This window comes from Durio zibethinus, chromosome 16 (assembly GCF_047325235.1).
Source record: "Durio zibethinus cultivar Kanyao isolate XHJ-2024 chromosome 16, ASM4732523v1, whole genome shotgun sequence".
Lineage (NCBI taxonomy): Eukaryota > Viridiplantae > Streptophyta > Magnoliopsida > Malvales > Malvaceae > Durio > Durio zibethinus.
In genome coordinates, this window is record NC_143177.1 from 3,831,595 (window position 1) to 3,903,683 (window position 72,089).

The 72,089-nt window shown below is 32.3% G+C and overlaps 3 protein-coding genes across 3 annotated transcripts; 1 reads left to right on the plus strand and 2 right to left on the minus strand.

Moving 5' to 3' along the window:
* Positions 1-13,337: 13,337 nt before the first annotated feature.
* LOC111291477 (non-specific lipid transfer protein GPI-anchored 26-like) lies at positions 13,338-15,690 on the plus strand. The gene is made up of 3 exons (XM_022883275.2): positions 13,338-13,660; positions 13,812-13,877; positions 14,073-15,690. The coding sequence occupies exons 1-3, from the start codon at positions 13,342-13,344 to the stop codon at positions 14,207-14,209; spliced, it is 522 nt and encodes a 173-aa protein (XP_022739010.2). The 5' UTR covers positions 13,338-13,341; the 3' UTR covers positions 14,210-15,690.
* A 62-nt stretch (positions 15,691-15,752) lies between these two features.
* Positions 15,753-17,880, minus strand: PHP (PLANT HOMOLOGOUS TO PARAFIBROMIN). Its single transcript, XM_022883260.2, has 3 exons — positions 16,682-17,880; positions 16,242-16,324; positions 15,753-16,099 (listed from the first exon to the last, which is right to left on the minus strand). Exons 1-3 carry the CDS (start codon positions 17,745-17,747, stop codon positions 16,007-16,009), a joined length of 1,242 nt encoding a protein of 413 aa, XP_022738995.2. The 5' UTR covers positions 17,748-17,880; the 3' UTR covers positions 15,753-16,006.
* Positions 17,881-68,942: 51,062 nt separating this feature from the next.
* LOC149514224 (uncharacterized) lies at positions 68,943-69,682 on the minus strand. Its single transcript, XM_089745713.1, has 2 exons — positions 69,411-69,682; positions 68,943-69,258 (listed from the first exon to the last, which is right to left on the minus strand). Exons 1-2 carry the CDS (start codon positions 69,680-69,682, stop codon positions 68,943-68,945), a joined length of 588 nt encoding a protein of 195 aa, XP_089601839.1.
* Between the last annotated feature and the right edge of the window lie 2,407 nt (positions 69,683-72,089).

A 72,089-nucleotide genomic window follows, 5' to 3' on the forward strand; every position in this document is an offset into this window, starting at 1 on the left:
GAATAGGTTGTATTGGCACAGCAATACTATTTAATGTGTCTTGCCAGCACAATTCATGAAAACTAACACTATGGCCCATTACAACACATGATCCATAGACGCTATAGACGCTATGGGTCATGCCGTGCCTTGCACGGCACTATTCTTCGTATTGGACCAAGTTTATTAATTGATGTTTTAAGAATTTTTTTCAACAATTTTACAAATTAATATATAAAATTAATACGTGAGGCACATAATTCATATGATTCCATAAAATAGTTATGTTTATCAATAAAGATTAAAAGAACCCATGCCTTCAAAACAATATGTGAAAATTATTAAATATTAATATTACATTTTTAAATTTCAAAAAAAAAAAATTGACATCATATTATTATTTTATTTTTTATTTTCACCGTACAATTATTCATTTATATCATGTATTTTATTTTATTCTTGATTTTTCATAATTAATTGTAAATATCTCATTTTGTTTAGAAATTTTTTTTCAGGATTGGAAATGGGCTTTCAACAGTAAATTGAGCCCAATTAAGAAATTTTGGGCCCAATAGGAAAAATCTGCATTTTAGTTTTAATTTGATTTAATTTTTGGTTTTATTTATTTAGTTATTATTAATATTTTTTTTAAAAAAAATTTAAAAAGGGATTAAAACAAAGGAAACAAAATTAGAAATTTTTGAAAAATCAATTAAAAAATCATGTTTGTTTAGAAAACCATCGACCATAATCCCAAGAATTAAGCCATCTTTTGGATCAAATGTGTTTAATAACAGATTCAATCTTTGTCAAAATCCCTAAAATTTTTGAAAGAGAATCTTATAAATCATGCCCAAAAATACATACACAAAGGGGGGAGATTTTTTTATTAGAAGTTTTTTTTGTTCTGGGTGGATTCTTAGTTCTTAGGAACATGGTTTAAAAATTTTGGGATTAACTTCTAGATTATGGTTTTGGGTTTTTAGGGTTCCAATCTTCGAAGTTTTGGGAAGTTTTCTAGGTTTTTATCTTGAGATTTGATTGGACTTTTTGTGAATTTTTTGAAAATTTTAGATTTTTGGGCTTTCGAAGCTTTTCTAGAAGTTTGTTCTTTCTTTTTTTTTGGAGTTCAAGCTTTAAGTTAGTCTTGAATTAGGGAATTAGTGTTTTGATTGTGGTTTGAGTTTAGAATTTGAAAATTTTTTTCTAGGAATATTTTTGTGAATTTTTTTAGTTTCATGAAAAAAACTGGGTTTTCTAGATTGGTATGAAGATTTCGATGAAGCTTTAAATTTCCTGGCGGAGTAACAGCGGTTGGAAAAGGAGAAAGTGGCAATCATTTTTTAGGTTTATAGGTTTTTGGGTTTGATTTGAAGTTCCTAGTGGCCCATCGAATTTTTTGGTGCCGGGTTTTGGGTTTTTAGCCAAAAACTAGGGAAGATGAGTTTTTCAATGGATGTTCCTAGAGAAAGGACAAAAAAAATTTTGCTTAGAGAAACAAAGAACTAACTAGATTTGAAAACAAAAACTGATTTTTGGCTTTTATAAGGAAGTAAAATGACATCGTTTACAGCTAAGCTAGGATTCAGTTAACCTACGTGGGATCCACATGTCCACCCAACTTCGAACTCATTTGTTTCGTAAGTTTATCCTTTTTTTGTTTATTTTTCTAGTTTTATTTTATTTATTTATTTATTTATCTTTTTTATATATTATATATTATATTTATATTTATATTTTAATATTTATTATTTTAAAATAGTTGTTTGAATTTGGAAAGAAAAGGAAAAGGAAAAATAGTTTATTTTGCATGATTTTTTTTATTAATTAATTATATTTATTTTAGCATGAGTTTAATATATTTGCATGATTTTTTTTAATATCTAATTGCATGTTTTTATACTTATTGTGTGATCTATTAACTATATTGCATAATTGCATAATTGCATGATTATATTTTATTGCATGATAATTTTTGTTTATTTTAATTTTTTTTCTTTCAAATTTGCAAAAGAGTTTTCAAAAAAATGTTTTTCAATTCTACTAAACTATTGGAGGATCTAATCTTGAATTAAGTCATACCTAACTATTGAAAGACTTAATGAATTTTTTTAAAAATAATTTTTTTTTTAATCCTACCAACAAATTGGAGGATAATTTTCAATAAAAAGTCTTACAAATAGATTGGAGAACATTTTTTACTATAAACTTAGTTTATAGATATTTACTTCTAGAAGTAAAATTAAAGGAATCTGATGATGGAGCCTATTTAAAATGAGACATAGTTTCTATGAGTACTCATAAGGTGAGAAAATTATCTTAAATTACTACCAAACTATTGGAGTAATTTTAAGATCAATTTTCAATATTAAATATTTTGGTAAATCATAAATACAGTTAAGGCTTAGATAATTTGAAATCAAACTAGTTCGATCTTTTAAATGGGTGCTATAAGGATACTATAACTTTTCTCACACGTAACAACATTTTTTAACCTAAAATATAGTTTCGTAAACTATAATTTACTATTTAAAAATACCTAGGTCAATCTTAAGACTTCTCTTTAAATGAGACGGATTTTATCACGTGACCAATCACACCTAAACAAAAAGATTGGTAGCGACTCCTAAAGTCTATGTTTAGTGGTAGATCAACGGATCTATACATTATAACAGTTTGCTAACTCTACTAGGGATAACAAGATGCAAGCTAGTAAATAATTTCTTATTATCTAAGCCTAACTTAATTTAAAAAAATTTTTCCTTGTTTATATTTTATTTATTTATTTATTCATTTTATATATCTGTCATTCATCTGCATAAGCATAACATGAACTCTACACTTGAGTTCTATCCCTTAAAAAAGAGCAAAGTATCTACGCTTTCATGAGATTTTATGTCTCTGGATGGGCCAATGAAAAACTCCTACTCAAATTGAACCATTTTTGCTTGTAGCCTATAATGGGTAAAGATAGGAATGCCTTACTAGTCTCTAATGGATAATGATGTAAGGAATAATTTGAGAACCCTTAGATTGTCAAACCTTTGAACCTAGCATATAAAGGGTTCAAACTTAAGTTAAAGTCATACCTTCCCTTGTGTTAGAAAAAAAATAAATACTACACATGATAAGACATTTATTTTGCTTGTAAATTTATATATATATATATTTTTGTATATATTATTTGCATACTAACTATTTATGCTATTCTTTGTATTTATATATTGTTCTTTTATATATATATTACATGTATACTAACCCTTTTCTTGTGCTATGCATACATCCACATCATTAGATTTATCATAAGGAGTAATTGCCACAAAATAATTTTAACAAGGAAAGTTTTCGTTACATCCATGGAAAGCCTAGCAAAGTCTTTTAATAGCTTGAAAAAGGAGTTTGAAGAGTTGAAGCTTGCAAATAAAAGACTAAAAAAGAAAGTTCAAGCACTCGAGCAAGAAAATGATGAATGAAAGAATTTGTTCATCAACCTTAAGACAACAGGGTCATCAACCAATCAAGAACTAACCCAACTTTTGAAAGAAAATAGATAACTGTAAGCAGAGCTAAAAGACAAAGATAAGGCACTCTTTAAAACACAAAGGCACATCCAAATCCTGAATAAAGTTATGGTTGAAATTCAAACGCAAATGGGAGCTATGAATGAAGAGTGTGAGCAAATAAAGCATATTTGAGAAAACATAATCAGTTGGAGTCTCTGTTTGACCAAATCATTATGGCTACTTATAAAGCCAATGACATGGTATAAAAGGTTGAAAAACAAAAGATAAGGGTACCACTAGTGGGAGCACATGGCCAAGAATTGCTAGATTTCCTTAATGAAGTGCAAAATCAATATCAACAAATTAGAGATTTCTTTCCTTAATAAATTCTAGACTTTTTATTAATGTAATATTAGAATTTGTTAGAAATAACTTTTAATTCAATAAAAATTTTCTTTGATAATAATTGTTATATGGTAAATTCTCCTTATTACATTCATACATTTTTTGCATTCATTCTTATGCATAATCTAATGTTCAATAAACATCATTCTAAATTTATACCCTAATTGTTAGAAATCAAGGTTCAAAGATAGCTTAACACCGGTATTACGCTTAGGCCAAAGCCAAAAGTATGGAACAAGATAATGTAAGTCGTGTTGAGAAGTTGGTGAAGGCTCAAAAAAAAATTAAAGGGGAGTTACGTAAGATCCTAAAGGCATTGAATAAGCTGAGCAAAGGAAAGGTTATGGAAAAAGCCAACACCCAAGACCATCTGTTATAAAATGTTGTTGACACTTTGTATCCTTTTGGTTATGGCCCACATCTAGCCCAATCCACTCAAGGCACTTCATTACAACAATTCACATTCTCAATAAGATATATTTACATAGAAATGCCATTTGCAACAATTTAGGGGCAATTTCAAAGTTTTACCAAAAAGGTAGTAAATCTAGTCTCGGTCCCTAACTTAAAGGACTTCAAAGAGAATGAGATGCTAAAATTAAAGGTGATTAAAGGTTTAGAGGACTTAAAGTCTGAATATAAAATGATCCTACTGAATGAGAGACTATAAACTATTAAAGGTGTAAACTTTTATGGTTCGATGGATGTTGCTAGGCTTTATTTAGTTTCAAATATAGTTACACCTCTAAAATTTAAAGTACCGAAGTTCAAAAATATGATGGTATGAAATATCCCATCACACATGTTACAATGTACTATCTTAAGATGGTAGCTTATGTCAATAATAAAAAATTGCTCATACATATATATTTTAAGATAGTTTGACTGACTTTATTGCAAGGTAGTATGTCCAGTTGGATAGAACTTGCACTCGATTATGAAAAAGATTTGACTAGCTCTTTCATTAATCAGTATCGTCACATCATTAACTTGGCTTTTGATCACTTTGTTTTACAAAACATGAAGAAAAAGGTAATAGAGTCTTTCAAAGAATATGCCTAATGATTAAGGGATATGACTGTTTAAGTTTAACCTCCTTTAATTGAGAAAAAAATGGTAGTACTGTTTGTTAGCACCTTAAAAGCATCATATTATAGAAAATGATAAGAAATGCAATAAAAAATTTTGCTAACATGGTGATATCAGGGGAGGAGAGATTATTGAAAATGCCATCCAGAGTGGTAAACTTAAGAAAAGAAAGGCCAACAACATAAAAAAAAAATGGGATACAAAAAAAAAATTTGAAATCCAGGCTATGAGTTTTAAGGGGCAATAATTTAGAGGTTATGCTCATATCCACCATATATTTATATTGCTTACTACCCTAGAATCAATAATATTGCACAACTCCCTTACCAGCCTCATTACCCAACCATAAATGACATTTCCCTAAGTCTTTATCAACCAACTTTTTAAATACCTATATATGGGCCTAGTTTTGTCGGTACACTAATTTCAAGACCTAATAATCAAGTGAGTGATTTGAGAAGATCCAAAGGTAACCAAGAAAGAGCTCACATTGATCCTATCCCATAACATACATTGGGTTATTCCTAGAATTAGTTAAGAATGACTTGGTATCTTCGATTTTTTTAAAACCATTGAAGTCATCTTATCTTAAATGGTACAATATTAATATCATATGTGATTACTATAATGAGAATATGGGTCACTTTATAAAAACATGCCATGTTTTCAGGCATAAGGTGCAAAGTTTAATCCGAGTAGGCTCAATAAGCTTCAACGAATTAGAGGAGCTAAATGTCAACAAAGGCCCTTTGCTTGATCACTCAGGGGCATAAGTATGGGAAGGCTGATTTAAACTACTTGTCACTTTAAGATTTCTTTGGAATAATGGACTTCTTTTATATACTTGAATTTCATTTTATTTTGCATCATTTTAATAAAAAGTGACAAATATGATGTATTTTCATGACACCTCTTCTTTTGTGTGAATCACCATCATATGTTTTTACCTTTTTACATCTTTTCCTATATCAATTCTCAAATTCCTAATAATGAATGTTCAAACAATCATGACAACAATTCAGGATTCAATTTTGAAAATATCACAAATGTTGATAAATCAAGATTATTGATTCATTAGGATTGCTGAATAAAAAAAGATAAATTTGACAAAGAATTTCACTCACTAAAAGATGAAGTTGATGCAGAATGCAATCTTTGTTTTTAGTCAATGAATGTTCTCCATTGAGAGTATTCATACTTGAAATGAGAAATAGTCATATTTCTTCTATCTTTCACAAAAAGAGTAAAATTATCCCTTGTTGCCCCCATTGAGCTTGTTAAAATTTTTTTTCAAGGAATCTTAACCAAAGATCACCACCACACTAGGGGCATACTTTGAAAAAAGTTAAGATCCTTAGTGATTTTAGAAGCAAAGCCCTTTTGTGCTTAATTTTTTTTTTTTGAAAAATAATGAAAAATGAAAAAAATGAAAAAGAAAGAAAAAAGAAAAAAAATGAAGGAAAAAAAAAAGAGAAATTGATAAGTCAAATATCAAAGTGCTTTAGATGAAAAAATGATCCTTGGTTTGATTATCCTTTAAATACATTTTGGGCCTATTTTATCAATTTCTGTAATAACCTCTCACCTTAGCCTACATTATGTCTTTTAAAAGTTTATTTTGATCGAATGTAAATACTAAAATTAAAGAATTATGAATTAAACCAAGGTAAGTTTGCTATTGGATTATTTGTGATTTTGATCAAAATGTCATTATGGATAAAGGGAAAAGAGAAATGAGATAAGAAAATGAGAAAAAATGTGCAAAAAAAAAATGAAAATGAAAAAAAAAAAGAAGGCTTAAATTGAAAACTCGAAAGGGCAATTTAAGTGAAGATAAAAACTTGAAAAACAGCTTCCTATGAAGATCCCAAGAATATAGATGATAATTAGCTTAATGATCAAAAATATTGATAGAATATATTTTTGAGAAAAAAATTCTAAGTTAGAGATCAAAACTATCTAACCAATCATTATTCTAGATGTTGATATCCCATTTAAACGGTTATTCATTTATCTTTGATTTATTCTTGACCATACTTCTTTTTTATAATGAAAACCACTTTTCTTGTTCTTTACCAAATGAACATCTTCTAAATGAATTGAAGAAATGTGTCATGTTCGTCATAAATTAGAATGATAATAAATAAGTGAATGATAATGTCTATAAAAGAGTTTTCAATTGCTTTTAAAGAAATCCAAGATGACAAAAGTGAAAGAAGCTAAAAAAAAATGATTTGAAAAGGGCAAAGGAGATGACCTAATTATGAACACAATGAGGAATTTGTCAATATACCCTGTGAATTATAACTAGATGAGAAAAATAACATAGATTAGTTGACAGAATTTATTTTGAGAATGTTAATGCTGAGAAGCTAAGAAAAAATGGTGGAGTCTTAAGAACCTTGTTACCATAATTAAAATTTCATGACATTAATTTAGTAACATCTACATTGCATACATTGTGTTTATATTGTATTTAAATCCTTAATAATTGCATTTGCATCATGGTTAAGGCATGCATTGGCATCATGTAGAGAATATTTGAATCATAGTATGACATTTACAGTATTATTTAAGACATGCATTTACATCATTTAGTGAGAATCTGAATTGTTATATTTGCAACATGTAGAAGACATTTGCATTGATATTTATTGCATACAAAATTTGACTTTGATTGGAGAAAATGTTTAACTTTTGAATCCTTAAATTAGGAAGATCTTTCATGATGAGATTTTTTTGACAAGGAAAACTTTTCAAACTTTTAAAGTTATAAAGCCTTTGTTTAAATTAGCTTTTTGAATGAGACTTTTTAAAATTTTGGATGCGAAACCCTAAATTTTTTTCCAATGAGAAATTTTAAAATTTTGGATGTAAAACCATAAAGTTTGAAATTTTAGTTGTGAAATATTAAAGTTTTTTCATGTGAATTTTTGAAATTTTTTATGTGAATCTCTAAATTTTTTGAATGAAAATTTTTAACTTTTAGGTGTGAATCTTTAAATTTTCAAATGAAAATCTTTGCATTTTAGAGGTAAAACTTGAAATCTTTGATGTGAATCCATGAATTTTTTTTACCTTTTCAATGCAAATATTTGAATCTTGTTTGTAAATTACAATTTGCATATCTTTACAATGATGAAAATTCTTGCAAAACTGAAACTCTTGCGAATCTTTAAAATTCTTACGAATTTAAATTTCTTACAAACCTGAATCTCTTACAAATCATCCATTCTTGCGAATCTTTGAAGTTCTTACGAACTTGAATTTCATGTGATTTGAAACTCTTACAAATTTTTATGAATATCCCAATTCTTGTGAATCAGAAACTCTTATGAATTCTTGTGAATATTTGAATTCTTACGAACTTAAAATTTTTGTGAATCTAAATTCTTACGAATAGTTCATTCTTGCGAATCTAAACATTCTCGTGAAGCTAAAAGTCTTTGCGAAATTGAAACCTTTACGAAACTTAAAATCTTGCGATACTTGGAACCTTTACGAATCTGAAACTTTAACAAAACTACGAATCTTACGAATCTAGAATTTTTATGAACATGGAACCTCTGAGAATCTTGAGTCATTTATAAACTCTTGGAATCTTGTGAAACTTAGAATTCTTGCGAATTTGAAAATTTTTGTGAATCTTGAATCTTTGTAAAATTTGAAATCATTATGATTTTTTTTTTTTGTAAATATTGGAACATTGGAATTTTTTAGTTTTTTTTATGGAACCTGGCGAATCTTTGTAATTTGTGACCCTTAAATTTCCAAATTGTAAATCTTTGGATTTCAAGCTAAAAATTTTGATGTCTTTTGACATTTCGTATTTAAAGTTTTTTAAAATTGTTTAGCCTCTGTTTAGAGGGATTATTTGAAGTTTTCTTTTTTCGAAAGTCGCATACCTCTATTTAGAGGAATTTTTTTTTATTAATTTGAGCCCAAATATAATAGGTATCTATATCTTTGTGCAATTCATGTTTCACAAAAACTATGCAAATAGGGGCAACTGTAGATATTTCATTTTGTCTGATAATTTTCTTCAAGATCAAAAACTAGATTTTGATTGTAAATTAGGCCCGATTAGGAAGCTTTGGGCCCAATAGGAAAAATCTTCATTTTAATTTTAATTTGATTTAATTTTTGATTTAATTAATTAATTTATTTATTATTAGTATTTTTTTAAAGTAAAAAAAAGGAAATGAAATAAAAATTTTTTGGAAAATCAATTCAGAAATCATGGTTGTTTAGAAAACCATTGACCAGGATCCCAAGATTTAAGCCATCTTCTGGATGTTCAATGATAGATTTGATCTTTGTCAAAATCCCTAAAATGTTTGAAAGAGAACCCTATAAATTATGCCTAGAAGCACACACACAAATGGGGGAGATTTCTGATTAGAAGTTTTTTTGTTTTGGGTTGGTTCCTAGTTCGTAGGAACACAATTTAAGAATTTTGGGATTAAGTTTTAGATTATGGTTCTGGGTTTTTAAGGTTCTAATCTTCAAAGTTCTATGAGGTTTTCTCGGATTTTTTCTTGAATTTTGCTTGGACCTTTTTGTGAATTTTCTAAAAATTTTAGATTTCTGGGCATAGGGAGTTTTTCTAGAAGTTTGGTTTTTTTTTTTTTTAAGTTCAAGCTCTAGGTTAGTCATAAATTAGGGAATTAGTGTTTTGATTGTGGTTTGTTGGTTTGAGTTCAGAATCTAAATTTTTTTTTTAGGAATATTTTTATGAATTTTTTGGGTTTTTTGAAAAAATTGGAATTTTCTAGGTTGATATGAAGATTTCGATGAATCTCTGAATTTCTCGATGGAGTCATGACGGCCTAAGAGGAGAAGACAATGGTTGTTTTTTGGGTTTGGTTAGAATTTTTCAACACCAAGTTCTAGGTTTTTAGCTAAAACTAGGGAAAATGAGTTTTTTAGTGGCTATTCCTAGAAAGGGGACAAAGGAAATTTTATTTAAAGAAAGAAGGAACTGACCAGGTTTGAAAATAGAAATTGATTTTTCGCTTTTATAGGGAAGTAAAACACTGTCATTTTTAGCTAAGCTAGGGTCCAATTGACCTATAAGTGATTCGCGTGTTCACCTAACTTCAAACCGGCCAATTTTGTTTTTCTAATTTGATTTTATTTATTTATTTATTTATATGTTTGTTTGTTTTTTTATATATTATATATATTTATATTTATGTTTTAATATTTAATATTTTAAATAGTTGTTTGAATTTGGTAAGAAAAGGAAAAGGAAATATAGTTTATTTTTGCATGATTTTTTTAATTAATTAATTAATTATATTTATTTGAGCATGAGTTTAATATATTTGCATGATTTTTTTAAAATATATAATTGCATGTTTTTATACTTATTATGTGATTTATTAAATATATCATATAATTGCATGATTATATTTTATTGTATGATAATTTTTCATGATAATTTTTGTTTATTTTAATTTCTTTTTTCTTTCAAATTTGAAAAAGAGTTTTCAAAAATATGTTTTTCAATCCTACAAAATTATTGGAAAATTTAATCCTGAATTAAGTTTTACCAAACTATTTAAGGACTTAATGAATTTTCTTAAAAAGTATTTTTTTTTTTAAATCCTATCAACAGATTAAAAAATAATTTTCAACAGAAAGTCTTACCAACAGATTAGAAGACATTTCTGACTATAAAATCAGTTTATAGATATTTATTTCTAAAAGTAAAATTAAAAGAATCTGATGACGAAACCTCTTCAGAATGGGATACTACTTTCTATGAATACTCAAGAGGTGAGATAATTATCTTAAATTACTACCAAACTATTGGTATAATTTTAAGATCAATTTTTAATATTAAATATTTTGATAAATCATAAATATGGTTAAGGCTTGGATAATTTGAAATCAAACTGGTATCATCCTTTGGATATGTGCTGTGATGGTGATATAACCTTCCTCATGCGTAACTATATTCCCAAACATAAAATCTAGTTTCGTAGATTAAAATTTACTATTTAAAGATACCTAAGTTAATTTTAAAACTGACAGATTCTATCAAGTAGTCAATCATATCTAAACAAAAAATATTGTTGGTGACTCTTAAAGTCTATATTTAACGATAAATCAATAGATTTATACATTATAACATTAATTTTTAAGTAATATACATTTTATACTTTTTATAAAAAAATGATAAATCAAAATGAAAAAATTGTAACTTTATCTACTAAAAGTTTAAATATTTTATAGGCAAATTTAATGCTACAATTTAATTTTTATAAACTGCTAACATAATTACTAAAAGAGTAAAAGAATGTCTATCATTTAATAATAATAAAACAAAATTTAATTAAGAACCAAAATATTAAACTCATTTATAATATTTATGGCGGATTTTGTCGTGTACCACATGTTGCCACTAGGCCTTGATAGCTCGTGTTATGTTAATCCAATAGATCCAAAATCTCTAGCCCAACATGACGCAAGTATATGAGTCATATTTGACAGGGTTCACGATTATAACAATAGGTTGTACCAAACACAGCCCATATCGTACCGTGTCATAGGTTACTCAACTAATTTGACACTTCTAACCACCATGATCGAGTGATATGGTGATCCAGTGTGTAATAACTAATCGAACATAATGATTAACCCCTGACCCGACGATCTAGCATAATAAGAGGAAAGAACTGAAAATGGCAAGATGACAACTACCACTAGCTGCCAAAGCCATTAAGGCATCAGCAACAGCTACTATCCCAAATTCCCCCTCTTTACCATTAAATTACGAGGGGAAATATCGAACCCAAGATGATTTCAAATTCTCCTCGATACTCATGAACAACCTTAAAACAATTAGCAATTTCACAATCAAGGCGAGAAGGATTTCGAATCCAACTCTTATTGGAAATTGACTATACATCAAACCAATAATTATTACACATTTTTATAGTATCTTTTGATTGATAAGAGAGAACGGAATAGTAAAAAAAAAGTGACAAATTTTTTGAAGAGTGAAATTGAAATTTTTCTTGTTGTTAAGTTAAAGAGATAAATGAAAACGATTTTACAATGAAGATTGAATTTGAATTCTTGTTTTTTGAATAAATTTTAGTTAATTTTATTTCTCCAAATCTGTCCAATTTTGTTAAAGAATTAATGAAGGGGGAAATTTTAACTGATAACTAGAATTAGCCCTTTCACAACGGTGGACAATTTTTTTATGAAAAATTTTCATTATTTTGAATATATTTATGATTATTTTAATATAAAAATAATAAACAAATAAATTAATTAAAATATTATAAAATATTAAAATTAATATGTATAAAATAATTCATATATTACGATTATTTTTTATTAATTTTTTATATCATGTCAAGTTTCGTATTTTTTATTAATCATTGGATTAAATATATAATTTTTAATTTATTTTAGATTATAATTTTTTTTTGTAAAAATATTTTAAATTAAAAAAAGAAAAATAATAGAAGTAAATTTTTATTTTTTGTTATTATGTCTTTCATATTTATATTTATCATTATTATTATATTTTTTAAATTTTCAATTTATTTTATTATAAATAATAAATATAAAATGCTCAAAACTTATAAAAAAATACACCCAATTACCTTCCAACTCAAAACTTTACCATCCAAGTATCTCGACATCCAAAACTTCACACCTCAATTAATACCAAAAGCCGACAATTTAAATACACAAACCTTCACACCTCAATTAAGATCAAAATCCAGCAACTCAAATACCTCACAATTCAAAGTTCATGACACCTCACAGCCGAAAGGCCACCAACCAAAAAGACAAAAAAAAATGGACAAATGTCAAAATTAAAAGCCCCAACAATTTCAAATTCAGTAACCTAATTCAATCATGGGGATAAAAATAATAGTACGTAATTGGTTTCGCTTTCCTCGTCTCCTCACTATCCAACAAAATGAGCTTTACCAAGCTAAATTCTGTAGAATGAGTCGGCTATTGCTTTCTTCAAGGTTGAGGTTACCACTTACCAAGAGTGTTCAGCTTTGAACGTTTTAAAAATCCATGTACCCTGCATCAAAGATTCATTAGCTGATATAGGTTGGTCACCCACAAAGTTCTCCTTCGGAAACAAAACAATATATAATTGTATAAGCTTAAAGCCTCCATCATTGAACACTTCAAATATATAAACCTGTACTTGACTATTGATCCCGTTATAGAGTAGGAAATTTGGTCACCCACAACTGCCATAATTGCATTGTCTCCCTATAAAAACCTCACCATTCTGCCTCAAAACCAGCCACATTGGAAAGTTGCAGGAAATCAGCACAATCTGCAGGAATTCTCAGCAATTACCATACCAAGAGAAATAATGGTAAACAGGAAGATGGCAACATATCTTGTTTTGGTCCTAGTAGCCATGCTTTTTGCAGGAGCTACAGCTCAGTCAGGTTGCACTAGTGTATTGATCAGCCTGTCGCCCTGCCTCAATTACATTACAGGGAATTCATCAACCCCTTCTCAACAATGCTGCACACAGCTTGCTAATATTGTGCGTTCCTCGCCACAATGCTTGTGTGAGGTCCTTAATGGTGGTGGTTTATCACTGGGGATCACCATCAACCAGACTCAAGCTTTGGCCTTACCTGGCTCATGCAATGTTCAGACTCCACCCATTAGCAGCTGTAATGGTAAAGATTCAATCACATGTATATTTCTTCTTAATCTCAATCTTGCGTAAATGTCAGCAAAACTTTAATCAGTCGAGTAATTAAGGGATGATTGTAATTTACTCAAAATTTTGTCTGGTACTCTACTAACACGATGCCCACTTGTTATCAGCTGCTTCTCCAGAACCGGCAGACTCTCCAGTTGGATCACCTGAATCAGGAAGCATAATTCCTACAGGTACAGAATAGTTTTCCTGTTGCCTATTTCTTTCAACTCCAGATAACCGCCACGTTTAGGCATTTACTATGCACTGAAATTTTCACATAAAAGTTAAAACAATCTCAAATAGCATGAAAACAATGAGATATATTTGCCCAAATTTGTTCCTCAACTTTGCTTATCGATCCGAGTAAATGTTAAAAATGGGTGCAGGTGGTGGATCTAAAACTGTACCATCCACACAGGAAGATGGCTCATCGGATGGAAGCACCACCAAATTGCCACTACTCTCTTTACTCATCTTACTTTTGTTCGCCACATCATATAGTTCAATCTTCTCATCATACTGAATCTTCTGTAGTTTGGCCTACCTATCATGACACCATCATTTTAACCAATATTGTATTCTTCATTTGTTACTTAGTTTCCCTTCAGTTGAGGATAGATACATGCAACATTTGTGCTTAGTTTCCCTTCGATTGAGGATGGATACATGTAACATTTATGTTTTCATCTTTTCCTGGGCCGACATGGTTTTGTATGGCTGATTTTGCTGATGAGACTTACAGCTTCTCTTCCTTTCTCAATAAAGATCATTGTTTATAATTAACCTCCCTATAATCTTCCCACAAGAGTTAACATCCAGCATGATTCAAATCTCAATATCTATATCCTCTTCCCCTATTCTCAACGCTACGGTTTTTTTCATTAAAAAAAAAAAGAAATATATACATATATATATATATATATGTATATATATATCAGATGGGTGATTCATAAATGTATATTTCAATGCGACAGAAAGCCAAACATAGATCACAGCAAGAAGACATTACTGACATGAAGTGAATTAGAGTTGAAGCTCAAATCATGTAGAAGTCTATAGTCTATACACTCAAGAAAACAATATTGCAATTCAGGCATGTTTTGAGGTCAGCTAAAGGTAACAAAGCAGCAGAATTGATAAATTAATATTGTTAATTTCCTAATACCGTTATACCATTACCTCAAGTGAAAGCCTAATAAGAATGCTTGAGAACCACCTTGCGCTGCTAATGTTAGTATTCCAAACAGAGGACTCATTCTATCAGAAATTTCAAAAGGTCACAACCATGAAAGACCATCGGTGTGCATTGGCAGTCAATAAAACAAAAACCATCCGCCAAGAGTGACCTTCTTTTATGTTGTTTATTAACACAACCTAGGTCTTAGATATCATCATAGTGATTCCATCTTGATATAATTCCGGTTCCAAAGAGAAAATTAGTTCAATTAAGCTGTAAAGGGCTTTCACAAGCTCTTAGGAATTATTGTTCGGATGCTGAAATTAGAAGGCTAAAAACCAAATCAAGGGAGAGATGAAACCAAAAGAAATCAGTATGACCAAAACTTTTTCTTCAAGTAACCAGATCAGATGAGAGATAATAGTAGGACAACCTTTATACATGGTGTAGTTATGTCAGAATATCTGAAATCACCTCTCCACCAATGCAGATAAAAGAGCTAGACAGAAAACAACACAATATATTTAAGCTAACAACATCTGCCACAAGGAGATCTAGTTATAGATGACAAAAGGATCTAGACACATTCCCTTGATTTGCAAAATACCTGCCCTGCAAACACCTTAGCAAACTAACAAAGCTTGAAAAAAGTTAAATCCAAAGGTAAGTCGAACTATCTGTAGCTTGTTCATGATAAACATGTACAATAAACAATCCATCTATAGATGTTTTACCCTAAAAAATTCAACCTAGATAGACCAGCAAACAACTCCACCCTAATATATCCAGCTATTTTGTCCCCAGATATCTACCCCAAATGATGCAATCTACAAAGTCTATTTCACTCTAACTTTTGTTCCACGATTTATATTTATCATAAACAACAACGTCAAGGGAAATCCTGTTCTATCTGTACACATATCATCAATTAAAAACAAATTATAATGTTAAAGCCACTGCCTTACACTGAACTTAATTGGCAATGCACCCCTGATAAGAAAAATATAATAAGATCGCCAATTGTCATAACAAGGTGATCAATATTCTTAAATACTTCAACAAAATTCAAAGCTACATCAAAGAAGGTCATAGCTGATGAACATCAAACACATACATAGAAATATTTTCTAAAAGCTGCACAGTTTACGAATGTGATCGTCCCCGCACAAATTCTTCAAGTCTGTCCCAGACCTCCAGAGCTGCAGCCCTATCTTGGTGTCTCTTGTTCTTGCTAATCTGCACAGTTGGGGCACATTGAGGAAAACAGAAGCAGAGAAATGAAGGAGATAAGGAAGAGGAAGAATACCAGGTTCCACCAAAAGTTGCACTAAACTAACATGAAAATAGTACAGCAGCTGACGAGGAAAAATTTTCTTACCGAAATAATCTTCACATTCCATTGCTTCACAATCTTTGCAGACTCTACACTGTCATCCTCAAATCGCATAAAAAATCCAATAACTGCATAAAATTTGAGAATAAGTATTTATTCTTAGGAAGAGCACACAAACAAATTAGATAAATTATCATTTTCACCACCAAAAAAAAAAAAAAAAAAAAACTAAAAACCTGACAAGTAAGGCGTACATGTTAAAAGTATCAAGAATTAAACACTCAATTAAAACTCACTCCCCAGAAATTGAATTCTAGCTCAATAACTACACAAAAATTCATCATATACATAATTTAATGCCTGATACACATTAGAAAAAATTCTCAGCATAACATTCGAGTTCTACATCATACTAAAAAGAACAGCACTAAGAGAAAAAAAAAATACAAATAACAATCAAGCTAAAGCCTAAAAACCTCACTTACTCTTATTAAAAATCTCCACATGATCCTTGAAAGGCCAATCCTTGAACTGCCACTCTTTCCCCAACACAAATACTGCCACCACACGATCCCAATCTTCCGGCTTCAAAGCAGAGGGCTTATCCCTCACTTCATACGCTGTTACTACCCTATCTCTGTCCCTACTAAACTTCTTCTGCACAGTAACACACTCCGGCCTCGCCCCTTTCATCTGCTTCACCTTTACATCAGTAGGCACAAAAACACCATCTTCCAAAAACTCCTTCACATTATAAATAGTAATCAAAGTCTGAAATGCACTAGGCACTAAAATAATAGGCACTCCTTCCCCAAGTTTGCTCCCTTTTAAATGCATTTTCGGCTTTGAATCATATCCCATAGTTTCTTCCCCATAACTTAACCCCAATCCCCTCTCTTCTGCCCCCATTAATCTACTCTTAGCAACTAACCCATCTTTCCTCTGCTGAGACTCAAGTCTCTGCTTTTCTTCTTCCCTTTTCGTAGATGCAACAAGAACACTATAAAAATCCCTATTTTTACACTCCAGAATCCCTTCTCTATCCTTCAAAGGCCTCTCAATTGATCGAATTATTCCCATATAATCCGCATATTCAATCTCTTTATCTTTAATATCAAAATGAGTATCTCCGATTTCATCCAAAACAACATCATTGGTATTACCTTTAGGTTTACTGCTATCCGGGTCGAACCCAGACGGGGCGGGTCGAAACTCGTCAGGGAACTTCGGTGGGTTCCAAACAATGGAATCGGAGTTGGAGACTTTTCCGGTAAGGTAATCGAGGAGGGGCTTACGGTCGGTGAAAGTGACGGCCGGGATGCGGAGTGAGAGAGAGTTGTGCATGTAATCCGTGTGCTTAAGATGGTGGTTTTGGATGTAAAAAACCAAGGTTTCGAGAGTGTAGAGGTTGCCTGGTTTCGAACGATAGGCGGTTTCGACGGAACATGGGAAGGAATAGTCGGTGCCAAAGCGGAACTCGTCGTTGACTCGGATGATTTTGTCGAGCTCGCCCCGGATTGTGAAGTCGCGGAGGGCGGAAAGTGGGTCCATTGCTTTTCAAGGGTTTAGAAGCAACAAAGAGGAAAGGAGGGAAACCTTACGGGATCGATGGTTTTAGCGGAATACTTGTGTTGTTCTAAGTGGATTTTATAGTGAGGATCCTTGGTCAGTTTCTGTTGGAACTCGAGGGATTTTTACTTTTTGCGAATGAGATTTATTTTTAAAATTGGGCATTAAATAAATAATTTATTAACACTCATTTTTATTTTTTAGAAGTAATGTGATAAATGATTTTTTAATTATAAAAAAATATTTAATATAATATTTAAATTTTAAAAATTTATAATTTATAATTTTAATTATAAATATATTAATTAATATAATACTTACTTTAATTATAATTAAATTCAATCGATGACAAATGATGTACGAATAACATTAAAAATATCAAACTAATTAATAAAATTAATAGTTTAAGTATTATATTAAAAAATTTTAAATTTTGATACTAAATTAAATATTTTATTATATTTTAAAGGCTATTTATAATATTAACTTTTTTTAATTAACAAAAAACATTATTTTTAGGAATAAGGCTCTATTATATTAGATTAGCAATTCATATTTATCATTTTACTTTTTTATATATAATTTTATCATTCTATTATATTTTTTACGTAATTTAAGTGACCTATTAATGAAAATAAAATATTTTATTTATTTAAAAAATATTTTATTAAACATTAGCTAATTTTTTAATTTTTATTACAATAAAAATACTTTATTTTAAATTTTAAACAGGGATAATAAAAATAAAAATAATAAGATTCTTTCTAAAATACAAATAATGTCATTTATTTTTTCATTTAAAAAATAATCTAATTCCCTTAAAAATGTTTAATAACAAATATTCTGACAAATAAAGAAGTAATTAACAATGTATTTTACTTAATAACAAATAAAGATAATAACAATAACTAAAAAAATTAATTAATTAATTAATTAAATTCGTTTTAAAAATACTAACATTGTAACAAATTATATAAACTGCATTTTAAATAAATTCTTTATTTAAAAAAATTGGAGAGAATAAAATTATTTTTTAAATGAAAAAAATGAATGACATTTTTGGTATTTTTGGAAAAAAAATAACTATATTTATTTTATTATACTTATTTATAATTTGAAAATTGTATTTTTATCTTTCATATAATAAAAAATTTTAAAATAATTAAAATTTTAATGAAGTATTCTTTAATTTAAATGAAATGCTTTATTTTGTTCCATAGTAGTACTAGTATCAAGAATTGAAATTTTTGCAAATATTTATTTTTGCAAGATATCTTATGAGTTTGATGCAAATTTCTTTTTCTCGTTAGAGAAATTATGAGCATTAATAATAGTAATAATGAGTAATGACAACTCTAATCTTAATGTCGCTTTTCCTCCTTATGATTAGAAGTAACTCATCAATTTCGTTTCAAACTCAAAATCCGATGTCTTAGGCAGGAGAAGCTTGTCTGATCGTACCTACAATTCACTTACAATAATCAAGAAATTGTTAGAAAAAATAAATAAGAAAAACAAATTTTGGTTTTGAGATGCAAAAAATATTTTTTTGAAAATAATTATTTTTTTAAAATACAATAAAATCTTAAAAGTCTCTAAATAAAAGTAATGAAAATAATAATTATAAAATATTTATTTATAATGAATGAATAAATATAAATTTTTATTCAAATAATTATGACTATATGTATAATCATGACTTATATGAATAATTATAAATTTATATTTAAATGATTATAACCATTTGTCATATAATAATAATTTTTGTTCAAATATAATTATTCAAGATATTATTAAAATTAATACAAAAATTAAATCTATTCACCAATAATTAACTTTTTCTATTCAATGTAGGATGCACCATGTTCCAAACTATTAATAATTCTCTATTAGTTTGGAATGTTGGTGTTTAATTTTTAACGTTTCACACAAATAAATATTATAAATATAAGAAGATATCTCTCAATTTAAACTTTCAATTAGAATATATATACCTCAAAATACTAACGAAATTGATGGTGTTATCAAATTAAACCTCAACTCCTAGTGTTATAATTGAAGATAAAATACATATAATATTTATTCTTCTATTAGAAGTTTATAACCATTTTAGTATTATTATAGTCATATGCTTATTCTATTCATAAACATTATTTATAAAAGAAACCTTAATTTTTTTTGTTGAAGCAATACCACCTCTATGTTTATATAGATAGAGTTTTTATAATGTCTTATTGCTTCAAATATTTAAATAATAAGCTTCATTAAGAGCATAACAAACTCACCTTCTTTTCACGCAATGAACCACACAAATTTTTAAAATTTGAATGAGTTTTACTAATGTTATAATAGACACATAATAATAACTTATTTTTACCCATTAAATTTTGTAATTAAAGTTTACTAATTCAAAGTTGGGTTTTCATTTCGTAAGAGTTTAAACCCATTCTACTTGTAGTATTATTAACCAAATATCTTAGAATTTAATTTTTTTTATGCTAATTACTCCCACTTGAAATTGATCTCTAATATAATCACTTCATATGCTAACATGTCCAAACTTTTCATTTTGCATATCATTTATATGTTCTAAACATTGTTTTCTCATTCTTATTATTTTAAAAAATAGTTGGTATTAGTTGTGGCCACAAGTATATACTCATAAATTTCAACTATTCTATTTTCATACCTTTATAAGTCTTTAATACAATTATACTTCTTGTACAATTGGATAAACTAAATGAATAAATCAAGCAATTTTAATCTTTTTAAGATATTTAAAGACCTTTTTATGATTTTACTTTAATAAGTTGTGTCGTAACATCTAGATTCGGAGATCTATCGCTAGACATTGACTTAAGGGAGTCACCACCAATCTTTTTTATCTAGGTGCGATTGGCCTCCTAAAGAATCTATCCTTTCAGGGAACACCTAAGTTTAAGGGCTTTTAAAAAAATAGGTTCAGGTCTACTAACCAGAACAGAGTTCGGGAGTTCGGTTACGTGTGAGGAAGGTTATAACACCCTCACAATGTCCATCAAAAGATGGTACCAGCATAATTTTGTGTTATTAGATAAGCATTAAAATTTTATCAAGTAATTAACTATTAAAAATTATTCTCAATTGACTCTAATACTTTTAGCATAAAATTGAGAAAATTTCCTCACCTCAGGAGTATGCAAGGAAATTACTGTTTCAGTTGCAGAGGCTCCATCGTCGGATTATTTGACATTAAGAAAAATTCAAAAAAAAATAATTGCTTTTTGTGCAGGAAAAATTGATACTTTCAACTTTTCCTCAAAAATTGATTTCTTTGAAAATTTATTTTTAAGAAAAATTGATACTTTCAACTTTTTCCCAAAAATACTTTTCTGAAAATTTATTTTTAAGGAAAATTGATACACCAAAAATATTTCTTTGAAAACTTTTATTTTCAAGGAAAATTGATACTTTCAACTTTTCCTCAAAAACCTTTTTTTTGAAATTTTATTTTTAAGGAAAATTGATACTTTCAACTTTTCTCCAAAAATAATTTTTTGAAACTTTGATTTTCAAGGAAAATTGATACTTTCAACTTTCCCTTAAAAACTTTTTTTTGAAATTTTATTTTTAAGAAAAATTGATACTTTCAACTTTTTCCCAAAAATATTTTTTGGAAACTTTGATTTTCAAGGAAAATTGATACTTTCAACTTTTCTTCAAAAATTGATTTTTTTTAAAATTGATTTTTTTTGGATTTTATTTTAAAAAAAAGTAAAATAATAAAATAAAAGTGAAAATAAAACAAAATAAAACAAAAATAAAAGTAAAATAAAGATAAAAGAACATTAAATAATCTTAATTTAATAAATAAAATAAAAAAACAAATAAATAAATATTAAAAAAAAACCTGGAGCGACTCGGAGTGCGACTCGGCTCGGCTCATAGAAGAGAAACGGCTCGGAGGGGCGGCTTGGGAAGTCGGCTCGGCTCAGCTATCGGCTCGGAGGGGGCGAGACACGCGCGGGTCGAAAGCAGGTCGACGTTCGGGTCGGGTCAAATTTTGACAAAACGCGTGGATCCTCTGGGTCACTTAAGGCAAAAACGACGTCATTTTGGAAGGGTATATAAGGCTATTTCTTTCGTTTTTCGATAGAAACCTTCTCCCCCTTCTCTCTCTTTCTTCTCTTTAAACGGTCGAAGAACTCTGGTTGAATGTTCACCGGATTCTGAAATTTTTCGTCGGAATCTGGGTTTTTCGTTGAAAGTTCATCGAAAAGTTGGTCGATTTATGGGATCTTTCACCGAAAACTGGGCAGCTCACCGGAAACTTCAAAGTTGGTCGGAATCGTCGTCGAAAAATTCAACCTTCGTCGAAAAAATCACCGGAATCTGGAAATTTTTCAGAAATTTCCAGAAAAATTTTTGCCAAAAATCTCTAAAAAATTATTTTCAATTCCCACAGCTATTCTAACACTTCTCAACCTTCTTTTAGCTTTCAAAAACTCTTCTATACGTCTCTTTTCTCTCAAATCAGTAGCTTTTTGGTCAATGTTTTTTCTTGTTCTGTTATGTTCCAAAGGGTCCCTTTTATAGGGATTGATCAGAAGAATTTCTAATCAATCCCATTTCCTCTTTGGATTGGGATTCAATCATTGAATCCAACATGGACTCTTCTGATTGAATCCCAATCCAATTTTCAGCCAGATAAATACAAAAATAAAAGAAAATAAATCAAACGAAAATAAATCAGATAAATAAGAGAAATTAACAGATAAATTAAAATTAAATAACAGATAATACATAAATATTAACAGAAAAAAAGAAAAAAAATAAGAATATATACATATTAATAGATACATAAATACCCAAGATAAAAAAAAATAATAATAATAAAAGAAAAGAAAAGAAAAAATATATAAAATAAAAATAAAAATAAAAATAAAATAAAAATGTAAAATACAAAACAAAAAATAAATAAATAAATAAATAAAATGACAAAAATATATATATATATATAGACTTACCCATTTGGACCAAGCCCAATTGATCCAGGCCTGGATCAAATTGGGTGTCTACAGCTATCCCTCTTTACACATTTTCTGTGAAACAGAAATTGCGCAAAGACGTAGACACCCAATCAAGACTCAACAAGACCTTTTTACTTTTTTTTTGTTTTTGATCAAAGCTCCTCTAGGCAGAGGTTCAATGACTTTGAGAAACATAAATGGCTCCTCTAATCAGAGGCTCAATAACTTTGAAAAAAATAAATTGCTCCTCTAAACAGAGGCACCACGACTTCGAAAAGTATATTGCTCCTCTAAACAGAGGCACCACGACTTTGAAAAGTAAATTGCTCCCCTAAACAGAGGCACCACGATTCGAAAAGTAAATTGCTCCCCTAAACAGAGGCACCACGACTTTGAAAAGTAAATTGCTCCTCTAAACAGAGGCACCGCGACTTTGAAAAGTAAATTACTCCTCTAAACAGAGGCACCACAACTTCAAAAAGTAAATTGCTCCTCTAAACAGAGGCACCACGACTTGAAAAAATAAATTGCTCCTCTAAACAGAGGCACCATGACATTGGAAAGTAAATTGCTCTTCTAAACAGAGGCACCATGACTTTGAAAAGTAAATTGCTCCTCTAAACAGAGGCACCATGACTTTGAAAAGTAAATTGCTCCTTGGCAATCATGTCCAAAGGAGTTGAAAGTTGTGTTTGAAGGAATTTCGAGAGATTATGCCCAAAGGTCTTATAAATCAACCCTGATACCAAAAGACATCTTATTTCAAGGATTAGGAACTTACCTGGCAAATTTCTTCTCAACTTTGAAAAATATCTTCATATCTGTCTTCTCTATGTGGGATCTTAGAACACCCCTACTTCTTGAATTTATACACTATATTTTTCTGAAAGTAGTGTATGCAATGCAATGCATATGAATTTCAATGCATGCTATGCAAATGTTGGCCAATTGATTCCTATTCAATGTATGGTACTCAAGTTTCTCAAGCTTTTTTCTTGGGCATCAAGCCTTTTGATTCTTCAAAGATCCAATTATACTGTTCTTCTAAGATCGAGCCAGTGTAGCTCTTAATTGTCTTTTCCACTCACATTCTTTTTGTAAGAAATCTCTTCTCAGATTCAATGTCCTAATCAGGAACTGAACATCTCGATTCTGCCTTTATCACTCTTGATTTATTTAATGTAATGTAAAAATCTTTCATGTTATTATTCATTTATCAATCATTATTTTAAACTCAAAAAGTAAGAATGCATTTGCACATTTCTTCCATGGTGGGGTATTAAGAAGAAAAGAATCTGAATGGTTGAGAAACAGTCATATAAAAAAAGACACAAAGAATGAAATAGAATGTTTCTTATTAGCAAAATGTTGGCTAATTTCGACAAGGGAGAATTACAAGGATAAGTATAGGGATAAAGCCCAAAATGAACAATCAGATAATCATGATAACACATCTCAAAGTTTTTTTTGAAAGCCCAACCCTCTGATGTATTTAACAACTTGGAACTCTTCTGAATTTGCTAGCCTCCATATCAGCGAACTTTTAAATTCGATGCTGTATTCTCTTTATCTAAGCTGTCTTTTCAGGTTTTCAACTTAGATAAACTCCCTATGACTCAAACCGCCCTTTTAGGGTTTTCGCCTTGAGTCCTCCTTTTTCATTCACTTTTTTTCATTTTTTCATTTTTTCATTTTTTCATTTTTTCATTTTTTCATTTTTTTTCATTTTTTCAAGCATAGTATTTCTTCATAGCATCAGAATTTATAGGATGGGATAAATCATTCCCATCCATCTCAGTCAGTATCAGCGCTCCACCCGAAAAAGCTCGTTTCACCACATACGGCCCTTCCCAATTTGGAATCCATTTTCCTCTACTATCGTGCTAGATTGAGAGAATTTTTTTCAAGACCAACTCTCCTTCTCGAAAGCAACGGGGTCGAATCTTCTTATCATGAGCCCTCATCATTCTTCTTTGATATAGCTGCCTTTGGCACAATGTAGTTAATCTCTTTTCTTCTATGAAATTTAACTGCTCATAACGTTCTCGAATCCATTCAGCTTCTTTCAACTTAACTTCTTTTAAAACTCTCAAAGAGGGGATCTCTATTTCCACTGGTAGTATAACTTTCATCCCATAAACCAAAAAAAATAGAGTTACCTCAATAGAGGTGCGAACTGATGTTCGATATGCATGCAATGCAAATGGCAACTTCTCATGCCAATCTTTGTAAGTCTCGATCATTTTCTCTAAAATCCTCTTTATGTTCTTATTGGCTGCCTCAACTGCCCCATTTATTTTCGGACGATATGTTGCCGAGTTATGATGTCTGACTTTGTATTGAGCGCATATTTCTTACATCATCTTACTATTTAGATTCTTGACATTGTCTGAAATAATTCTCTTCAGAAGTTCATATCTACAGATGATTTCTTTCTTTATGAACTTGTAAACCACAGAGCATGTCACACTTGCATATGATGCTGCCTCTATCCATTTTATGAAGTAATCTATCATCACAAAAATGAATCTATGTCTATTAGAAGCTTTTGGGGTAATTGGACCAATGACATCCATGCCTCACATTGAGAATGGCCATGGTGGTGCCATAACATGTAAAGCAGATGGCGGAGCATGGATCTTATCAGCATATATCTGACATTTATGGCATTTACGAGCATAATCAATGCAATCATTCTCCATTGTCAACTAGTAATATCCTGCTCTCATGATCTGTCTCACCATCATATGTCCACTGGTATGTGCCCCACATATTCCATCATGCACCTCTTCAATAATTTTTTTCGTTTCAGTCTTATTTACGCACCTCAATAATACTTGATCCTTGTTTCTTTTTTACAGGACATCTCCATCCAAGAAAAAGCTCATAGCCAATCTTCGGATGACCCTTTTATCATTTTCTATTGCTTGAACTGGGTATTGCTGATCCTTATTATACTGTAGGATGTCACAATACCAAGGCTTTTCATCTTTTTCTCCCTCTACATTAGAGCAATAAGCTGGTATATTCTTAACGTCTAATTTTATAGGTTGAATGTCGGTATTATCATTGATTTAAATTATTGCAACCAGAGTAGCTAATGCATCAGCAATCAAATTTTTTTCTCGAGGTAAGTGATCAAACTGGATATCTTCAAATTGTTTCGTCAACTTTAGAATATACTTATGATATGAAATGAGTTTTGAATCTCTAGTTTCCCATTCTTCTTTCAACTGATAACTAGAGTTGAGTCTCCAAACATTTTTAGTACCTTCACTCCTTTATCTATAGTAGCTTGTAAGCCCATGACACATGCTTCATATTCAATGATATTATTTGTGTAATTGAAATTTAACCTTGCTGTTACAGAACAGTATTATTCTTCTGGAAAGATCAAAATTACCATAATTCCATGCCCCAAGGCATTAGTAGCTCCATCAAAGTACATTCTCTAATATTTTTCTCCATGCTCCCTTTTCTTCAGTTGGGAGATATTCATTAAGTCTTCATCAGAGAATTCCAGCTTCATCGACTCATACTCTTCAGTAGCATGATCTGCAAGAAATTTACTATAGTGCCCCATTTTATTACTTTTTGGCTCACGTATATAATATCATATTTCGAGAGCATTACTTGCCATCTAGCGATTCTTTCAGACAAAGAAGGCTTCTCGAAGATATACTTAACTGGATCCAGTTTTGTTGTGAGCCATGTAGTATGATAGAGCATATACTGTCTGAGTCTTTTGGCAGTCCACGCTAATGCACAACACATTTTCTCTAATGAAGAATACTTGGATTCATATTCTGTGAACTTTTTACTCAGATAGTAAATAGCTCTTTCCTTTTGGCTAGCCTCATCTTGCTGCACCAGCACACATCCCATTGAATTTTCACATACAGTTAAGTATAAGATTAAAAGTTTCCCTGGAACAGGTGGCACCAATATTGGAGGGTTCGATAAATATTGCTTAATTTTATCAAACGCCTCTTAACATTCTTCATTCTATTTTCCAGGATTATCTTTACGGAGAAGCTTAAATATAAGATCACATTTGTAAGTAAGCTGAGAGATAAATCGAGAAATGTAGTTCAATCTCCCCAGAAAACCTCGAACTTCCTTTGGTGTGCTGAGAAGTGACAGATTTTGAATAGCCCATATCTTATCGGGATCGACTTCAATTCCTCTTTCACTGACCATAAAGCCTAACAACTTCCCTGACTTTATCCCAAAGGTGCACTTGGCTGGGTTTAATTTGAGCTGAAATTTTTTCAACCTTTCAAATAACTTTCTGAGGCTAGTGACATGATCTTCATCCTCACAAGACTTTGCAATCATATCATCTACATACACCTCGATCTCTTTGTGCATCATGTCATGGAAGAGTGTTACCATAGCCCTTTGATATGTTACCTCAGCATTCTTTAACCCAAAAGACATGACTTTGTAGCAGAAGGTTCCCCACATGGTCACAAAAATAGTCCTTTTCATATCATCTGCAGCCATTTTTATTTGATTATACCCTGAGAAACCATCCATAAAGGAGAAAATTGAATGCTTAACCGTGTTATCTACCAGTATGTCAATATGAGATAAAGAAAAGTTATCCTTTAGGCTAGCCTTATTCAAGTCCCGATAGTCTACACTCATTTGTACTTTTCTATCTTTCTTAAAAATTGGGACTATATTGGCTACCCATTCTGGATACTTAGCCACTTGTAGAAAACCTGCATCAAATTATTTCTTCACCTCTTCTTTAATCTTTAGTAGCATTTTGGGCTTCATCCGTCTCAGTTTCTGCTGAACTGGCTTACATTTTGGCTTTAAGGGCAATCTATGCTCCACTATTTCTGTACTCAACCTTGGCATATCCTGGTAAGACTAAGCAAATATATCTATAAATTCTCGAAGTAGGTTTACCAATCATTGCCTATCTTCAGATGAAAGTGAAGTGCCTATTCTGACCTCTTTCTTATTTTCTTCATCTCTCAGATTCACTAAGTCCACTAACTCTTAATGAGGTTCAATTGGCTTATTTTCTTGTTCAATCATCCTCATTAGGTCCGGAGGCATAACATATTCTTCAGAATCCTCTTCATTGTCAAGTTCATCAGTATTAATTGAATTCTCAAAGCTAACCTCTTGATTGTTATCATGATTATCTTCATGTTCATTTAAAGACCTGAAAATTGAATGAAATGGGATATGTTGGCAAGATGTGCTTGAAAAGATGGAAATAATAAAGACACAAGAAGAAATTAATGAAAATGTATTCTTCTTATTTTTTATTAAAAATAATAAAAGATAAATGACCCAAACAAAAAAGATCACCCCATAGCCTTGGGCAAAAACTATTGAGATGTTACAATTACATTGTATCAAAATCAAAAGTCAAAGGCATCTTTATGGCACTCCAATTATTCAGCTCATAATCTGATGGATAAAGGCAAACTCACTCCTCTTAATTAAGCCCCACTTTATCTTCAACAGCATTAATGGCTAACTGGGTAAAAGCGTCTTCCACACTTTTTCTTGTATCTGGGTACGTTAATCCTCCAGGTCTGAAAGTTTCATACAAGTGTGAGATAAACATCAGTCTTACTGTCTTTCTTGATGGCCTTCTTCTGACTTCCCACTCTATCATCTCATAACCTAGGCCTACCCTATCGTTATTGTCTCTTATTGTCAGAGGTTCTTTAATTCCTTGCAAGTTTTTACCTAGCCCAAGTCCTGGATACCAGCTCTTGTTGATGACTTGGCTCACCACTATCCTTGAAAAAAGTTGATTTTGAAATCTTTCTCCTACAAAATTGACCAATTCAAAAGATCGATAGGAGCATTCCAATGCTTCTTCGGTAGCCTCTACATATGGAGTGCTCAATGGTTGGGTCACTAGCATATCTTCTTCCCTAACTACCACTACTAATTGACCTTTCACATTAAACTTGATTTTTTGATGCAAATTAGAGGGCACAGTTCCTGCCATGTGAATCCATGGTCTTCCTAACAGACAGCTACAGGATGAAGAGATATCCATCACTTGAAATTTTACATTGAAGGTGCATGGCCCAATTTGTAAGGGCATCTCAATATCTCTCAGGACTTCTCTTTTAGTCCCATCAAAGGCTTTCACAATCATCTGACTGTCTTTCATATGAGAGTAATCAATGGGTAGCCTTGCCAAAATTGATATAGGTATGACATTGATAGTAGAGCCATTATCGATAAGGACTTTGGCTATAATATGGCTCTTGCATTTGACTGTGATATGCAGAGCCTTGGTATTTCTTTTTCCCTCCAAAGGAATCTCATCATCGCTGAATGAAATGTGATTTGGCATGACTAGATTTTCAGCTAGGTGATTTACATATTCAACAGATACGTTATGTGCCACATATGCCTGATTCAACACTTTCAGCAGGGCATTTTGATGTGGCTCTGAGTTCAGCAGCAATGATAATAATGAGATTCTAGCTAGCATTTTATTCAACTGTTCCACAACTGAATACTCACTACATTTTATCAGCTTCAAGAATTTACAAACCTCCCTTTCTGATACTGGCTTCGGATGATTTTCTTTAGGTTTTATCTCAGGATTATTCCATCTTTCTCTTTCTTTAGCCTTCTCCCTTCTAGCTTTCTCTAGCATTTCTGGAGTATAACATCTCTCACTTCGAGTAATGCCTCCTACACCAGTTATATTGGAAGCGTCAGCTTTGGAAACTTCTTCTTCTTGCCCCTGAATTATAGTGTCACAGCCATATCTCCAGGGTATAGCTTTTATCATCCTTGTACGAAAAAAGAGTCGAGACTTTAAAAGTTATCGACCTGGGAAGAAGTTTGTCTATGATTGATTTCGGTTTGTTCCCACACTGAATTGTCACTGGTTTTGGAAATAGCTTTACAGGCCTATCAGTCATGTACACCTCAACATTCTTTAAGTCTTCTTTTTCTTCATAGACCTTCATCTGATGTGAATCCAAGAGTTTTTGCACTTCTTGGTGAAACTGCTCACAGGTTTCAATGAAATAGCCTATTACCCCATTATGATACTTACAACTAGTACCAGCTATATATACTCCATGATAGCTGTGTGGACTTACTAGTTGTATCATGTCTGCTCTCTGTAAAACATCGAACAGTTAGTTAAGAGGTGTCTTAATATCTGCCACTTTTTCCTTCACATGGCGCTTCCGTTCTTCACCTATAGCATTCACATTATGATTCGACAAAGGATTGCCACTAACATTCGGTGCAGTCACCCCTCCGGTATCAAAGCAAATCATCCCATCCTTGATCAACCGTTACACTTTGTGTTTCAGGGTAGTGCAATTTTTGGTGGAGTGACTAGTAATGCCATAATTGTAATCACAGTGGGCTGTGGGATCGTACCACTTGGGGTAAGGTGGCTTTAGGGGTTTCAATTTACTTGGAGCAATCAAATGACTGTTGTAAAGCTCTTTATATAATTTCGTATAAGTCATTAAAATTAGGTCAAAACCAGATTTCTCACGAGTAGTTCGCTGCTCCCGCGAACCACCAATAGGGTTAGTTGGGTGATTTTAGGGTCTTGGGGTAGGCTGATTGTTAGGACTGTACATGGTATTTTGAGGCCTATGAGGGGTTTGATATGTTTGGGGGTATGGTGATTGTGTAAATGGTTGATATGGGTGAAAGGAAGTGTTATTTACAGCGGGGTGATATGGCAAATATTTTGGTGGTGGGTATGGTGAATAACTTTTAAATTGCTGTCTATCAAAACTCACAGCCTGAGCTTCAGTTTTTTTTTCTTCGGGACTCTTTTGGTAGATGCTTCATTTCCTTCTAGCTTGCCATTCTTGATGGCACTCTCAATGATTTCTCTCGAGATTACCATATCAGTAAAATTTTTCGTTGCATTTCCTATCATCTTTTCATAATAGAGAGGTTTTAAAGTGCTAACAAATAGTACTGTAGTTTTTTTCTAAGTCAAAGAAGGTTGTACCTGAGAAGCAACATCCATTCACCTCTGGGCATACTCTTTAAAACACTCGTTTGCCTTTTTCTCCAGATTCTATAAAGATAAACGATCAGGGGCCAAATTGATAATATATCGATATTAATCGATGAAGTCATGTGCCATATCGCTCCAAGAGCGAATGCGATTTTTATCCAGCTAAACATACCATCTGGCCGTGAAGCCAGTAAGACTATCTTCAAAGACATACATTAGTAGTTTTTCATCATAAGCATGAGCTGCCATCTTCCGACAGTACATTGTGATGTGAGTTTTAGAGCATTTTATACCATCATATTTTTTAAATTTTGGTACTTTGAACTTATGGGGAATAACCACGTCATGGACTAAACAGAGCCCATCAGCATCAACTGACCCATAAAAGCTAAATCCTTCCACAGCTTGTAGTCTTTGGTCTAACATAATGATCTTGAAGCTTTCCTGAACTTTCACTCTTATATTTTCTTTCTCCTTCTCTTTTAAATCATCTAGATTAGGAATTGATTCTGCTCTCTTTTTAGTAAAGATAGGATTTACATAGCTATTATACTGCCTTGGGTTAAAAGCTGATGGCATTCTAGGATATGTTAGATATGCGAAGTGTTGTGGCGAGACCTCTTGAGCAGATTGTGCTTGAGGTGGGCCAAAGCCTGGAGGATATAAAAGGTCAGTCACTTCTTGCAACGGGGAAACTTGTTGGCTTGCATTTTTTTCAACTTCTTTTCTTTTATTCATGTTATTAAGAGCCTCCAGAATCTTGCTCAGCTCACTTTCAATCTTATCATGTGCTTTTTCTATCTTTTCAAATCTATGAGAATTTTTTTGCTCTATTTGTCTTGTTCTGAATCTTGTGTTGTATCGATGGGCAGGGTTCTCGCTAGATGAAGCTATCCTGAAACCTTGAGTGCCATATCTTAGAATTAGTAAATTTGCATGACTATCGCATGGTTTCTTTGTCAAGTGTAATGAATGAAAATGCAATGAATGAAAAATACATGTATGCAAAGAATATTTGCCTTAAAAATGGTATTCAACTAAAAGATTTCATTTATTCCAAAAAAAACTTTTATCTACATTGAGTTTATCATCCTAGAATTATAGACATAAAATTATTTGATATGTTCATACTGAGCTTTGGCTTCTTCTATGAAGTTCAACAGACACTGTCTATATTCTCCTACTGGGGTCACCACTTGTCTTAATGCTTTTGCCTCTTTCACCATCTCTCTTGCCTTACATACCCCTTTATGGATTTGGGTTGTTAAGTGCTCAATGTATTTTTGCCTTCCTAAATTCTCTCTTTTACCACACCAAACTTGGTATGATAATTCTCTATGTTCTCTAACCAATGCAGCAATGTGGTCCCCTTGTTCATCCAACTTTTAACTTAGCCGCTCAAATAACTGTTTAGCATGTTAATTTTTGCCTGTGCTTCGATACTTTTTTCTTTCAATTCGATATACTCTTGCTTCAATATTGTATTTTCCTTAGTCAGCTCGATAATGGTTATCTCTTTGGCTCTTTCTCTCACACATAACCTTTTATGCTCCTGGTGTAACTTTGCTAGATCTTCAATAGCTGTATCACATTCTCTAGCAATCTTATGAACTTTAACTTCATAACTTTCAGCTCTACCTTTCCACTGGGCTTTTTCTTCTTGAAGCTTCTGAATCTCTTGCTTTAACTTACTCTTTTCAGACTCAAATTCTTTTGTTGTCAGCTCTAACTCTGAAGGTGTCTCTTCAAGTTTTTCTTCTGTTAGTGGTTGAGAGATTTCATAAGTGAATACCATTTCTTGTCTTCTCTTTGTTCTCCAAACCAAGTACCTTGGGGTGACTTTTTCAGTGAACGATCCAGGACTCACTCTTTAGGGATTTTTTCATGCTTTAGGCTCACTATAAGAGAAATCTAACTTATGAAGCCCGTAAGTCATAAGAATAAACTGTTCTCCCCCAAATTGCCTTCTCACTAGGAGTGATGCATAATTCATCACTCCCCATAAACCCAGAAGTGGAACCACTGTACTATCCCCACATTGATACAACATAGGCTCACGATTCATCCATGGGGCCAACCATCTCACCCTGGCACTTTCCAATTTTTGTAAGAAAGTTATCCATTCTTGCTTAGGCTTCCATTTTGACCACCCACTTTCGTAGAATTCTTTGATTAGAAAATGACTACGGATATAAAGCTTCGAGAAAGCACCATTTTCTTGTTCAAAATGGCTTTTCATCCACAAGTACAATAATTGTATGCATCATATGAAGTGTCTTCCATTCTGATGATAATAACTCAAAGATCTGATAGTCTCTGCTAATATTATCGTTGAAAGATTACAGCCATTGATCACACTTTCGAAGAAATCAACCACCGCTATCTCAATATGTCCCAAAACCTTTGAAAAGATTACCGGTCCGTATATAGCCAAGGTAAATATGTCTAACCCCCGTTCTTCATTGGCATGTTGCATCAGAAACTCATGAAAAAACTTTTAAGGTAGGCAAACCTGTTCTTGTTTTTTCTTTGTATTGAAATCCATAATTTCCTTGTCTATCCCCATGAGTTAAGTGAGACTTTTACGAAATCCTGACTTATGTTTTTTGACATATAACTTGTCAGGAGTCTTAAGGTGTAGACCTAACAAAATTGAGTATTCTTCGATGGTGAGAGTCATATCAGCTTCATTAAAGATGAAACACTTGTATGCAGGATCCCAGAATTATGTTACAGCTCTAATTAGTTGATCATCAACAACTACAGCTAGAAGGTGTGCTATATGCCCATGTTTCTGACAAAATGCTCTTGTTTTGACGGACTCATCTTCTTCCAAATATCAACCAAATCTTTTAAATTGTTCTGTTTGAGGAGGATAGATGTTTCTTGAGACAGAGTAGAATCATACCCAATTGGCAAGCAATCTCCCATCTTCAGTTGAATCTTTTCTGATTGGGCCCTTACTTCATTGGGTGTCCCACAGGGTACTAATACTGATGAAAAACAAACTAAACATTCATTGGCGTCCATGAAAAAAATTTGTTGAAAACCATTTTTCAAGCAAATGTTCTTTATGCAACTTTATGATATACGTATGAACCAATGCAAAAGAATAAGAAAAAGGTTAGTATACCTAAAAAAAGAACAAATAACTAAGTAAATTTAAACATCACACAAAATAAAAGGGTAAATCCTATGCTTTTAGTCAATTCTAAAAGGGAAGAGTGATGGCTCTATCTATAGGTTAGGCGCTCTTAAGGTTCACTATATACAGTTTTACGATCAAAGCCTAAAGGTCCTCAAATTGTTCCTTACATCTTTGTCCATCACAGACTAGTAAGGCACCATAATCCTTACCCATTACAGGCTACAAGCGAAAAAAGTTTAATTTGAGTGGGAGTATTTCGCTAGCCACTGCGGAGGCATTATACCTCACGAAAGCAATAGATACTTTACTCCCTCTTAGAGGGACAGAGCTCAAGTGTAGAGCTCATGTTATGCACATGCATATGAATGACATAATTAACAAGGTAAATAAACATGAATGAATAATAACACATATGTGATTGGTCCGTAGACAATGACAAGCATGGTAAACTAAGCCTCAGATCACGTGGCCTTCAACCTAGGAAACTCAATGTTCTCTGTTTTCTTACCCTCTGAAAGTTTCAAAATTAGTCATGTAAAGGCAAAAGAAAGATTGACGGGGTTTTATTTGTATAACTTTCACTATAGGTTTTACCTACTGTTGCATCCATTTTGCCAACTAGTGCTAGCCGCCTTTAAAATGGTGACCTATTTCATCTATTATCGATTGAAGAAGTAGGTCCCTTCGGTGAATGTGATTTTGGCACTGTAAATGTTGAAAAAGATTAATGGGTGGCTTTACTATCTCCAAGCTCATTTGTGATCATACGTGGTGGATCTGCTTTCTAATAGCCATCTCAACTATAACAAGTTTGTGGTGGCCCGTACAAAGACATTTGGCATACAATTCCCTTTTAAAATTAAATGTTCTCATGCTTTTGCATTGGTGAGAAGGACTCCAAAGCTTAGAGAGAGAGGCAAAGCAAGTGAATGCTTTGAAAGATAAATAGCCATCCTATAATGTGTTAGTATCACGGGTTGAGACTTAAGCTCTGACCCGCGCGGTTCCAGGACTCAAACATCCACTCATCCGATGTCTCGAATTAACCTAACTGTTACAGTTCACACTCTTGTGAGGTATTATCCGCTTTGGCTCCTTTGGTCTCACGGTTTTGTCATACAAAAGACACCTTACAAGGGAGAGATGGTGTGAACCCTTATATATTTCAGTGACCTTCCTTTTAGTATTCGATGTGAGATTCGAGACTTTTCTTTAGGTCCGTGAAATTCTTTTCCATCTACTCATCCGATGTCTCAAATCAATCTAACTGTCACGGTTCATACCCTTGTGAGATATTGTCTGTTCTAGCCCCCTGGCCTCATGATTTTATCCTACAAAAAATGCTTCACAAGGGAAAGATAGTGTGAACCCTTATATACCCCAATGACCTTTTTTTTATGTTCGATATGAGATTCAGGACACCCACGAAAACAGTCGTGATACTAGCACCCACGAAAACAGTCGTGACTACTATCTTATCCCATGCAAGGACATGAAGTGTTGGACCAAAAAGAGGAACAAGGTGTAGGTGGTGAAAGTTAAGGAGAAAAATTAGGAGTGCCAACCTTTATGCCCAAAGAAAAAAAGGATTTAGGTAGCAAAAGGAGTAAGTTGGTCATATGCATCTTTTTGGTTTTACTTATTGAGGTACCTATCTTAAAATTGGTATCGATATTATTTTATTATGCTTGCTATAGAAGTGAAAAGACAGCAGTTGAAGCCAAAAAACCTGTGGTTCATTCAAAAAACAACTTGCCACAAGATGATGGTGTGTAGCAAAAAGTGGAAAAGAGGTTAATTATTGTTGTTAATGTATACGTGTAGGGGATGCTGACACGTAGAGTGTTAAAAAGACCGAGGATGTTGGCGTGGGTCAAGGGAGTGAAGGGTTATTAGATGGGAATGAGTTAATAAGGATGGGCTATGGCGTGCCAAGTGCTAGGGTCATAGATAAAGGTAGCTATGTTATGCTTTGTTTTGCTTAATCATAGTGAACTGATTCTAATGTTTCTTTTTGTTTTTACAAAAATGGATTATGCTACCAATCTTCAGAAGATCTTTCAATAGGAAAAGCAGAAGGGGAAAAGGTCACTGCAGTTTAGTCCCACTCATATGAAAAACAAGCTGTGGGCACATCTGGCACACTCAATGCTATAGTACCAGCAGTAGGTTTCAACCCTTAGCACCTACTATGGTACTTACTGTGTTTATGGTCACGATGTCCAGTGTCCCTTCTTTTACGGTGACAATAGGCTTGCCATCCTTCGCATCTATGCAAGTGTGACAATAGTTCCTTTAATAGGGTTGCTTATCTCTAGCTTTAGCTCTTCCACTCCTATGACTGTGCCATTAGCTATAGTGACTCTTTCAATGGTGGTGAGCAATAACATCAGCATGCCCATAAATGGGGAGATGGAAACTTCACTAAAGGCTGTTGCACTTGTGGTTGGGTGCTCAGGTGAGAGGTTAGGCAGGATAGCTACCTTTGACTTTCAATCGTTACAACCGACCGACCACCATCTTTCCCTTTATGGTAGCTTGTTTATAGGCAATGACTAGTTTGCCTCGTTATGCTAGAGAGAAAGTGCAAAAGTTTCCTTTACTCAGCAACCTGTAAAATGAGCTCCTACTCGCCACTAAAATAAGTATTGATTGAAGTTGGTAATTTTATACTTGTGAATTGTTCTGATGTGCTGTTGCTAACTATAAATGTCCATTGATTAAGGTGGGCTTGTATGAGTAAGTGAAACTATTGGTGGAGATCTATGATGTAAAAGGGAAATCTTATGGCAAGAAGCCCAAGTCAGGGCAAATCAAAATACTCTGCTACGTGAGAAAGATGCCACAATTGAAGGCCTAAAACCTTTAAATGCCACTTTGTAGAGGAACATGAAAGAGTTGGATGCCCAATTGAGGAAGGCCGCTAAAAGATTACTGCCATGCAATAGTGTTTGGATACTGCCACTGCTCGCCTAAAAGAATTTGAAGAGGAAAAGAACAAGCAACAGGGAGAGCAAGTGGTGGTTACTGCTCGTGCCAACCAAGCAAAGGTGGAGAGGGACCAAAGTTTGACATAGGCCCAACAATTAGAGGAGAAGCTAACCAAGTTGAAGGTTGAGCTAGAAAAAGAATGTAGTAAGTTTTCAAAGAGATTGGTTGAGCAGGAGAATGAGTGCACTAGCGTTGACTTAGCCACTGGTGAGCAATACAGGCTCTCAACTATGTACTAAATTCAACTGTAGCTTAGGCCCTTATACATGAGAAGGGTGGCACTTATCAAAGATCAAAATGCCACAAGAGGACTTTAACGTTGGGTTCCCAGAAGACGTGGCTTAGTTGAAGAAGGTAGAGATATATAAAGGAATTGGCAGGATATCAAGGGGTCTTTACCTTAATGTTTTACCTACTTTAAATGTATAGGCAAGTAGTTCTAAGACCAAGCCTACTCTTTCTGGTTATGATGTTGATGCAGTACTTCTTATCTTTTATGTAAGTAATCCTTATTTGGTTCTGACTAATGATGTTCCAGCCCTTGCTACTTCATAAAAATTTTTGTATTTTTAAATCTATGCCTTTAATTCATACGTGTGTCTAAATTGGTGTTACATGTTGAAAGCAAGGCCTTGTGTTTCAGTATGAAAATTTAGTAAACAAAAGTTTTAAGTTAGGAATTTTTTTATAAGTACCAATTTTGGCATCATAACTTAAGTAACATGACTTTTCTTAGTGATTGCAAATTTATATTTGCAATTGTTTTCTTCTTGAACCTAGTGGCTACAAATGTGTTTGCTTTTCAAAATTAAGCGACTTTGTATGATAGTTTTCCTATACATGTAAGAGTTTGCTCAATTCAATCTAAGTTCATTCTTATCTTCTCGATGAGACTAAGTAAATTGAGTAACTTTGTATGATGGTTTTTTTGTATTTATGGAAGCCAGTGCTTTTATATTTTTATAAAAGGAAAGTGATGGTTAGTTTAGACAGTAATTACTTCATGTTGATGCACTAGAGTTATAACCTTTAGTAGATTTAAAAAAAATCATGCTTGCAGTTATGCTAGAATGGGAGCATAATAATATTTAACTGTAAACTCTAATGAGAAATGAAATAACATTACTATAGTGTCAATGCAAAAATTAACAAGTATACATCATCATAGGATAGTTTCTATTGCAGATGATGCCAATGTTTTGTATGGTACATCGGGTGCATTGAGCATGTTGATGTGGAAGCTTTTACATAAAAGTAAATTTGGTGCACAGGATGCGTTAAGCGTATTGACGTGGGAGCCTTCATGTGAGAATAAATATGGCATATGAGGTCGTTAAGCATGTTGACGTTGGAGCCTTAACGCAAGAGTAAATATGGCTTGTGAAACACATTGAGCGTTTTGGCATAGGAGCTTTATTGCAAGAATAAATATAGCTCGTAAGATGTATTGGGTATGTTGATAAAAAGTGAGGTTTGTGTTCATTCATATGCCTTAACATAGAGTTAATTAGTGGAGTAAGGTAATAGAACACCATCTTGTCTTTCATTAAGATTTCTTTTACAAGATTCTTATAAGGGAAAAAAATGAAATCAAATATATGTATAAAAAATGATCAAAATTTGATAATATCATAAAGTAAGGAACTGGAACACTTGATAGCCTGATGTTGGATGCTTTCAAAGTTAGTATTTCTTTAAATACTTGGCATTCCACATTCTTAGTATGGGATTCTCCTAAGTTTTACAGTCTGTATGGCCAAAAATTGATTATAACAGAGATTTTAATAGCCCTTCTTAGTTTGGTGATAACTTCTTTCTCTCTCCCATTGGTTGTTAGCCTCATAATTTCTAAGTACCATGTTGTCTACCTGGAAATGCTTGCATTTGACTTTGTGATAGTAGTACTTGGCGACCTGCTAAGCCTTTGTGACCATTCTTACTTCAACCTAGTTCCTAGTTTCTTGTAATAAATCCAAATTAGTCCTTAAGGCCTCATTATTCCTTTTAAGGCTTAATTGTACTATTCTCATTGTATTTACCCCTATTTCAGTTGGTATCACAACTTCTCTACTATAGGTTCAACTAAATGGAGTCTTGTCAGTTGTTGAATGGTCTGTAGTTTTGATTACTAGAATATCCTAGGAATTTTCTCAACCTATGCTTCTTTTGCTTTATCAAGCTTTTTTCTTAGGGTAGTTAAAATATTCTAATTTATCAACTCTCCTGACTATCGATTTGGGGATAGGCCACTTAACTGTACATTAAAACCACTTTAAAGTTATGGTAAAAATGCTTTAACTTGTTAGCTTAGAATTGGGTTCTATTATCTACCACAATAGTATTTGGGAGGCTAAATCTGCATATTATTAACTTTCATACAAAATTTCTACCTTCACGATAATAATGTGAATTGGCTTCATTCAACCCACTTGGTAAAGCAGTTGCAAGCCATAATCATGAAATTTTTCTAAGTTATCACTAAAGGTAAATGGCTTAAAATATCAATACCCATTAGGTGAAGGACTAGGGACTGAAAATCTAAATAAGTGCTTCTAGTGATTATCGTGGGACCTTGGCAAATCTTTGGCATTTATCACATGTTTTAATCAAATCAATTGCATCTTTTTTCATAGTCGGCTAGTAATAACCTTGTATCAGCACCTTCTACACTAATACTTGTCACTTATATGGTGGCCACATACCTTTTTGTGGACCTTTCATAATACATAATCTACTTTAGTTAACGCCAAGCATTTGATGAAGAAGGATGAGAAAGCTTTCTTATAGAGTGGATCCTCTAAAAGCATAAATCTAGCTTTTTTTTTTTTAATTTTTTTCTTATCGAGAGGTTAGGAGGATGTTCGCCCTTAAAGAATGCCACAATAAGAGTCATCTAACTATTTTTTTCCTCTAAGCAAAGGATTGGAGTAGGCTGTAAGTAATAAAAAGTTCATACATATTCTAATAAGATTTGCCACGTTTATCATAATGTCTAGATTCGGGGATCTATCGCTAGACATTAACTTAAAGGAGTCGCCATCAATCTTTTTTTATCTAGGTGCGATTGGCCACCTAAAAAATCTATTCTTTTAAGGAATACCTAAACCTAAGGGTCTCTAAAAGAATAGGTTCAGGTCTACTAACCAGAACAGGGTTTGGAAGTACGGTTACGTGTGAGAAAGGTTGTAGCACTCTCACAACACCCATCGAAAGATGGTACCAGTTAATTTTATGTTATCCAATCAGCCTTAAAATTTTACCAAGTAATTAATTATTGGCAATTATTCTCAATTAATTCTAATACTTTTAGTAGAAAATTAAAAAAATTCCCTTACCTCAAGAGTATGTAAGGAGACTATTGTTTCACTTGCAGAGGCTTTATCGAAGGATTATTTAACATTAAAGAAAATTCAAAAAAAATAAAAATGAAAAGAAATAAAACAAAAAAAAAGAAAAAATGATTTAGCTTTAGGTATAAATCTTTTTCTCTTTAAAAAAACGCATTGCTTTTGTCCAAGGAAAATTGATACTTTCAACTTTTCTCAAAAATATTTTTCTAAAACTTTAATTTCGAGAAAAATTGATACTTTCAACTTCTCCTCAAAAAAATCCTATTTTCAAAAAATTATTTTCAAAGAAAATTGATACTTTCAACTTTTCCTCAAAAATATTTTTTTAGAAAACTTATTTAAAAAAAAAAATTGATACTTTCAACTTTTCCTCAAAAATATTTTTTAGAAAAACTTATTTTCAAGGAAAATGGATACTTTCAACTTTTCCTTTAAAATATTTTTTTTGGAATATTATTTAAAGAAAATAAAAAAATAAAAATAAAAATAAAGATAAAAATAAAAATAAAATAAAATAAAAAATACTAAATAATTCTAATCTAAGAAATAATAATAATAAATAAATAAATAACCTTTTGAATGGCTCCCTTCGGCTGGAAAACAGCTCGATTCAAGATAGAAAGAGCGGCTTGAAGACGCGGCTCGGCTCCAAGGGTCGGCTAGCACTCGGGTCACATACGGGTCAAACGCGGGTTGGTGCTCGGGTCGGGTTGCTTGATTTAAAAACGCGCAGATCCTCTAAGAATAGTAACGCGAAAACAACGTCGTTTTCAGTAAGTATAAAAGACTCTAACCTCTGTTTTTCAATAGATCAATTCTTTTCTTCTCTCTCTTTTTCTCTTTTTCTCTTTTTCTCTCTCTAAACATCTCAGATTCTGATTGAATTTCTATCAAAATCTGAAAAAAGTCACCGAAATCTTCAAATCTGGCCGAAAAACTCGTCGAAAAATTCAAAGTTCACTAAAAAATTTTGTCGGATTATGGAAATATTCGAAAAATTTTTCAAAAAAAAATGTCAAAAATTCAAAAAAATATTCCCACCAATTCCTAAAGCTATTCTAACGCACCGAAATCCTTTTTAGCTTCTGTTTTCTCTCTATGTGTGTTTTCTGTTCATTTTCTATGGATCTATTTATAGGGATTGATCAGAAGAGTTTCTGATCAATCTCAATTCCCTATTGGATTGGGATTCAATCCTTGAATCTAATCTGAACTCTGATTGAATCCCAAATTCATGGTAGAATTCTAAATTTTTATCCTAATACCATCCGAATAAGAAGAAAAAGAAAAAAATAAAAATAAAAATAAAATATTAATAGATAACTAAAAGAAAATAATAATAATAATAGATAAATTATATATATTAATAGATAACTAAAAAAATATATATTAATAGATAAAAATAAATATATTAGTAGATAAATAATAAATATATTAAAAAAAATAATAAAAATAAAAGCAAAAATGGGCCTATTTTACCAATTTGGACCAAGCCCAATTGATCCGGGCCTGGACCAAATTGGGTGTCTATAGCTGCCCCTCTTTGCACATTTTCTGTGAAACAAAAATTACGCAAAGACGTAGACACACATTCAAGACTCCATTTAACCTCTTTTTTTTTCTTTTTTTTGTGTTAAAATTTGGATCAAAGCTTCTCTAAGCGGAAGCTCAACGACTTTGAAAAACATAAACAAAGCTTCTTTAATCAGAGGCTTAATGACTTTGAAAATAAATGGCTCCTCTAATCAAAGGCTCAACGACTTTGAAAAATAAATGGCTTCTCTGAATAGAGGCTCAACGACTTTGAAAAATAAATTAAGCTCATTTAAAAAGAGGCTCAATGACTTTGAAAAATAAACAAAGCTTCTCTAAACTGAGGCTCAACGACTTTGAAAAATAAATTGCTCATCTAATCAGAGGCTTAACGACTTAAACAATAAACAAAGCTCCTTTAAACAGAGGCTTAACGACTTTGAAAAATAAATAGCTCCTCTAATTAGAGGCTCAATGACTTTTGAAAAGTAAAATACTCCTCTAATCAGAGGCTTAACGACTTTTGAAAAGTAAAAGGCTCCTTGACGATCATGTCCAAAGGAGTTAAAAATCGTGTTTGAAGGAATTTTAGGAGATTATGCCCAAAAGTGTTACAAATCAATTCTGATACCGAGAGATATCCTATTTCAAGGATTAGAAACTTACCTGACAAGCTTTTTGTAAATTTGAAAATATCTTCACAACTGTCTTCTCTATGTGGGATTTTAGAATACCCCAATACCCTTGCTTCTTGAATTTATGCATTATATTTTCTTGAATGTAGTATATGCTATACAATGCGTGTGAAATTCAATGTATGCTATGCAAATGTTAGCTAATTAATTCCTATTCAATTGTAGTACTTAAGTTTCTCAAGCTCTTTTCTTGGGCCCCAAACCCTTGATTCTTTAAAGACCAAGTTACGCGTCTCTTCTAAGATCGAGCCAGTGTAACTCTAGATCATCTCTTCCATTTAGTTCTCACATTCTTTTTGTAAGAAATCTCTTTCCAAATTCAATGTCCTTATCAGGAACTAAACATCTCAATTCTGTCTTTATCACTTTTGACTTCTTCAATGTAATGTAAAAATTTTTCATGCCATTATTCATTTATCAATCATTATTTCAAACTCAAAAACTAAGAATGCATTTGCACATTTCTTCCATTGTAGGGTATTAAGAAGAAAAGAATAAGAATGGTTGAGAAATAGTCACCAAAAAATACACACAAAGAGTGAAATATAATGTCTTTTATTAGCAAAATGTTGGTAAACTTTGGCCAAGAAAGAAATACAAGGATAAGTATGGGGAGACATTACCCAAAAATGAACAATCGGACAATCATGAAAACATATCTCAAGATTTTTCTGAAAACCCAACCATCTGATGCAATTAACAACTTAGAGCTCCTCCGAATTTGCTAGCCTCCATGCAAATGGATTTTCAAATTTGATGCCGTATTCTCCTTATCTAAGTTACCTTTTTAGGTTTTCAACTTAGATAAACTCCCTATGATTCAAACCGCCCTTTTAGGGTTTTCGCCTTGAGTCCTCCTTTTTTATTCACTTTTTCTTTTTCCTTTTTTTTCTTTTCATTTTTTTTATTTTTTTCATTTTTTTTCATTTTTTTTCATTTTTTCAAGCATAGTATTTCTTCACAGCATCAGAATTTATAAGATGGGGTAAATCATTTTCATCTATCTCAGTTAGTATCAGTGTTCCACCCAAGAAAGCCCATTTCACCACATATAACCTTTTTCAATTCGGAGTCCATTTTTTTCTATTATCATGCAAGGTTGGAAGGATTCTCTTCAAGATCAACTCTCTTTCTCGAAAGCAATGGGGATGAACTTTTTTGTCATGAGCCTTCATCATTCTTCTTTGATATAGCTGATCATGGCATAATACCGCCAATCTCTTTTCTTCTATGAAATTTAACTGTTCATAACGTTTTCTAATCATTCAGTTTCTTCCAACTCAACTTTTTTTAAAACCTTCAAGGATGGAATTCACTTCTACTGGTAATACAGCTTCTATCCCATAAATCAAAGAAAATAAGGTTGCCCTAGTAGAGGTGCGCACTATCGTTCGATATGCATGCAGTGCAAATGACAACTTCTCATGCCAATGTTTATAGGTCTCGATCATCTTTTCAAGAATTCGTTTTATGTTCTTATTGGCTGTCTCTACTGTTCAATTCATTTTCGGATGGTATGGTACCGAGTTATGATGCTTGATCTTGTATTGAGCACATATTTCTTGCATCATCTTATTATTTAGATTCTTAGGGTTGTCTGAAATAATTCTCTCTGAAAGTCCATACCTACAGATAATCTCTTTCTTTATAAACTTACAAATCACAGATCGTGTTACATTTGCATATGATGCTACCTCCACCCATTTTGTGAAGTAATCTATCATCATAAAAATAAATCTATACCCATTAGAAGCCTTTGGGGTGATAGGACCAATGACGTCCATGCCTCATATTGAGAATGGCCAAGACGGTGCCAAAACATGTAAAGCAGATGGCAAAGCATAGATCTTATCAGCATATATCTGGTATTTATGGCATTTACGAGCATAGTCAATGCAATCACTCTCTATTGTCAACCAGTAGTATCCTGCTCTCATATTCTATCTCACCATCATATGTCCACTGACATGTGCCCCACATATTCCATCATGTACCTCTTTAATGATTTTTTTTGCTTCAGCCTTACTTACACATCTTAGTAATACTTGATCACAGTTTCTTTTGTACAGAACATCCCCATCCAGGAAAAAGCTCATAGCTATTCTTCGGATGACCCTTTTGTCGTTCTCTATTGCATGAACTGGGTATTGTTGATCCTTAATATACTATAAGATATCATAATACCAGGGCTTCCTATCCTCTTTTTCTTTTACATTGGAGCAATAAGCTGACATATCCTTAACATCTATCCTGATGGACTGAATGTCAGTGTTGCCATTAATTTGAATCATTGCAGTCAGAGTAGCCAATGCATCGACAATCAGATTCTCTTCTCAAGGTAAATGGTCAAACTGAATATCTTTAAATTACTTTATCAACTCTAAAATATACTTATGATATGGAACGAGTTTTAAATCTCTCGTCTCCCATTCTCCTTTCAATTGATATATAACTAGAGCTAAGTCCCCAAACACTTTTAATACTTTCATTTTTCTACCTATAGCAACTTGTAAGCCCATAAAACATGTCTTATATTTAGCGATGTTATTTGTTCAATTAAAATTTAACCTTGCTGTTACAGGATAATATTGTTCTTCTGGAGATATCAAAATCGCCCTAATTCTATGTCCCAAGGTGTTGGCAGCTCTATCAAAATACATTCTCCAATACTTTTCTTCATGCTTCCCCTTCTCCAGTTGGGAAATAGTCATTAAATCTTCATTAGGGAATTCCAATCTCATTGGTTCATATTCTTTAGTAGCACGATCTGTAAGAAACTCAGCTATAGCACTCCCTTTTATTGCCTTTTGGCGTACATAAATAATATCATATTTTGAGAGTATTACTTACCATTTAGCAATTTTTTTAGACAAAAAAGGCTTTTCAAAGATGTATTTAATTTGATCTAGTTTTGTTATGAGCCATGTGGTATGATAGAGTATATACTGTCTGAGTCTTTTGGTAGTCCACGTTAATGTATAACACATTTTTTCCAATGAGAAATACTTGGATTCATATTCTATGAACTTTTTACTCAGATAGTAAATAGCTCTCTCCTTTTGATTAGACTCATCTTGTTGCCTCAACACACATCCCATTGAATTCTCACACGCTGTCAAGTATAAAATTAAAGGTTTCTCTAAAATAGGTGGTACCAACACTGGAGGGTTTGACAAGTATTGCTTAATTTTATCAAAAGTTACTTGACATTCTTTATTCCATTTTTTAGGATTATTCTTACAGAGAAGCTTAAATATGGGATCACATTTGTAGGTAAGTTAAGAGATGAACCGAGAAATGTAATTCAATCTTTTCAAAAAACCTCAAACTTTTTTTGGTGTACTTGGAGGTGATAAATTTTGAATGGCCCGTATCTTGTCTGGATCGACTTCAATTCCTCTTTCACTGACCATAAAGCCTAGTAACGTCTCTGACTTTACCCCAAAGGTGCACTTGGCTAGGTTTAACTTGAGCTGGAATCTTTTCAACCTCACAAATAACTTTTTGAGGCTGGTGATATGATCTTCATTCTTACAAGATTTTACAATCATATCATTTACATACACTTCAATCTCTTTATGCATCATATCATGGAAGAGTGTTACCATGGCCATTTGATATGTTACCCCAGCATTCTTTAACCAAACAATATAACTTTGTAATAAAAGGTTCCTCACATGATCACGAAAGTGGTCTTTTTCATATCATCTACAACCATTTTTATCTGATTATACCTTGAGAACCCATCCATAAAGGAAAAAATTGAATGCCTAGCAGTGTTATCTACCAGTGTGTCGATATGAGATAAAAAAAAAGTTATCTTTTGGACTAGCCATATTCAAATCATGATAGTCTACACACATTCATATCTTTTCATTTTTTTTAAAAACTGGAACTATATTCGCTACCCACCCTAAATACTTAGCCACTTATAGAAAACCTACATCAAACTATTTTTTTACCTCTTCTTTGATCTTTAGTAGCATTTCAAGCTTCATTCACCTCAGTTTCTGCTAGACTGGCTTACATTCTGGCTTTAGGGGTAATCTGTGCTCTACTATCTCCGTGCTAAGCCTTGGTATATCCTGATAAGATCAAGCAAACACATCTATGAATTCTCAAAATAAATCTGCCAAACGTTACCTATCTCTTGATGAAAATGAAGTGCCAATTCTGACATCTTTCTTATTCTCTTCATCTCTTAGATTCACTAAGTCAACTATCTCCTGATGAAACTTAATTGACTTATTTTCTTGTTCAATCAATCTCATTAGGTCGGAGGCATAACATATTCCTCATAATTTTCTTCATTGTCAAGTTCATCAGTGTTAATTGAATTCTCAAAACTAACCTCTTGATTGTTATCATAATTTTTTCGTGTTCATTTAAGGACCTGAAATTGAATGAATGGGATATGTTGGCAAGATGTATTTGGAAAAATGGCAATAATGAAGACACAAGAAAAAATGAATGAAAATGCATCATTTCTAATCTTTATTAAAATAATAAAAGATAAATGGCCTAAACAAGAAAGATCACCCCAATACATTGGGTAATAACTATTGGGATGTACAATTACAATGAATTAGTTTCAAAAGTCAAAAGTATTTCAATGGCACTCTAATTGTTCAGCTCATAATCTAGCAGACAAAGGCAAACCCACCATTCTTGATTAAGCCCCACTCCATCTTCAATAGCATGAATGGTTAACTGGGTAAAAGTTCTTTCCATGTTTTTTTCTGTAACTAGGTACATGAATCCTCCAGGTCTAAAAGTTTTATATAGGTGTGGGATAACCATTAGTCTTGCTATTTTACCTGTTGGCCTTCTCTTAATCTCCTATTCTGCTACGTCATAGCCTAAGTCTAGCCTTTCACTATTGTCTACCACTGTCGAGGGTTCTCTTATTCCTTGTAAGTTCTTGTCCAGTCCTAATCTTGGATACCAGCCTTTATTGATGACTTGACTCATCACTATCTTTGAAAAAAACTGATTTTTAAGTATTTTACCTACAGACTTAACTAGTTTAAAAGAATGATAGGAACATTCTATTACTTCTTCGGTAGCCTCTACATACGAAGCATTCAATAGTTAGGTCACTAGCATATCTTCCTCTTCAACTACCACTACCAATTGACCTTCTACATTAAACTCGATCTTTTGGTGTAAGATAAAAAGCACAACACCTGCCATGTGAATCCATGGCCTTCCCAATAGATAGTTGTAAAATGAAAAGATATCCATCACTTGAAACTTTACATTAAAAGTGCATGACCCAATTTGTAAAGGCATATCGATATCTTTCAGGACTTCTCTTTTAGTTCTATCAAAAGTTCTCACGATAATTTGACTACTTTTCATATGAGAGTAATCAATAGGTAACATTGCCAAAGTTAACATAGACATGATGTTGATAGCGGAGCCATTATAAATAAAGATTTTAGCTATGATATGGCTCTTGCACTTGATCGTGATATGCAAAGTCTTGGCATTTCTCTTTCCTTTCGAAGGGATCTCATCATCGCTGAATGAAATGTAATTTGATATGACTAGATTTTCAGCTAGGTGGTTCACATATTCAATCGATACATTATGTGCCACATATGCTTGGTTTAATACTTTCAACAGGGCATTTTGATATGGTTTTAAATTCAATAGCAGTGATAATAATGAGATTTATGCTGGCATCTTGATCAACTATTCAACAACTGAATATTCACTATGTTTTACCAACTTTAAGAATTCACAAGCTTCTTTTTCTGACATTGACTTCGGACGATCTTTCTCAGGTTCTTCAGGGTTATTTCATCCTTCTCTTACTTTGGCTTTCTCTCTTCTAGCCTTCTCTAATATTTTTAGAGTGTAGCATCTTTCACTTCGGGTAATGCCTCATATACCAGCTATATTAGAGGCGTCAACTTTAGAGACATCTCCTTCTTGCCCTTGAACTATTGTATCACAGTCATATTTTCAGGGTACAGATTTACCATCCTTATATAAGAATAGAGTCAGAACTTTAAAAGTTACTGACCTGAAAATAAGTTTATCTATGACTGATTTTGGCTTATTCCCACAATGAATCGTCACCAGTTTTGAAAACAGTTTTACAGGCTTATCAATTATGGATTCTTCAATACTTTTTAAGTCTTCTCTTTTTTTGTAGACCTCCATCTGGTATGAATCCAAGAGCTTTTGCACCTCTTAGTGAAACTGCTCACAAGTTTCGATAGAGTGACCAACTGCCTCATTATGATATTTACAACTAGTGCCTGCTATATATACTCCATGATAGCTATACAGATTCATTGGTTGTATCATGTCAACTTTTCACAAAGCATCAAACAGCTGACTGAGAGGTGTCTTAATATGTACCACTTTTTTCTTCAAATGGCACTCTTATTCTTCACTCAAAGCATTCACATTATGATTAGACAAAAGATTACCACTAACATTTGATGCAATCACCCCTCCTGTATCAAAGTTAATCATTTCATCCTTGATCAATCATTACATTTTATGTTTCAAGGCGGTGTAATTTTTAGTGGAATGACCAATAAGTGATAGTCACAATAGGTTATGAGATCATACCACTTAAGGTAAGGTGGCTTGAGGGGTTCTAATTTACTATGAGTAATTAGATAACTATTGTAAAGCTCATGATATAATTCTATATAGGTCATTAGGATTGGGTCAAACACAGGCTTTTCACGAGTGGTTCGTTGCTCTCGAGAACCTCCCTTTGGGCTAGCTGGACGAGTCTGAGGTCTTGAGGTATGTTGAATGTTGGGACTATATGTGGCATTCTGAGGTCTGAGAGGAGGTTGATATGTTTGGAGATAAGATGACTATGTGAATGGTTGATATCGGTAAGGAGAAGTGTTATTTATAGCAGGATAATATGGAAGGTATCTTTGTGGTGAGTAGGATTGATAACCCCTGAATTACTATCTATCCAAGCTTATAGCTTGAGCTTTAGTCTCTTTCTTCTTTGAGGCTTTTTGGTTGGATACTTCATCTCATTTCAACTTGCCATTCTTGATGGCACTCTCAATAATTTTTCTCGAAATTACCATATCAATAAAATTTTTGGTAGCATTCCCTATCATCTTTTTATAATAGGAAGGTTTCAAAATGCTAACAAACAGCACTGTAGTCTCTTTCTCAGTCATAGAAGGTTGTACCTGAGAAGCTATATCCTTCCATCTCTAGACATATTCCTCAAAAGACTTATTTACCTTTTTTTCAAGTTCTGTAAAAACAAACGATCAAGAGCTAGATCTATAACATGTCGATACTGACTGATGAAATTATGAGCCATATCGTTCTAAGAACGAATGCAGGTTCTGTCCAGCTGGACATACCACCTGGTAACAGAGCCTGTAAGGTTATCTTGAAACACATGCATTAATAATTTTTCATTATGGGCATAGGCTGCTATCTTTCGGTAATACATGGTGATATAAGTTTTTGGGCACTTTATACCATCATATTTTTTAAATTCTGGTACTTTGAACTTTGGTGGAATGACTACATCCGGGACTAAGCACAGCCTAGCAATATCAATAGAACCATAAAATCTAATCTTTTTTATAGCCCGTAACCTTTGTTCAAGCATACTAATCTTTGGATCTTCTTGAGACTCCACCACCTTTGCTTTTTCTTTCTCTTTCTCTTTCAAGTTATTTAGATCAGGAATCAATTTTACTGCCTTTTTAGTAAATATAGGATTTACATAGCTATGGTAATGCCTTGGATTCGAAGCTGATGGTATTCCAGAGTATACAGGATATGAAAACTGTTGTGATGAAATATCCTGTGTGGGCTGGGCTTATTATGGACTGAAACTTGAAGGATACAAAGGGTCGGCCACTTTTTGTGATGGAAGGCCTTCTTGGGTTATGTTTTCTTCTATTCTTTTTTTCTTGTTCAGCTTATTGAGAGCATCTAGAATCTTGCTCAACTTATTCTCAATCTTTTCCTGTGCTTTATCCAACTTTTTAAATCTGTGAGAATTTTTTTGCTCAATTTATCTGGCTCTGGCTCTTATGTTATATCGATGGATAGAGTTCTCGCTAGATGGTATTATCCTTAAACCTTGAATACCATATCTTAGAATTAGCAAATTTATATGACTATCTCATGGTTACTTTGTTAATTGTAATGAGTGAGAATGCAATGAATGAAAATGTATGTATGCAAAGAACATTTGCCTTAAGACGGTATTTAACTAAAAGATTTCATTTATTCCAAAAACTTTTATTTACATTGAGTTTATCATCCTAGAGTTATAACCATAAAATCATTTGATCTACTCATATTGGGCCTTAGCTTCTTCAATGAAGTTTAATAGACGTTGCTCATACTCTCTTACTGGGGTCATCACTTGTTTTAATGCCTCTGCCTCTTCTACCATCTCTCTTGCCTTACATATCCCTTTACAAATTTGGGTCGTTAGGTTCTAAATGTATTTATGTCTTTCTAAGCTCTCTCTTTTACCACACTAGAATTGGTATGATAACTCTCTATGCTCTCTAACCAATGTAACAATATGGTTTTCTTATTTATTCAACTTTTGTCTCAGCCTGCTTAGATAGCTATTTAACAAGTTATTCTCTGTCTATACTTGGGTACTTTCTTCTTCCAATTCAGTATATTCTTCTTTCAATCTTGCATTTTCTTCAGTCAACTCAACAATGATTATCTCTTTGGCCCTTTCCCTCATACATAACCTTTTATGTTTTTGGTGTAGCTCTGCTAAGTCTTCAACAGCTGTATCACATTCTCTAACAATCTTGCAAACTCTGGCTTCATGACTTTCAGCTCTATCTTTCCACTGATCTTTTTCTTCTTGAAGCTTCTAGATTTCTTGCTTTAACTTATCTTTTTTAGACTCAAACTCTTTTGTTGCAGGCTCTAATTATGATGGTGTCTCTTTAAGCTTTCTTCTTGTTGGCGGTTGAAAGCTTTCATAAGTGAATACCATTTTTTGTCTTTGTTTTGCTCGTCAAGGTAAATACCCTGGAGTGACTTTACCAGTAAACGGTCTAGGACTCACTCTTTGGGGGTTTTTCCATGCTTAATTCATTTCATTCATCCTCTGAAATGCTTTTGACTCGCTGTAAGAGAAATCTAACTGATGAAGCCCATATGTCATAGGAATGAACTGTTCTGTCTCGAACTACCTTCTCATTAGGAGTGATGCATAATTTGTCGTTCCCCATAAACCTAAAAGTGAGACCACTGTATTATCCCCACACTAATACAACATAGGTTCACGATTCATCTACGGGACCAACCATCTTACTTTGGCACTGGTCAATTTTTGTAGGAAAGCTATCCACTCATTTTTAGACTTTTGTTCTGACCACCCACTTTCACAGAATTTCTTGATCGAAGCTCGATTACGGACATAAAGCTTCGAGAAAACACCTTTTCTCCATTAGAAGTGGCTTTTCATCCATAAGTATAATAATTATATACAACCTATAAAGCGCCCTCCATTTCGACGACAGTAACTCAAAGATCTGATAGTCTCTGCTAATATGACTGTTGAAGGATTACAACCGTTGATTACACTCTCGAAGAAGTCAACCATCGCTATTTCAATGTAACCCAAAACCTTTGGAAAGATCACTATTTCATATATAGCTAAGGCAAATACATCTAACCCCTGTTCTTCGTTGGCATGTTGCAATAAAAACTCATGAAAGAACTTCCATGGTAGGCAAACTTGTTCTTGTTTCTTCTTTATATGAAAATCCATAACTTCTTTGTCTATCCCCATGAGTTAAGCCAAACCCTTACGAAATCCTGACTTGTATTTTTTGACATATATCTTATCAGAAGCCTTGAGGTGCAAACCCAACAAAGTCGAATATTCTTCAATGGTCAGTGCCATATCAACTTCATTGAAAATGAAACACTTGTATACAAGATCCTAAAATTACACTGCAGCTCTAATTAGTTGATCATCGATAACTACTGTGAGAAAGTGTGCTATATATTTGTGTCTCTAGCAAAATTGCTCTTATCTTGACGGACTCATCTTCTTCCATATATCAACCAAATCTTTCATATTATTTTGTTCATAGAGGACAGATGTTTCTTGAAACAAGGTATAATCATATCTGATTGGTAAACAATCCCCCATCTTCAGTTAAATCTTTTTTTATTGGACCTTTACTTCATTAGGTGACTCGTAAAGAGCTAATACAGATGAAGAACAAACTAGTCGTTCTGTGGAGTCCATGAAAAATTTTTGTTGAAGATCATCTTTCAAGCAAATGTTCTTTATGTAACTTTATGATATGAGCATGAACCAATACAAAAGAATGAGAGAAAAGGTTATTATGCCAAAAAAAAAAGAATAAATAAATAAGTAAATTAAAACACCACACAGAATAAGAGGAATGAACTCTATGCTTTTGGTTAATTCTAAAAGGGAAAAATGATGGCTCTATCTATAGGTTAGGCACTCTTAAGGTTCACTATATGTGGTTTGAGGTTAAAGTCTAAAAGTTCCCAAATTGCTCCTTACATCATTGTCCATCACAGACTAGTAAGGCACCCTAATCCTTACCCATTACAGGCTACAAACAGAAAAAGTTTAATTTGAGTGGGAGTATTTCGCTAGCCACTACGGAGGCATTAAATCTCATGAAAGTAATAGGTACTTTACTCCCTTCTAGAGGGATGGAGCTCAGGTATAGAGCTCATGTTATGCATATTCATATGAATGACATAATTAATAAAATAAATAAACATGAATGAATAAAAAAATATATACAAAAGGGTTCAATTTTATTAGGCTTTTGGATAACACAAATTTATTTGTTGGATTGACTCTCGGACGTCCCTAATGGAGTTGCTAAACTATCATAATGTCTAGATCCGGGGATCCATCGCTAGACATTGACTTAAAGGAGTTGTCACCAATCTTTTTTTATCTAGCTGCGATTGATTACTTAAGGAATCTATCCTTTTAAGGAACACCTAAACCTAAGGGTCCCTAAAAGAATATGTTCAGGTCTACTAACTAGAACAAGGTTCGGGAGTACGGTTACGTGTGAGAAAAGTTGTAGCACCTTCACAACGCCCATCGAAAGATGGTACTAACTTAATTTTGTGTCATCCAATCAGCCTTAAAAATTTATCAAGTAATTAATTATTAAAAATTATTCTCAATTAACTCTAATACTTTTAGCAAAAAATTGAAAAAATTTCCTCACCTCAAGAGTATGCAAAGAGATTCCTGTTTCACTTGTAGAGGCTCTATCGTCGAATTATTTAACATTAAAGAAAATTTAAGAAAATAAAAATGAAAAGAAATAAAAATAAAAATGAAAAGAAATAAAACAAAAAAAGAAAGAAAAAAATGATTCAGCTTTAGGTATAAATCTTTTTCTCTTCAAAAAAACTCATTGCTTTCATACAAGAAAAATTGATACTTTCAACTTCTCCTCAAAAAAACCTTTTTTTAAAAAATTATTTTCAAACAAAATTGATATTTTCAACTTTTCCTCAAAAATATTTTTTTAGAAAATTTATTTAAAAAAAAATTGATACTTTTAACTCTTCCTCAAAAATAATTTTTAGAAAACTTATTTTTAAGAAAAATTGATACTTTCAACTTTTCCTCAAAAATATTTTTTAGAAAAACTTATTTTCAAGAAAAATTAATACTTTCAACTTTTCCTTAAAAATATATATTTTTGGAATTTTATTTAAAGAAAATAAAATAAACAAAATAAAATAAAATAAAAAATACTAAATAATTCTAATCTAATCAATAAATAATAATCATAATAATAATAAATAAATAACCTTTTGAATGGCTCGGTTCGACTGAAAAAGAGCTCGGTTTAAGACAGAAAGAGCAGCTCGAAGACGCGGCTCAAGAGTACGCGGCTCGACTAAGCTCCAAGGGTCGGCTAGCACTCGGGTCACAATCGGGTCAAACGTGGGTTGGCGCTCTGGTCGGATCGCTCGATTTCAAAACGTGCAGATCTTCTGGGAATAGTAACACCAAAGTGACATCATTTTCAGCAAGTATAAAAGGCTCTAACCTCTGTTTTTCAGCAAATCGATTCTTTCTTTCTCTCTCTTCTCTTCTTTTCTCTCTTTCTCTCTCTAAATAATCGTAAATTTCGATTGAATTTCTATCAAAATCTGGAAAAAGTCATCGGAATCTTTAAATCTGATCGAAAAACTCGACAAAAAATTCAAAGTTCACCGAAAAATTTCGTCGGATTCTGAAAAATTTTTAAAAATTTTCCAGAAAAAAAAGCCAAAAATTCAAAAAAAAAAATCTCACAAATTCCTAAAGCTATTCTAATGCATCATAACCCTTTTTAGCTTCTATTTTCTCTCTGTGTGTGTTTTCTGTTCGTTTTCTGTGGATCTATTTATAAGGATTGATCATAAGAGTTTTTGATCAATCTCAATTCCCTCTTGGATTGGGATTCAATCTTTGAATCCAATCTAGACTCTGATTGAATCCCAAATTCACGGTAGAATTTTAAATTTTTATCCTAATCCCAGCCGAATAAGAAGAAAAAGAATAAAAATAAAAATAATATATTAATAGATAACTAAAAGAAAATAATAATAATATTAGATAAATAATAATAATAATAATAGATAAATAAAAAAATATATTAATAGATAAAATAAATATATTAGTAGATAAATAATAAATATATTTAAAAAATAAAAGCAAAAATGGGCTTATTTTACCCATTTGGACCAGGCCCAATTGATCCGGGCCTGGACCAAATTGGGTGTCTACAACGCTCTTTTATCTTAATGAAAGCTACCAATTTAAATAGAGAGTTAGCTTTGGTGTTATTGGTGCTGTGGACCTTCTCAAGGGTAAGGGTATTAAAAAGATTAGCTAAGTTGGCAAATGATGGTATGATATTTGCAAGTGTTAGGTACTAATCTTCATACTTGCCATTCACCTAGCAAGCAATATGTTGCGAATTAGTATAAACAATCAAAATCTTTATATTCAGACTAGTAGCCAATTTCAATCCTACTTTCAAAGTCTCATACTTAGTTGCATTGTTGGAGACAAAAAAGCTAAAAGATAGCCTATATTGCCATCACTACCTTCAAGGGCTCAATAGTAAAATTCCTAACCTAGAATTATCTTTTCTTGAAGAATAATCAACATATAGCATTCAAGTTTGCTATGGTAAGTGCCTTAGTACTGGAGGCATTTGATAAATCGAGGGGTATGAAGGGGTAGTAAGTGGCTCATTTGTCTTTAATTCCATATGTCTTTGCTACTTTAAGAGTTGTGGCTCACCAACACAAACTAATAGAGTTTTAATGTTAAGAACAAAAGAGCACTCAATGACAAAGTCTGCTAAAACTTTAACTTTGATGGGTTTTTTAGGATTGTACTCTATGTGAAAGTCACTGAGTTTGACACTCCATTTTATCATTTTTCTTGAAGTGTCTATCTTATATAGTACCTTTTTGAAAGGCTTGTTAGTCAGCACAATGATAGCATGTGCCTGGAAGTATTGTCTCAATCAATGGGTAACAATGATTAGGGGAAATGTGATCTTTTCTAGCCTTATATAATTAACTTTCACATTTTGTAACATCCTACTAGTGTAATATACTAGTATTTGACTTCTATTATCCTCTCAAACAAGTATTATAGCAATGGTCTCATTCGATGCTGCCAAATATATGTAGAGAGGTTTGTTAAAAAAAAAGTTGGCAAGCAGTAGGTAAGTTAAGATATTGCTTGAGTTCTTTGAAGGCTTTCCAACACTATTTATCCCATTTGAACTTAGCTACACTTTGAAGGATTTTGAAAAATGGTAAGCATTTTCTGATCAATTTGGATACAAAAGAGTTAAGAGCTGCCACTTGTCTCATAACTCATTGCATTTCCTTAGTGGTTCTCAAGGGTTCATGTCCAAGATAGTTGTGACCTTCTCAGGGTTGGCCAATACCTTTGTTAGAGACCATAAATCCCAAAAATTCCCTTACCTCTACACCAAAAGTAAATTTAACTTGTTAAACTTTATGTTATAGTGGCAAAAAATGGAAAATGCCTCTACTAGCTTTTGTATATGCTACTTTATAAAAGGGCTTTTTACCAACATGTCATCCACATAGACCTCTAGAAATTGCCTAATTAGATCCTTAAGTATCTTGTTCAAAAATCTTTGATAAGTGGCCTATATGTTTTTCAACCCTATAACCATAACTTTGTAGCAAAACAAACCATCTTTCATTGTAAAAGAGGTTTTCTCCTAGTTTGACCTAGCCAATTTGATTTTATTATAGCCTAAAAAAGTGTTCATGAAACTTAAATATTTGTGATCAATAGAAAAGTCAATCAATCTTTTGATAGAAAGCAGGGGGAAAACTATCATTTGGGTAGGCCTTATTCAAGTCTATGAAGTCTATGCATATACACAATTTTTCAATGGCCTTTTTAAACATTACCACATTAGCCAACCACTTAGGGTACTTTACCCTATTAATGAATCCTACTGGCAACAATATGTCTATTTTTTCTTGAATTGGCTAAATATGCTCAAAAATAAAACACCTCTTTTTTTTATTTAATTGGCTTAGCTGTTAGGTCCACATTTAGATCGTGAGTAATAACACATTCATTAATGCCTACAATAGCAATAGCGAACCAAATAAAGACATCCACATTTTTCTATAAAAAATGGTGTAATACATTTCTAGCTTTAGGGTTTAATAAAGAACCTACATGATTGACTATCTTTGGGTTAAGGGGATATAGCTGGACTGTTTTAATTTACTCAATAGGGTAGGCTTTACATTATTTGGTCTTGTTACGAGTGTCTAAGCTATCAATGTTAAAAGTTTATGCTTAGGCAAGATTGATAACATGTATTTATGAAAAGGGTTAGGGTTGCTCTTCAGCCTATTAGTTGAAGGTTGTTGAGGTGTTCAAAACAATCTCTTCATCAGGTTCCATCCTCTATGTTAACTACCAGGATAATAAGTGGTATTGGCAGGTTGTTTCTTAATCAATTTGCATGAATCCCATCTTAATAGGCATAGAGAATTTTACTTTAAATTAATAAATGGTGATGATCATCTTTGTCCTCTTTATTAATGGCTTGCCAAAAATGACATTGTATGCCGGGGGTTGATAAACAATTAAGAAATCTACCATCACCATAAGAGTGTGCTTTTTATCCTCTATGGTGACTAATAAAGTGATAGACCTTTTTCACCATAATGGGTGGATTTGCGAAGTCAAAGATATACCCTAATGATCTCAGATCATCATTTAAGAACCTTAAATGCTTTAAAGCTTGATATTGGATTAGGTTTATGACACTCCCATTACCTATAAAAATCTTTTAACCTGAAAATTGGCTACATTACTTATGCTACAATAGGGTCATTACCGTTATCCACCAAGATATTAGTGTTTTTCTAAAAAAATGTTAACAACCATTCATCTATCTTTAACTTTTTAAAGACCTCATCAATAGACATAACATTACACAAGTGTAACTTGAGCTTAGATTTATTGTTTGCCTAATCTTCTGCTACATCCATGATCACGAGATTATCCTCAAGACAGAGCGTAAACCAATTGCTTCCACCTAGTAGGCCAATTTTGTTTATCTTGATATGCCTTATCTTATTAGTGAATGGGCATTTCCTTTGATTGGTGGGCAGGTAGGTTATCTTGACACTCAATAGGGCAAGGAGGTGATTATTTATCATGCCTTCCAATCTTTCAATCCCTTTCTGAAAGGTAATACTTTCTTCAATAGAGTGCTCGCTTGTTGAATGATAGTTACTGTGTCACTTTACGATAAAGGTTGATTATCTAATCTTTTAAGCGATATCCTTACTTAGGTGGGTCTTTGGCTAGGTATTCAAGTAGATCTTTAGGTGATGGCATTCAGGGTTCACTTTGCGGTTTAGTGGTGGCTGGATTGTTGTTGGGGTTGGATTGCCATTATTTTTTTAGGAGGGTTGGTTCTAGAACTAGCGGTTGTCATGGTGTTGTTGACTATAGGTTTTAGTTTGCCTATGATCAACTCACGGACGTTCAGGGCAATGTTCATGCCTATTATCTCAGCCCTAAGCTCTTCAGCTTTAGCAAACTTTTAAACTTTCTCATAGAGTTTACAGTTGCTAAGGTTTTTTTTTAATAAAGGAATACCTGAAGTGATCATGCCTTTCTTCAAAGGTAAATGCCTAAAAGGCCCATTTATGTTTAAATCTTTTATCTCTAAGGTTGCTACGTTGAACCTTTTAAGGTACTATCATAGGATTTCATTAGGTTTCTATCTCACAACTAATAAGCTTGTACAAGAACGTACAGTGGCCTTGTTGTTGAGAATGGACCATAAACTACTTACCAAGGTTGTAAGAGCCATTGAATAAAAGCACGTGCAAGCATTGCCACATAATGTTGTGGGAAAGACTACATTTTCCTACATTGGAGATAATGTGGAGGTCTATGAAGGTCCTGAAGTGGTTAAGGTGGTCTTCGATGTCAGTGGTTCCATTATTGGTTTCTTTAAAGAGTTTGAAGGAAAAAGGTATATGGGCTTACCTAATGGTCGTGAAAACAAGGTTAAGGTCATCTTTTAACCACTATAATTTTTATTATTTTCTCTTTTAATATCTACCATTTCCTTGCGAAGGGCAACGATTTATGTTGTTCATTATCAAGGTTAGGGTTAGTAGGGGTTTGGTTTGTGTTGTGGGTTTTAGAGGATAAGTATTATCTTAGAAAAATTTGGGGATAACTTTCAGCATGCTATGGGGCTTATTATGGCTTTCAAAAGGAAGAGATAGAACTGTATCTAGGGTTGGGTTTTTTTTTATGTGGTAGTTGTTAGGTGGCTTGCTAGTAGTGTTGAAATAACTTCTATTAGGTAGCCACTTTGGCATTTAAAAGTTGTATTTGAGTTATTAATGCATGGTAAAATTATGGGGGAGGTTGTTGCATGTTTATTTAGTACATAAAAATCTGTGAAGCTGGGAATGTAACTTGTATTGTGAAGGTAACAAAAGGAATGTTTTATCAGTAAGTTGCATTTATTGGTTGTGAGCACTACATTTACTGTGAGGGGCTGTGAAGTTGGGTTTGAAGGTTCAGTGCCATTGGTATAGATTAAATGGGGGTTAAAGCCATACTTAGAGATAAAAACTCTCATCGGGTTTTGGTAATAACTCACTGGCTATATGGTCCAAGCATTCAAGACAGGGTTATTAACAAATGGGAGGATAGTGTCATACCTTGGTGTCCATGGTGGGAGATTTGGTGATGGAATTTGTTGAGAAGTTGAGAAGGTGGCCACAACATCGAGGTGCCAATTATTAAAGGTATTTTAGGTATGAGCGAGTTAATGATGGTCTACAAGTTGTGCTGGGAATAATCTATACCTACAGCAGCAAAACATGGTCAAAAGCACTGAAGTTGGTTCTCCAAGATGTGTTCCAATGCTTAAGTTAGTCAGATGTCTTAGGTTTGTAAAAAAGGAAGGTGAGTTACAATGAATGCTAAGGAAGCATAGAAGAAAAGGATTTGAAGGCTTTTTACACTATATATAAGACAAAAGATGGTGATGTCACCAAGGTTGTCGATAGTTACGCTGAGTTCATGTGGAACTCAAAGAAAAATCACATGAGTGAGTGTGAACAGCATTTAATGATCATAGGAATATCGATCTTCTTCGATAGTGATGTGGTAATCAGGCATATGTTGATTTGGTAAGAAGGGTGTTGACCTTTTTTAAGATCAGGGACAAAACTTGCCTTCTTATTCTTTTTTATCTCAAGTTTGTTCTTATAGATCTAGTAATCTAAAACACGATACATTGACATGATATGAAAATGATAAAAAAAAAAACACGAATATGACATGGTTTAAAATTTTAGTAAAATCATATATAGGTTTAATAAAACCAAAAAATATATATTCATATTTTTGTATTGATATTAATTGTGACATATTATTTTTATATAAAATATAGCATGATTATACGAATTGTTAGTATTTTATATGATACGAATAAACGAACTACCAAATCTATTAGTTTTTGCATGCTAACTAGTAAAACTATCAAAAAAAATTTATTCATATTTTACTTTTCACTTTTTTTAATTTTTGGAGATTTTTCTTTTTACTTTTGATTTGTCTATTAGGATAAGATGGGTCTTGCTTAAAAATCAAGATGTACCAAGATTTAAGGGTTGTATACTTGAATTTGTTATAGATAATTCTTTTTTAAGATTAAGACCAAATTTAACATTACTAGAATGATGACCCCTTTTTGTCGAGATTTTTTATTTAATTTAAATAATATTTTAATAATTTACTTAAATAAATTTTATTTTGTATGTTTTAATGTATATTATATATTAATATAAAATATAAATATAAGTTGTTAATTGTCAAAATTAAATATATAGAATAATTAATTATTATAACACATAATATAAATGCATTGCAAATATAAATTATATGCACTTGTAAATATTATTTAATTATTAAATACTCAACATGTGTAAAAAAAATAAATATTTTGGAGATTATTATTACGTATAGCCACTAATGATGAGTTTAGATTTCAAAGCACCATCAATAATGTGCAATTACTGACAAAAATTGTGTCAACTACAGATTTTGCATCAAAATGGTGCATTAGTGTAGTTGAATAAATGCCAGTCATCAACTGGTGACTTTTGGTCTAGTTGGTGACCGGCCAATGTTTTTATTTTTTTTCTTGTCCTTTTTGTCTTTTGAATTATATCATTATATCTCAAAATGCCCTTCAAACTTATTTCTTTTTCATTTTGATTATTGTGAAATAATTTTATTAATTTAATATAATAAATAAATTTTATTGTATAATATATTAATAAATAATTTAAATAAAATTTATTATTTATTAATAAATTTTATAGATGTTAAATCATTTAAATTTTTTATTATATATAATTTTTAATCTAATATCCCGAATGATCATTTTTTTCTCATTATATTTCACCTCATCATCACCACTGCTTTTACATCCAAATATATATAACTTATCACGAATTTTAATTATATAATAACCAATCTCACTTTCACTGTTATTTTCAATCTCACCAAAACTAATTTTATCACCTATCTAGATGGACCATAAATTCCATTAAAGTAATTGCAAGAATAGTAAATTTTTTGTTCACATTTTGCAATTTAATAAAAATTTAATTATTTATTTTATTTATTATTTAATTATGTATCATAGTTTCAATTTTATTTTTTAGAAATTCTTTATATTTTATTTATATATTTTCATACTTATTTATCAAAATTCTTTGAAAACTAATCCTTATACTTAAAGAATTTTGTTGAAACTTTTTAAACATCCCTTATTTAGAAATTACTTCTTAAAAAATACCATTATCAATAACAATAAATTAGGCCAAATCTATTGGGCTCATCCTCATACAACCCATTCCAATTCCTTCTCTCATTTTTTTTTTTTTATCACACCAAATTGTTTCAAACCTTAACTTAGAAGTTAAAACCCTAACTTTTTTCTCTCAATTTTTTTCTTCAAATAGCCGCTTTTACTCATCTTTTTCTTTTTTTTTTCTTTGTCATCCTCTCTTTTATTTCATTTAAGATCTTTTTCACACTTTTTCATATTGTCTTCCTTTTTTTTTTTTTCAAAATTTTTCTCTTCAATTAAAATACGCTTTTATATACTGTGAAATTGTTTTACATTGGATGAGATCTAAAATGAATTTTAAGAAAAATGTTAAAGATCAAGAGATATTTTCGTAAAATAAACATTTGCATTAAAAATTTTTTTTGTGTGTATCTTTTTGTTGCATCATATGTTGCTTATGTTTTAAAAATAAATTATTAAAAAATTTAAAAGGAATTTTTGGAATTTGCAAAACTTTTGAAAATTTTAATGTACTTTTCATAATTTTAAATACATAAATTTTCTTATAGTTTCTTGGGTGCATGTTTTACAATTTGATTTTAAGTTATGGATTGAGTATGTGTTTATGGATTTTTTTTTAAAGTATTCATGTTATACTTTTTTTTAGTATTTTGTAATTTCAGTTTTTTAGATAACTATAGATTTTGTTGCTGTTTAACGTGGATTTGTTATAAAAGGTTTCAAAACTCCACTTCGATTTTGGATTATGGTTATTGATTGTTTAATGTGGATTTGTTGTTTTTCTAGTCTCTTTTAGGTTTTATAAAAAAAAAAAAAAGTGGGTAGAATTTTTTTGTGATGTTTTAGTTTTTAGATAAGGTAGATTCTCGACAAGATTTGGGTTGTGATCGGTTTGGGTTTAGATTTGCAAAGCGGTGGTATGGATTGGGTGATCGGTGATGGGGGCAGGTTAGGTGGTGGCAACAGGTTGTAGAAGGCTGATGATTTTGGTTGAAAAGGACACATGTCAAGGACTGTGGGGTTGATATGACAATTATTTGATGAGTTGGATGAATAAAGAAAATGCTGATTTGGCAATAAATTAAACAACTTAATTTTGAAAAGATTAATTTTATACTCAAGTATAAATATTGTGATTTAATATTGAAAATTTTGTTGAATTTTATAATTATATTTGTAATTTATTATCATTGAATATAAAATTACAAATTTTATGAATATTTGTTGTATACATCAATAAAATATACCATTAAATATTTTAATTTTATTATTATTTTCTTAAAAATTAACAAAATTAAAAAAAAAAAGTTGCAAATTTTAATAAAATTAAAATACAGTTATAAATTTTAATATTAAATTATATAATATAGTAACAATTTTTACCTTAATTTTTCTTTTAGTACAGTCTCATTTCTTACTTCATATTTTTCTAATCAGATATCAATTAATTTATCTATAAGCTACTTAATGATTTTTGTAGGTCCTACATTGCAATCTCTCTCTCTCTCTCTCTCTCTCTCTCTCTCTCTCTATATATATATATATATATATATATATATAAAATCTAATAATGGGTTTTCACCATTTGCTATAATGCCACCATTTCATCTTGATGGACAATGAAATTAAGACTGCCGATGATGAAACCTACTTGTCTGATAAATCGTGCATAAAGTTTAAATTTTAGGTGACATTTATGAAGGTTTTTTTAAAAATTATTTAATAAAAATTTTAAAATATATATGAATAGATGGATTAATAGAATTTAATATAAAAATTAATAATAAGTAAAAATTTTATTAAAAATATTATTTATAATTTAAATTTAATAAATAGTTATTTAACGATAAAAATTTTATTAAAATATTTATGAAAATTATTTATTAAAAAAATATATCTAAATTTATTAAGTATTTTTTATATTTTATATACTTAATCTATATAACATTTATTAATTTAAATTTTCAATTAAAAATTTTTATTTAATTAATTTTAAAAAAATTTTTTAAAAAAATTTTATCCGAAAAAACATTACGTAATATGCTTGTTAAGAGATAGGAAAAAAAACACCAAGAGTGCAAGCAGTAGAAAAAAACAAAGACAGATTTTGATGATTAAAGAGCATAGAGTGGGGGCAACACTCACCAATGACCAATGTCACTATTTACTTAAAACCTATGAAAAAGGACATCTTAATAGGTCCCATTAATGGTCCTACCCATTTTTTCATGTGGGCATCAAGTTTGGTGGATTAAGAGGAGAGGAAAGAAAAAAATGTAAAGTAAAGAAATGTAAAAGAAACAAAATCTCTTTTCTCTTGTTAAGATAAATTTTTAATTAAAAAAAAAAAAGAAGTATAGACCAAATAATTTTTGATTTTTTTATAAATATAATTTTTTTAATACATCAATTTGAAGAAAAAGCTAGGGAAATGAAAGTTGAAAAATATTTTGTTTATAAAAAGATTATTATGTCTATCTTTTTATTAATACTAAAAATCTAATAAAAAAATTTAAGTTGATCACAATCATCTTATAATTTTATCAAAGCTATCTTTTTTTCAAGTAAGTTTCACATATCTCTTTCAATATAAAAATTTTTTTATAATTTTTTGGTGATTTGATTTTGATAAATTATTAAATATGAATAGATATATTTTTTAGATTTATGAGATGATAGATTAACTTAAAATCCATCAATACATGTTTGTAAAATATCTTCTTGTTTCATCTTATTAAAAACCATTGACATAGCAGTAATAGTGAAGTCAGATAAAATAACAAATATATCATGATCTAAGACTGCTCTAAAATCACAAGTAATAAAATGTTATAATTGAAAAAAATTATTATAATAAATATTTCTTTTCCACTCTTTATTCAAATAATGATTATTCAAATTCATTTTCTTTCTTTTCTTTTATTAATTTTAATTATTCAAACAAGAATTATATGTATCATTTAAAAAAAAAAAAAACTTTTTTTCATTCTTTTCTTTTCTTTTTTTTATTAATATTTATTCAAATATAGCATAAAAACATGTGTCACCTACTCCTTATACTCGAGTTTTATATTAGGTGAAAAGTACATGCATTTGCATGTGAAGAATCTATTGTTGTTCTAACAACAACTATAAAAGGTAAAACAATTTGGGTTTTCAAGATGCTTTGATCAATGATTGAACCCAAAACCCCATTGCTTATGGCTGCCTTTCCAAGCTTTTTCGTATGTATCCTAGAGGGGCTAGAGAGGAGTAGCATGAACCTAATCAAATAAAATTAAAATTTGATATAAGTGTACGTAACTTACATTATAATTTAATTATATATAAATTTAATAAAAATAAAAAATATATAATTTACGTTTTAATATATTAATATAAATTATGATATATTAATTTTTATATTTTAAATATAAAACGGACCAAACTTTAATGTGGCAAAAAAGGTTATTAATGTCTTTAAATTTTTTATCAAATGAATTTTATGATTTTTCTTTTGATATAAAGGGGGTAATAGTTTGGAAATAAAAAAAAAAAATTATAAGTGCTGAATTTTAAATTACATAGTTGTTGAATATTATTTTTAAAAAATAATTATATAAATAAATTGAATTAAACAATAAATTCATCAAAATTTAAGTTCCCTTAACCTTTAACTAAGATAATATAGAAGTAGTAATCCTTTGAATAAAAGTTAATTGCATGGCATCATCATGAGAGTTAGGAACAAGTTTGATGTTATAGAGATATGGTTCTCCTTTTGTTTAATTTGGGGAGCTCTAAATCTAATGTGAGACCAAATATAGCTTGAATTTTTGTTTAAATTAACTTTAACACATGACAAGTAATGAGCCAACCTACCACAAGCTAAGAACAGAGGACTTGGGGCACTGAAATTGCCTTCTCCTTGTTGGGATTGAGTAGCTTCAACTGATATAGGATAGGAACATGTACAATACAACTAGGAAACTAATTCTATAAGTGTGAGTGCACTAAAATTTGTATTAAAAGTGGTGTCTAATCGCTGGATTACATGAGCAGTAATGCTAGAATCAATCTAGGTCCCATTGGTTTGAAGCTTGATCAAGGCTAAACGGCTTTCCATTACCCATTTGCTTCGAAAGTGATTTGCGAAGACTAGCATTTCAATACAAGTAGGAAAGCCTGTGTTTCGTCGTGGAAAATGAAAAGTTTATATATATTTTTTATGAAATAAAATATATTAATTAATAAATATAAATGAGAATATATATAACAAAGTATATACAAATGAAATAAAAATAATAAAATATAGTATTGATTATTAATCAATTAATGTTAAAAGCAGTTTCCTAATCACTGCTAAACAATCTCCCTCAAGCATGGCTTTGGTGAATCCCATTTCCTGGGTAAACTGTATAGCAATCACCGTTGCTGTAGCTTCAACTTGAAAAGGGTCAGTTACTGCTCTTATCCGAATTGCTGCGGCCCCAAGGACAGCACCCTGATGGTCTCTAATAATAATTCCTGCTCCTCATTTTCTTTCCTGATGAGCAAAGGATCCATCAAAATTGATTTTAAACAACCCTTCTCTCGGCTGGGTCCACTGCTATGTGAGTAGCTGTTGGCTTTCTTTCCTCGTTTGACACATCCCATATTCTGTGTTAATACTGTTGGATAAAGCATGCTGTTGCTTGTGGTGGTTTCCTCTGTTCTCCATGCTTTTCCTTGTTGCGTTCTCCCCATATCCCTCGTAGTGCTGTAAAAAAAAAAGCTCCAGTTTCCCATCTTTCAAGTTATTGCATGCATTTGTGATCCACGTTGCAATATCAGTGAGATTGTTCCAATCATTTTGATACAATTTTAGGTGCCTCTATACCCCTAAAGCTTCTGGGCATTGAAGTCCTGCATGCAACATGGATTCGTTAACTTCCCCACACCTTGGGCATGCTGTGTTTACATTTAAACCCCTTCGGTTAAGGTTTACCATTGTTGGTAGTGCCTCATGCCCCATTCGCTATGCTAGTGCCACATGCCCCATTCGGTTTAACATTTTGACTTTAGGGTGGACGCTTTCCTTCCATAGTTTTCTCCACGCCGTCTCTGGATTACATTTCATTTGTCCATTTCCATCACTTCTATGTTACCATTCTTCAATCAACATTTTGTAGGCACTTTTCACTATGTATTCCCTTTTGTTATCATGGTGCCATACTAGAACATCAAGCCTGCCCAGAAAACTGATTGGTATTGCGCATATTGTCTCCACCTTTCCTAGTGAGAATATCCCATTGATAAGCTCTGTGTTCCATTGCCGGCCTTGGTGACCCATTAGATGTTCAACCATGATAATTGCTTGAACCTCTCCACGCGGTGTTTGCACTTTGAAGGGCTATGCTGTTACGAGCCAACTGTCCTCCCTGATGTGAATATTCCTCCCATTGCCCACCCTCCATCATAGCCCTTTAGCTAAAACCTCCCGAGCCCTACATATACTCCTTCAAGTGAGTGAGGGGTTATGCCCCAACCTTGATCCCATAAGCGACGTATTCGGGAAGTACCTAGCTTTTAGGACTTGGTTTACTAATGTGTCCTGTTTAGAAATAAGCCTCCATCCTTGTTTTCCCAGCAAAGCCTTATTAAAAGCCTTCATTTCTCTAAACCCAAGCCCCCCTTCGAGTTTGGTAGGCACTGCTCTTTCCATTTAAGCTAATGGATACCTTTCCCATTAGTCCCTTGTCCCCACCAATATTTACCAATTATGCTATTGATTTCATTATACAAGCTTTTTAGTAGCATAAAACAATTCATTGAATAGGTTGGGACAGCTTGTAAAACTGGATTGATGAAGACTTCTTTCCCACCCTATGACAGACACCTGTTGCCGCACCTTTCCATCTTTGCTTTGATTCTCTTCTTCATCTCCCTAAAAGCTCTTGTTTTATTCCTCCCCACCATTGATGGCAGCCCAAGATACTTTTCTAGATTTACTGTGGCTTCCACTCCAAACATTTCTTTAAGGATCTCTTTCTGTGCTTGTCCTGTTTTTGTGCAAAATTGATCTAAAATACTAACTTGTCAAAATTGATCTACTGTCCAAAGCCTTCTTCATACTTTTGTAACACGCTCTTCACCTTCTTGCTCTCGTTCGATGTTGCTTTAGCAAACAATAAGCTGTCATCTGTAAAGGACAAGTAAGTCACTCGGGGCCATTGCAACTAGCTTGGACTCCATGGTTAGACCTCTCTCGAAGCTTTGGCTAACAAAGCTAACAATCCTTCACTGCATAATAAATACAAATATGGGGATAAAGGGTCTCTCTGCCTAAAACCCCCTAATGGCCAAAATTTGTCAGTGGTACTTTTATTTAAAATAATCGAGCATGAAACAGTTGTGATACATTGCATTATAAAATGTATACATCTAGGCCTGAAACCCATTCTACCCATAATTTTTTAGGAAATCACATTCTACTGTAACATAAGCTTTGCTCATATCAAGCTTCAAAGCAAAAATATCCATATTGTCAATCTTTTTTTTTTTTTTAAAGAATGGAGAAGTTCATACGCAACCAAAATATTATCTGTGATTAGTCGCCCAGGGACAAATGCACTCTGAGACTCACTTATACAATGTGGAAACACACATTTTAGCCAGTTTGCTAACACTTTAGCAATAATCTAATATAACACATTACAAAAGCTAATGGGTCTAAATTGCGTGATGTTCCTAGGGTCTCTCAGTTTAGGGATCAAAACTACATTGGTATGAATGACTTCTCGTAAATTACCCTCCCCATTAAGGAATGAAAGACAGAACTTAATTACATCATTCCCTACTAAATGCCAAAATTTCTAGTAAAATAATGCAGACATACCATCTAGTCCAGGAGTTTTTGATAGGGGCATCTGTTTTATGGCAGTCTGGATCTCCTCAGTAATGAACTCCATTAGTAGAAGATCGTTCATTTTATCGGACACTCGGTTTTTTAATGCTTCTAGGATCTCCTCCATGTTTCCATGTCCTTGGGTTTGGAATAAGCCTCAAAAGTAATGAGTGGCAATTTCTGTGATCTTCCCCTCCTCAACACACCATTCAACCATGTTATCCTCCAAACCTTTTATAATATTGCACTTTCTACGTTGCTTGGCTTTTGCATAAAAAAAAGTCATGTTGCGGTCCCCCACTCTGAGCCATTCAATCTGTGACCTTTGTGCCCAGAATAACTCTTCTTTTTCGATGGCCATATCCAGCTCCTCTCGAACCACTCTCATCTGTTTCAAGTTTGCTTGGTTCGGCCTTCGTTCTTTTAGCTGTTGGAAATCTTTTGTAAGCTTTTTGAATTTCTCATACAACCCTCTAAAATGCTTTTGGTGTCATCTCATGAGTCTCTCATGAGTCTCTCACCCGTGCAAGCCAGTTTTTCGTTTAAGTGTTCCCCACTACTTTCTGCCTAGGCTTCTTCGATCATCTCTTCACACTCCCTTTCTTTCACCCAAATGTTTTCGAACCTATATTTGTGCTTCTTCACTGATCTCCTTTTGAAACTTTGGCTATTTTCAGTGTTGATTAATATAGCATTATGGTCGGACGCAGCTGACACAATATGAGTGACTGTAAAATGTGGGAATGACAGGCCCCATGCTTGGTTGGCTACGCCTCTATCTATCCTCTTCCTCATATTGTTTGACGGGTTATTACCTCGTTCCCAAGTGTACCACTGACCCCTGTACCTTAAGTTTTCAAGGCCTGTCTCATGCAATACAGTCCAAAATTCCTCCATTTGTCATTATCGTCTAAGACAATTCCCTGACGTCTTATATGACCACATGATCTCATTGAAATCCCCCATGCACATCAAGGTGTTTTGCATTGAGCTGCCAACCTTCTTAGAACACTCCATGATTGCCACCTCCATCTCGTGTTAGGTTCCCCATAAACCCAAAGAATCTCTATTTTTGTGATCTTCCAATGTGCTGCATCTCCATATCAACATGGTTTTTAGAAAAGCTCAACAAATGGAGGTTAATCTCATTCCATAACACTGCCAATCTCCCACTTGTGCCAATAGCATCAACGCTGAAGCATGACGTCATTCCACGTTTTCTTCTTATTTGATCCATTTTCCTAGCATGTAGTTTTGTTTTAATAAGAAATACTACATAGAGAGCTTCTGTCTTCAGCAGTTGCCAAAGGGCTCGAACTACATGTGGGTTCCCAAGCCTACGGTAGTTCCATGATAGGCACTTTATGGCTTTCCATGGGGCTAGCATCTAGCCTCCTCCATTTCATGCAAACTTCCTTCATTTTGGTGTGCTTCAATCCTTTTTTTCTTTCCTTGATTAACTTTTGTCATTGCTCCATAATCAATTCCCCCTTCCATTATAGTGGCTCTTCTTTTCCTTTAGGTTGGTTTCCTACATGCTTGGCTCTTCTCTTCTAGCTTGTCCTTTCTTTGACTACATTATCTCCCATCACATGTTTTATAACCACTTGCTACATCAGACTTACCCCACCTAATACATCGACACGAGTTCCATACCATTATTTTTTCCACATCAGGTTTCGATTGTGCATGATTCAGTGCATCTTCCTTTGAAACACCTTGATCTACTAATTTTTCCCATGTAGAATCCACCTTCTCATTAATATCTGTAGCATTTGTTTTACCTCCAATCTTGGCTGTTATCCCCTTAGCTAAACATATCTTATTAACTAGTCTCGATATTCTTGTCATGTTTTCCTCTACGTGCTTAGATTGCTGTGAACTGCTTTTGTCGCTCATGACCCCTACCATAGATCGTCCTCTATCTCCACCACCATCGTCATATGGCTCATCTTACTCCTCACCAATCTAGGTTTCTGTTGTTTTACCACATTTTCGGCCTCGCTTTGAAGTTATCGATATTCTTTTTTTATTGGTAATGGTCTCAGCCAGTCACCATATTACTTCTCATTCTCCATTCTTGTTCCATCACTATATGTGCATTGGCATTCATTTTCTGTATGGTCTAGCATTTCGCATATATAGCAAAACCCTGGTAGCCTTTTATACTTAAGTTTACCCCATATGTTGGTACTTCCTCCTTATCTTGCTAGGGTTAAGAACCTTCTGAAAGGTATGATGACATCATTTCAACTCGTACTTTAAGGAATCGTTCCCATCCCCAAACAATCCCTATTATCATCTATATTGAAGAGTGATCCAAAATTGAGTTCATGTTTAGGCTCAATGTCCTGGTTTTTAGGAAATAATTGGTAGTAGTTATTATACATGGCTGAGTGATTCCTAATATTCAGCCACTTTCTTCACTTTCCCATTATTTGTTAATTGTTTGAGTTTTTTACTCAGTTATTTTGTAGGTCTATTAAAAGGTTGATTGAATTTAATAGAAATGTAGAGTAATTTATTTACAACTACCCAAAATTAGTTATTTCTTTTGCGTCGGTGGTTTAATTTCAGAAAATCTACATCTTTCCCCAACAAATTTTTGGTATCAAAGCTTTAAGATCCTTACCTATTTTTTGTATTCGCTAAATTGTCAATGATGGCAACGAATGGCAGTTTAAATGTAGCCCAACCTCTCATTCCCATCTTTGATGGCAAACATTACGACTTTTAAAGCATTCAGATGAAAACACTCTTCAAATCTCAATATCTTTGGAATTTTGTAGTAACCGGATATGATGAGAATAATAATGATGAAGGATAGTTGAAAGACAACAATAAAAAATATTCTAAAGCCCTATTTATCATTCAACAGGTAGTTCATGAGATACTTTTCTCTAGAATTATTGCAGCCAACACTTCAAAGGAAGCTTGAGAAACCTTGCAGAAAGAGTTTCAAGGCTTTTCAAAAGTTATTACTGTGAAAATCCAAATTTTTTGGCATGAGTTTGAAACTTTTATGCTGATAAATAAGGAAACAGTGCAAGATTGTTTTTCTAGAGTATTTTTTATTGTTACTCAATTAAGATCTTATGGTAATAAGATTACTAATGAGACTGTTGTTTCCAAAATTTTACGAAGCCTAACTCCAAAGTTTGATCATATAGTTGCTACAATATAAGAGTCTAAGGATTTGTCTACTTTTTCATGAACTAATGGGTTCTTTGCAAGCTCATGAAGCAAGACTGAACTAATAACAAGAGAAGACTAATGAGAAGTCATTTCAAGTGAAAGGGGAGAA

Coding starts and splice junctions, on each gene's coding strand:
- LOC111291477 (XM_022883275.2), top strand. CDS start 13,342: ATGGTAAACAGGAAGATGGCAACATATCTTGTTTTGGTCCTAGTAGCC. Junction 13,661..13,811: donor ACCCATTAGCAGCTGTAATG/GTAAAGATTCAA, acceptor ACTTGTTATCAG/CTGCTTCTCCAGAACCGGCA. Junction 13,878..14,072: donor AGGAAGCATAATTCCTACAG/GTACAGAATAGT, acceptor AAATGGGTGCAG/GTGGTGGATCTAAAACTGTA.
- PHP (XM_022883260.2), bottom strand. CDS start 17,747: ATGGACCCACTTTCCGCCCTCCGCGACTTCACAATCCGGGGCGAGCTC. Junction 16,325..16,681: donor TGTGGAGATTTTTAATAAGA/GTAAGTGAGGTT, acceptor AATTTTATGCAG/TTATTGGATTTTTTATGCGA. Junction 16,100..16,241: donor GGAATGTGAAGATTATTTCG/GTAAGAAAATTT, acceptor CCAACTGTGCAG/ATTAGCAAGAACAAGAGACA.
- LOC149514224 (XM_089745713.1), bottom strand. CDS start 69,682: ATGGAGGAATTTTGGACTGTATTGCATGAGACAGGCCTTGAAAACTTA. Junction 69,259..69,410: donor GTGAAGAAGCACAAATATAG/GTTCGAAAACAT, acceptor AAAGCATTTTAG/AGGGTTGTATGAGAAATTCA.